This window comes from Varanus komodoensis, unplaced genomic scaffold (genome assembly GCF_004798865.1).
Source record: "Varanus komodoensis strain SLA01 unplaced genomic scaffold, ASM479886v1 scaffold247, whole genome shotgun sequence".
NCBI lineage: Eukaryota > Metazoa > Chordata > Lepidosauria > Squamata > Varanidae > Varanus > Varanus komodoensis.
The window spans coordinates 7,040-78,815 of NW_025335655.1; the positions used below are offsets into that span (position 1 = coordinate 7,040).

General features: G+C 45.5%; 1 protein-coding gene and 2 long non-coding RNA genes across 4 annotated transcripts; 2 read left to right on the top strand and 1 right to left on the bottom strand.

Annotated features, from left to right (window-relative positions):
* Nucleotides 1–19,517: 19,517 nt before the first annotated feature.
* On the top strand, nt 19,518–24,391 carry LOC123024660. 2 transcript variants are annotated; one of them, XR_006414964.1, is made up of 3 exons: nt 19,528–20,230; nt 20,282–21,370; nt 24,152–24,391. It is a non-coding gene; the product is annotated as an uncharacterized LOC123024660 (long non-coding RNA). The 2 variants fall into 2 exon arrangements; XR_006414963.1 differs by having other exon boundaries at nt 19,518–21,370.
* On the bottom strand, nt 24,317–31,950 carry LOC123024661. The gene is made up of 4 exons (XR_006414965.1): nt 31,841–31,950; nt 31,069–31,134; nt 26,276–27,691; nt 24,317–24,444 (listed from the first exon to the last, which is right to left on the bottom strand). It is a non-coding gene; the product is annotated as an uncharacterized LOC123024661 (long non-coding RNA).
* Nucleotides 31,951–32,484: 534 nt separating this feature from the next.
* Nucleotides 32,485–37,873, top strand: LOC123024659 (heart- and neural crest derivatives-expressed protein 2). Its single transcript, XM_044432654.1, has 2 exons — nt 32,485–33,436; nt 37,449–37,873. The coding sequence occupies exons 1-2, from the start codon at nt 32,837–32,839 to the stop codon at nt 37,545–37,547; spliced, it is 699 nt and encodes a 232-aa protein (XP_044288589.1). The 5' UTR covers nt 32,485–32,836; the 3' UTR covers nt 37,548–37,873.
* Nucleotides 37,874–71,776: the final 33,903 nt, after the last annotated feature.

The window sequence follows — 71,776 nt, forward strand, 5'->3', positions numbered from 1 at the left end:
ATAATAATAATAATAATACCCAACGAAAGTCCCCAAGGGCAAATCCACAAGCTTAAAAACAGTCAGCTAGCCTAGAAGCAAAGGAGATAAAAGGAGGAAATAGTTGTGGAGATAGGGAAAGAGATTTATGCACCATTCTTCATCCTTTTCTCCATGTAGTCTTGTTATAAAATGAGTTGTTTACCTGGAAACAAAATGCAGTATAAATTACTGTGGGTATTACAAAACCATTAAATTTACAATATTTTAGAGATGAATTTCAAGTTTGTGAAGATCAATGTCTTATTCGGCAGCTTGCCCATGTCTGGTAACTCAGAAAATATTGCACTGTAAATCACAAACTACACTTGGCATTCAAGTTCAGAGAAACTTTATTATTATGAGATTATTCTGAGATCTGATAAACTATTTAATCTTCTCTTATAAACACTTTATTAAACATCGCACTATCTCAAACCCAGGAATGTTGTATGACAAACACAGCCACATTTCATCATAAAATGAAGCATTCTTTAGGACTACGAAGGGCTACAACCATAATATAAACAAGATAATCATCAGATAAACACCACTGGGCGTAGCAAAGAAAAGCAAAGAGGGGATTGCTGACAATTTCCCTGCATTATTTGTCTTGGCTTGATGGCACTGTTTTTAACTGCAATGCTTTCTGAAAGAGCTTATTCACCTACTCTTTCTTTATTACTGTATTTCAGAATTATTCTTAATTGTGTGGTTTGCCCTTAAGTGCAAGGTTTCAGAGAAAAGCTCTTTCAGGAGCACCAATCCATTGCAGGATCCTATGCAGGCTTAGGAAAGTCTTTTGGATTGTAGAATATTTGTAGAATTAATTAAGATCTGAATTCAAGAACTTTTAGTCTTGTAACATGATAGGATAAATTGCCTTTAATGTCTTTTTCATTTTATATATTTTGTTGTATTTTAATACCTGCTTGTATTTTGATATTTGTATTGTACAAATATTTATATTGTATATCTGTTTTATGGACTGTTGTAAACCACCCAGAAAGTTTCTGCTGTGGGCTAGCATAGAAATTAATAATAATAGGAAAGCTCTGTCCCAGCTACAGTTCTGCATCACAACACCAATGTCTCAAATTCACATAAGGAAAATAAGATCCTATGTGCTTCAGTTTCCCTAGCCATGTAAATTGCAGTCACAGGGTGGGGAAGAAAGGGTTAAAGTCCCCCCCCCCTTGCTATCCACACTAGGGCTCCAGTCCAAAACTTGCCCCCTTAACGTTGGCTATGCCTGAAAGAAAAGCATGCACTCGAGGACAAAACACAAGATTAAAGTCATATATAGTTTGGTTCTTACTGGATAAATTAAGGTGAACTTGTGATCCTTCAGATTTAGTTGAACTACAGTTCCCAGTATCCTAGACCATAATAACTGGGGCTGATGAGACTTGGAGTCCAACACCAACTGGAAAACTAGAGGCTCCACGCATCTTCTTTTGGAAGAAGATGCTTTTTAACTATTGGGCAGCTATCAAAAAGACTTTTTATGTACCTTTGATGCCTGAGTGAGCAGACAAATGGCAGTTTTGATGCAGATTTGGCTGGGATGCAAGCCTGTAAGATGCATTTAAATCAAATTTTCCAACCATCCACATAGATCCAAGGCCATTATTTTGCTGTTAGCTCCTGCAAATTGGCATTAATTGAGGAAAAACACTCCAAATTGACCAGAGTCAGAGAAAGGCTCGGAAGGTTAAAACAGACATTAGAAAGAGCATCTACTTAGTCTACAGTAAGAAATAAAAATGACAGCCAATGCTGAGACAAGAAACTCTTGCTTGTTTTGACTTCCTTCAGACCATTGAATGAGAGATTGAACTAGCAAGTAACAAAAGAAGAAATCAGGGATTTATGAATAAATAAAAACAATTTATCAGCTTACAGAATGTGATTCTCAGATATGATGTAGCCACACCGAGCTTACCTTTTTTAAAAAGCAGAAAACAAGCTAAAAGAATTGTCAGCAAAGTTGTGGCTTTTTAAAATCAGACCTGTAGACAAAATGTAAAAGTGATGGGGATCCAGGAAGGATGGATTCTTTTTCATTCACAGGCATATGCCTCAGAAACCTTTTTCAAGTACCTCATAGTTTCACATTGGAAGAACAGATTTATCCTGGTAGTTAAACCATTGTCTGATACCTAATCTAACGCACTTGTTGGGATGTTTTCTCAGTGTGTTGTTTCAAAAGGATGTTCTGGTGACAGAACGTCACATGAGAAAGTGGCTGCGGTGACCTCAACAAGCTGGCCTTCTTTCCTGGGTCCAAAGCAGCAGCCAAGATTCAGACATGGTGGAGGAGAAAACACTGCAACCACCTCAGAAGACCAGCAGTGCAACCTGTGCAGGTAAAACCAGAGAAAGGCCAACACCAACACTGTCCCTCCTCCCCCAAAGGCCTCAAAAACAGACCCTTGGAGAAAGGGCCATCCCCCTTTACATCAGGGCATTATGCTCACCTGGGCATGTAGCACACCAGCCATAAGGTGACTGCAAAGTGACATGGTGCTGGACTTCAAGCCAGGGGACTATTTGTATCCACACTGCAGACTTCAGTGACACTGGCAACATACGTGCTCCTTCCTCCTTCATTCCCCCCACCCCGATAATGGCAGTCACCCTCTTCCCTTCCCTCCCTGTGCCACTACTCTGTCTTCACACCCCCTCCCAGCCATCCCAACAGGGGTAGTGCACACACATCCCTGCTCCTCCCTTTCACCTACACAACAACACTGCAGCAGATCCACATGTTCCTTTTTCCATTTTTCCCTCCTTCTCACATTGCTTTCTCTGCTCTATTTTCCTGCACCCACCCACTCCTTCCCCCCCCCACATCACTGCTATCTTTTCCTGCCCCTCCCCAGCAGCCACAGCCACACAGTGACAGTTTAGTGCAGCACTCTCACCATTCCTTATGGCATGAGATGCTCATCATCAACATCACCTTCCTCCTTCAATGCCATCCCAACCTTCAGAATCTGCCAACAGCAGCACAGGTTTCACCTTACCTTGTGGTTCTGGACCTTTTAAGGCTCTCCAATGGAGAAGGACAAAACCTGAGAGGTACAGTCTGGCCCAGCTGGGATTAAAGACTTCAGCTGGGCTTCAAAGATTGTTGGAGAAAGACATCTTCTTGGAGCTCTCCAAGGTCCTGCATCTCCATCCTGCTACTGGCTGAGGCCTATCGAAGCAACCTATGGGTATCTGTGGTGCCGCATGGGCCCCTGCTCATAAGTCAGAAAACCATATTTCAAAACCTGGCCAAAAAAGTGGCTAACAAGTAAAAGATTTCTGGAAAAGTCTGGAAACTTGAAAGGCAAAAAATGGATCACTTTATATTCTTTTCTGCCCTTCTTTATATCCAAGACTGGGAAATTGCCTAGAACAGGCAGTCTGTCCCAGTAAAATGATGCAGCCATAGCCAGCATCTGGAATAATTCTAGAAGCTATTAACATATTAGCACTTTTGGTCTGAATTATTAAACGTTTTCAGAATTAGCCACTTATTAAGTGTTGATTGTGTGTGTGCACACATATGTACACACTTGTGCATATGCTGGATTATATGAATAATCCAAACAATAATAGTAAGGAAGTGCCTCCATAAAATTGCTCAGTTCTATATTCAGTGAACAAAAATTATGTAACTAGAAACAGTTTGGTTTAGCAAAGTGGCTTTCACTCAAAATGGCCATTCCCATGATAGCCACAGCTATGCAAGAATCTTACATTTCTTCTATATTTTTATGACTTTCTTTATGGTTTAATCTCTTCCCTTGCATTTAAATCCTAACACCCACACTATAAAATGCAGAGAGTGGGTCTAATGTGTCCTCAGTATCTCTCAGACAGCTGGCACAGTCTTTGCTTTTCTCTTTCACTTTAGACAGAATGAATTACTGCTTGTTAGTACGAAAGGTGGGGAGGGCGAAGGGGCATGGAATTGATTGGTGCTAGTTTTGTTTTCAGTTGCTACTGGTACAAAGTTTGAATTGTTTCTTATCACATTCATCGGTGCTGCAATAATCTTAAATTTGTGCAATGTTTCTGTGCAGTTTGATCCTATTTTTAAAATGCATTTTGCTTAACTTTAGTCACTCCATCACATTTTCCCTCCTGCCTGCCCATTCCATATTTTCTTTTCCTGACTGAGAAGATGCAGACTTGGACAGGATATACTCATGACTCAAAGTTCAGGGCACCCCTCATGCTCTGTATACAAGTATATCCATCTTTGGTCCAGTATGTCTGTTCTCATGCATGTCTAATGGAAAGTCAAAAGTATTAAGGGCCTCAACATACATTACCAGGTTCTTCCAAAATTTAGTTTAAGGCACACAGCAATTATATTTGCAGAGGAATTCCACACAGAGACAGAAAAGGCACCCACATGAGTCTATATAAGAAGTTACGGTTCATGCTAACTGGAATGCTTCAAGATGCAAAGCTGTAGCCACACTAATACATAAGAATTTAGTAAAATGAGAATCAGATGATGTTATTAGAACAAAAGAAAAAATCAAAAATAGAAAAAATGCCAATAAAGAGCTATCCTATAAATGTGAATAAATGAATGTACTGGATAAAGGGATGTGTCCAGAATTAGGCATGCTAAAAATAGACTCACTGAAGTCAATGGGTCTTAAAGTATGACTAAATTTGTATCCAACCCATTGACATCCTGGAGTTTCTCCATGAAGTTTCTCATGCTGCAGTTGACATGGGGCCATTAACACAGGAAGTCCTATGACTTCCAAGAGACTTTAATGAGGTACTTAATCTGCTCATGGAAAGTAATCTGCTAAAAATAGAGGTAATACTAGTAAAAAGGGAAGACTTGATATATAAGGTATCTGGGTAATTTATACCTTGAAGAACTTTTATTTCTTCTCTTTATAGGAAGAGCTTTACATTAGATTTTATATTGTTTATCATCAGGCTATTTTTTGCAATCTGACAAGATCCCTACAATAGGTCTTATTATTTATACAGACCATGCACCTGTCTTTATAAAGATGTCTGCATCAGCTTTACATAAAATTGACCTTTGCACTCTAACAGATCACATGTTAAATTTGTGGCTACAGTGAAGACAGAAACTGGGAGCATATTTGTAAAGAGAATCGCATAATGAAGTTTCTCATTATGAGAGTATTGAAAATAGGAAATTAGTGCTAGAAGGCTGCTAAACACAATTTGTAACATTAATTTGGATAGACAAGTTGCCTAGAGAACTAAATAGTAGAACCCAAGCTTCCAGATCATTTAAAATATGTTAATACGGTGCACAGTTAGTGCATTTCCTATTTGAGAATGCAGGATTGTACAATTTTACACCATCTCAACTCCTAATCCCATACTGATAATATTTAAATAGCTCAGTAGTTAACACAAGTTACCATGGACTTGTATATCAGTACCATAATTGTTACAGATGACAACTCTGTCTACAAAAGGTTAAAGGAACAGTTAATACTCCCCCATGTGGTGCTTTAATCACATTCTCTTATCGAAGCAAGCCAATAAACACGGTGAGAAAATCCAAACATTCTTCCAGACCTACAACAGCAATACAATGCCAAAACAGTGCTATGGGATGCTATGGAGAAAGATATTCAGAAGCAATGCATTTGTGAGCGTAATGCTATCAAACCCAATGGAAAGTCACAGAAGACATACTTGTCTCTGGGAAAGTTCAGATTTGCAATGTTCTTAGGAGGAACCCTAGCTGTGACCAGTGATTTTCATACTTTACAAGCATGGATGATAAAACAGTGGATCCGTATGAAAACTGATTGAAAGATTTACCTTGGACGTTTGGCCAGGCTGTTTTTCTAGCCACTGCTGAAATTGCCCTCAACCGTCAACAATCCATTTTTAAAACAATTTTGCAAGTGCTGAGTGGGCTGGGCAAGAAGCTGGTGTCAAGAATTACTATAGTAGCAATCCTTACTACTTATACACACACATCTGAATCTGATGTGTATTCAGTCACTTTACATTCACGGTATACTCCCAATTAAAAGGAGCCCTTATCAAGTTCAATGGGATTTGCTCCCAGGTCACTGTGTATAGGACTGCAGCTCTGTAGTGCTCTATAGATGCTGAAACTCTATTCATAACTATCCATCCTTTCTTTCTTTCTTTTGTTCCACTAATGAAAGCAGTTTCCTTTTACAAGAGTCAGCACAAGATCCTTGCTCTGCAGGCCCCTTTGTGCCGCATGCATACCTTCTGCTTATGGGTTTCTAGCACAGTAGAGCTTCCATGTTATAATGCAGCATTCTGTGTTGCCACCATTTTAGACCATGTCCTCCATTAATATTCACATAATAAAAAGTGCCAAGAAACCATGTTTTATTCCCTGTCACAGCATCTCAGTTGCAACACAGCCACGTAAGGGCTCCAGCAGATAATGGGCTTTCTAAAAGGAGATCTGTTGTTGTCACAAGCATGGTTGTTAATATGTTTATTTGATTTATATTGCATCCCTCTTCTGAAAGAGCCCAGGGTGGATAACCTATGCAAAACAGATTACGCCCCATAAACAATATTCAGACAAACTCTCTGAAAGCATAACTATATCATAAAATAGCATAAAATCATCGACACAATATTGTCTGTTTTAGCAGAGCAGCTGCTTCCTGCTCAGGGCATACAGTCTGGTGTTCACAAAGCAGCACTCTTTAGGAATCCCATTACCTACAAAGGTATTAAGAAAGTGTTCCCAGCTGAAAGCATTTATCCAATTCCAATTGTTGTTTGGACAACTGAACTATTAGGGAAGGTTGCTACTGTTTCAAAGATTGCAATTGCTGCTTAGAGTCAAACCTTGCTTTGTGAAAAGCTGATCTTATTTGTGGGAATTATTGCCATGTTTATATTTAAAATTATACTTATTTGACTGAGGTCAGCTTAAAAGAAGGAATATCAAATAGAACAGTAACAGAATGTTCTGGGTTACTTAGGGATAACCGTTCGTGTCTGTGAGATGTTAAGAGGGAGTGTGTGTGTGTAAAGCCGTCAGACTCTGCTTACAGACAGAGGACAGCCATGTTAGTCTGTTGCAGTAAAAACAAGAAAGGCTTTTGTTGCAACTTGAGGCTAAACTAGAATCTTCTCTGCATCTTTATACAGTGAAATAGCAATCACCTGGGTAAGAAACAAAAATGTTTAACTGATGCTTTAACTTGAAGTCCTGAATGGAGCAGGGGGTTGGATTTAATGTCTTTATAGGCCCCTTTGAACTCTACTATTCTACAATCCTATGTTAATATTCCAGTAGTTCTCTTGATATTTTGCTAAGCCTGAAGCGAAACAATATCCATTTGCAAACAGGAAATTTTTCTTTCCCTTGTTCAATCAGTGATCAGAACCAACCTAGTATATGGGGAACAGGTTTATTCCAGTCTTCTCCAATGTGGTATCCTCCAGAGGTATTGGACTACAACTCCCAGCATGCTTCATTCCACATTACTGGCTAGCAGATACTAGGAGATATAGTCTGGAGAAGGATGGCTTATTCACATGTTCTCAGATAACAAAGCAAAACAGAGAATATTCTCAGTCATCTCCTCTCTATAGATAACAGTGCCATAAATGAATGTGGATATTTGTTCCAGCCATTTAAGACTGGCTAGTGCAAATAAGATACCAAACTTGATCATAAGATACCAAGGATCCATGTAGGCCAATAAAGACAAATAAAGTTATAGTTCTAATTTTAAAACTCCAGCTTTTCAGGTATTTTCTATCCATAAAAATATTGTGTATTGTTTATACTAAATTCTTAAAATGGGTCATTTGTTTAAAGGTGTGGCTCTGATTTTTCCCCTTTAAAGAGATGTTAATACTCAGATATATCCATTAATTCATTCTGAAAGCTTAAAAACACAAATTTCATTTCCAAAGGAAATATTCCTTTACCATGCCAGAGCTCTTAGCAGACACCTAACACATTTTAAAACCGCTTTTTTCACTCCATAAGGAATAAATCCAAATCAGATGAGCAGCCTATAGGACAGTGGTGGCGAACCTATGGCACACGTGCCACAGTGGGCACGCAGAGCCCTCTCTGTCAGCACGTGAGCCAAGACGCCCCAGCATCGCCCCAGCAGCCGAGCATCAGATAACAGCACACACAGGGGCAATGCACACGCTCAGAAAGGAGCAGCGGCACCAGGCAATGACATCACAAGCCACGACTCATTAGCTGTGACTCATCTGAGCTTTCGCATGGCCAGTAAGTGTGCTGCCAAGGATATATATATATTTACTTGGACTGACTGTGAGTTGTTTTTTCTAAATTAAAACCTCAGTTTTCAGGTTTTATTGCAGTGTTGGCACTTTGAGATAAATGAGTGGGTTTTGGGTTCCAGTTTGGGCACTCGGTCTCTAAAAGGTTCACCATCACTGGGTTAGGGTTAGAAAAACGAGGTGACCTGGTATGATTTTGATGGTTGGAATATGTTTAGAATGGGCAGAAATGATGAGCAGTGCAGAAAAAGCTACTCAAGGAAGGCTTTTTCGCAATCGCCCCCTTTTCTATGGAACTTTAGACCTCTATTAGGGTTAGGGGTGTGCACCAGGGTAGGGTTAAGGTTACAAAAACATCGTGTCCTGGCATGATTTTGATGCTTGGCATATGTTTAGAATGGGCAGAAATGATGAGCTGTGCAGAAAAACCTACTCAAGGAAGGCTTTTTCAAAATCGCCCTTTTTTCTATGGAACATCACAAGCTGCGAACTCATTAGCTGCGGCTCGTCCAAGTTTTTGCATGGCCAGTAAGTGTGCTGCCAAAGATATATATATATTTGCTTGGACTGGCTGTAAGTTGTTTTTTTCTAAACTAAAACCTTAGTATTCAAGTTTGATTGCAGGATTGCCACTGTGTGATAAATCAGTGGGTTTTGGGCTGCAGTTTGGGCACTTGGTCTCTAAAAGGTTCGCCATAACTGCTCTAGGATATGGAGGCATAATTTGCCATTTAATATAGTGAAAGGTGTTTATCCCACTGAATCTCCAAAACATCAGAACACCTAGAGATTATGATTCCACAGTTTAAACAATGCATACAGATAGACAGAACATATTTACATATATGCTATTTGAATATATGCATCTTGGTGGAAGAAAAATGTGAATTTATGTCAGCAATCATTTGGATCACCTAAGGGACTCAGATTATTGATTTTTGAAACATAATGGTAATGAAAGTCCCCTTTAAGTTTCCTTTATTATAATTATTTATGTTTTTGGCTGCCTTGGTTTCTTAGACAAGCACAAGGGATATATAAACAATGATTCATTGATAGTTTTAAACATGTGAAAGGACTTGCTTCTAATTTTCATGTCAGTATTCCTTACTGAGGTGGACTTATATCGCAGTTTATTAAGTCTCAGTAGAAATTTAGACTTCTATCTATTGAAAGTATCATCTTTTTTGTTGGGCTGGGGGTGAAATCATCTTCAAAAATAGTTTTCCACCACCCCCATTCTATTCTGGAATACTCATATAGGCCCTCAGTTTCACTGTCTACACCCATTCCTGGAGGAGACGTGTCCTAGAAATGCCAGGGCATTTTCTTTAGATTCTCCCAATGTTCTCCACATGTTTCCACTCATGTTATTTTTGTCCATCCTCTTACCACTGAGATGCTGACACAAGGTTCTGATTAAAAAGGCTCAGTGTGTCTCCCTGGCAGATGAAAGGTAGATCACAACCCTGGCCAGTGTGCTAGAGGCACAGTCAGAGATGGATGAGGGATTCTTGGGGTTTAGCTTTGGCTAAGTGGACTAAACAGGGCAGGCTAGAAGGTTGGAAGCCTTTAGTGATGACCAGGGTGGTCATCCCATGTAGTGTACATCCCATGGCAGTTATCTCTCTCTGGGCTCAACAATTTTCTCAAAAGCTCTTCTGGTGCTTAGGCAGCACTGCTCTGCATTAATTTGGATCTCTCAGCCCTTTCAGCCTTAAACAAGGGATGGGCAATTTTAAGTTGGTTAAAACAGCAACAGCTTTTAAAGTTTGATCTCTGCATTTTGCCTTTGTTCTGCTCTGATACACAATTTCACTGAGGCTTCTGAAACAATGTCATTCAGAATTCCAAGAGTGGAGTTTGGTAGATTAAGGCCAAAAAATGAACAACAAAAAGTCTCAGCTCAGCTTTTTACATGCTAAACTACTTTGCATTCTTCAGCATAATTCAACTTATTGAATAAGGCTACATTTAGAACTGAAATGCTAATTCCAGTGAACTCCATGTGATTACTTTCTAGTAGTCCAGTCCTATGTATATTTATTCACAAGTATTTCCTATAGACTTCAGTTGGATTTGCTCCTATGTAAATGTTTTTAAGACACACTTCCAAGCAGGTTCAAGAGCAGAGCTTAGTCAACTAACTAGCCTGCCAATGGACAAAAAGCTATGTTGATCTTTGCCTTGATGTAGAATATGCCGTTTTTGTACAGCTGTTATATATTGCAGGGTTTGGGAACCTGCTCCCCAGATACTGTTGGACTACAGATCTCATGTGCTTGGGTCATTTGGCTGGGAATTCAATACCATCCAGAAGGCCACTGGTCTTCACATTCCATATCTTGGAGCTGAAAATAGATTCTCAAAATAGAGAACTCAAAATAGATTCTGGGATGAGAGGGCTCCAACACAGCTCAGGATCAAAGTTTCCGCTTTTATGGTTGAATCCCCACTTTGATAAGCCACAGTGGGTTGTATCCGGGTTTCACTCTGAACTTTTAAGGAGTTGTCCGTGGTACTGAACCTATATTGGATTAGCACCATGGATAGCTCCTTAACGGTCCCAAAGTGAACACATTGACCTACTGACACTGAAGCTCCCAACCTCCATCCATATAAGAACTTCTCCATCCATATAAGCCTACCCAGACCCTAAGACTGTCATGGCAACCCAGAGTACGGCCTTCTGAGTTGTGGCGCCCCATCTATGGAATCAGCTTTGCAGAGATATTCACCAAGTTCCATCCTTATACACATTCTGGAGCCAGACCAAGACTTTTTTTTTATTCAAGGAGCATTTTAATTGTTATTTTAGTTGGAATTTGATTTTAATTGGTATTTAAAGTAAAGTTTAGTATTTGTGATTGTGATTTTTCCAATCTGTTGTTAAACTATTATGTGGTGTTCTTGCTATGAGGGTGATGTTCCTTTATTTTTACCATTTATTGATACTGTGGTTTAATTGTTTATGTATGAAGTTTAATGTTGTTGGTTTTTACTATGTAAACCATCTATAGAGCCATGTGGCTATGAGATGGTGTATAAAAGTGCTAAATAAATAAATAATAAAACCTCCACGGGTGATAAGTCTCTTTTGTCTCCAGTCTTCCAGTAACAAACTGAATGGACACTAAATTATAAGGAGTGGCCACAGTACTGCACATGGTAGGCATGTCATGAGTGGAGCCAGCTGGAGCTGGGGGTCAAACCAGATGGCCCAGCAGACCCCTTCTGACTCTCCCTGTTTCTATGTTTCCACTTAGTGCTGCTTTTTCTGCTTTCACGCAAGTATTCCTTCCCTGCATCGTTTTTTCCTCCCTCTTTGTAGGAAGGGGCATGTGCTGTAGCATCATCAGCCATGCCTTCCCCCTGAGGCTTTCATGGCGACACTTCCTAGAATGCTTAGAAGACTACAGGATGTCTCATGATCTCCAGAGCATTCAGGAACTGCTACTGGGCTGAAAGTCTCTATTCTAAAGCCTTGCCTTGCTGCAAGCGAGAACGGGCCTTCCAGAATCTCAGGGCACAATTCTATGCATGCACAGATAGGGAAAAAAATCTACAACTGCCAGAATACTAACTCGGCTAACCCATTTTGGACGTCTCAGCATGCATAGGATTGCACCCTAACAAAAGATCTTTTTTTTCCTTTAAAAAAAAAATTTTTAGGACCTTCTCTGTGGCAGTTCCCAGGCTGTGAAACTTCCTGCCCACAAGCAATTTGCCTTGTTTCTTCATGAATGGTTTTTCATTGCCAGTGTAAAAACCTTCTTTGGTATGAATTTGGCATGCCTTCTGCTTCATCAAAAGCCTCCATTTTCTTTCTTACATGTTTAAATTATATGTTATGGTATCTATGTATTTTATTCTGGTTATGTTTAATGATGGTACACTGCTGTTCAAGAGCAAATAAAGCCAGAACTTTTCCTGGAAGCAAAAATGACAAAACTGAAGCCGTTGTATTTAAGGCATATCATAAGAAGACAGCACTTACTGAAGAAGACAATAATGATAGGGAAAGTTGAAGGCAGAAGAAGGGGAAAACCAACTAGGAGATGGATCGAAGCTACAGCCTGGAGCTTGTAAGAGCTGAACAGGGCTGTGAATGCATGCATTTTGGAGTGCATGCATTCATGGGGTCACCATAAGTAGATGACTTGACAGCACACAGTAGCACCATACTGGTGGTGCTGCCATTAGGACAAGATTTGCAGGGGCAGAAGTCAGAACATCACTCAGTATAATGAGCAGGAGGGGCCCCAGCAGAGGAGTCACATGCTGAAGTAACTGGTTTTGAGGGGCTATCCAAGGCCAGGTTAACTGGGGCCTGTAAGCTGGCGCAAATTCACTCAGTACCTCTTTCTGATGAGTAGACATACAGGACTGCAATACATTGAGAGTTAGTGCAGTGTGGTGGTTAAGAATGCAGAACTGGGACTCAGGCAATCTGGGTTCTAGTTCCTGCTCAGCCATGGAGCCAAGTGGCTGACTTTGGGCTAGTCATACACTCAGTACAACCTATTCATAGGATTGTTGTTGTGGGGATAAGACTGGAAACAGCAGCAAGAGACCGATGCAAGTCACTATTATTCCCAAAAGCAGGGAGGCCTATTAAGGCTTAATAAGGATATTAAGTCTCTGAGCCAAACTTGCCTAACCATGATATTGCTTAATGAACTGCAAACAAACTACCAAACAGGAGAATGCCCTTGGGAAAATGCAAGGTGCATTGCCTTAAATTACTTTGGATGCAATTCTAGTGATGGTTAGACAGTAAAAAGTCCTACAGGCTCAGCATTCCTGAGCCCTGGCTAGGAGTTGTAGAACATTTTTCTGTCTAAACATGCATGAGGCTGCACCCGAAGGAATAGCCATCCATAGACATTTGAGAAAGGGAGCAAATGATTTCAAGATACACAAGCTTAAGCCTTAAGATTTATGTTACACCTAGGTCCTGTAATAAGAGTTGGCAACCTAGCACCTGAATTTTTACACTGCAGCTCTCACAGTCCCTGAGAAAGAGCCATGCTTGTCAGGGTTTATGGGAGAGGTAGTCCAAAGCTACTAGCTGCCTACCTCTGCTCTCTAAGACCCCTGGAAAGCTGATTGTAGGCACATTTCCTCGGAAGGAGCCCCACTCTTTCCAGCTCAGAGCTTCCTAAGGAGCTAGCACTGAATGGCTTTCAGCAGTGCAGTCCTATGCCCGTGTACTGAGAAGTAAGTCCAGCGGGCCTTACTCCCAGGAAACTCTGCGGGCGATTGCATCTTCGGCAGTACAACCAGGCCCGCCCACGAGGTAGGCCGCTTGGCCGGCTGCAGCGAACACGGGTCGCTGGGTGAAGGGCGGGGTAGGCGCAACTGCCGAGCAAAGGGCAAAGGAGCCAGCAGCCAGGCAGTAATTACAAAGCAAACAAGAAGCGAAACCTCGGCTGGGTCTTGCCAGTGACAAAATTCTTGCGTTGCCTTCGCTGCCCATTTGTTTGTGTAGCTATATTTAACAGCACTTGATTGAGGAAATGTTGAAAATAGCCGCTCGGGCTTCCCTAATGAGACCTCTAGAGGAAAGCAGCGGCATGCAGGGGCTCGGAAAGAAGGGGAGGAGGTGTCCAAGCGCGGGGGGGGGGGGGGGGAGGGAGCCTTAACCCCTTCCAGGGAGAAAGCTTTTCCCCGCACGGCCTGAGAAGGGCTCTTCTTCCGCTGGGGTATATTGGCGAAGCGAGGCCAAAACCCCTATGGCTGCCGTTTATTCCGCCTTATCACTCCTGCCAATTCTACTCGCTTACATTTCTCTCGCTCGCTCTTCCTCCCAATCCCTTCTAGCCTCGGCCAACCAAGCCGCTTCTTGGAAAGGTTTTTGCGGAATGTGGGCCTATGCAAAGCGCTCCATCAGCTCCTTATTGGTAAATACAGCACAGCTGAGACAATGCGCAGCTTGCGTGTGTGCAGTGGAAGGCAGACAGACAGACATAGCTGAGATCGTTGCATTACAGCCAGCCCTTGCTCTTTTTTTCCTCCTGCGTCACAAATGTGACTGTGCTGGGAGGCTTAGAAAAACTGCAGCCCTGTGATGCTTTTGCACGGATTGCCTAATGCGGTTTGGAATCCACTGCCTACTCATCAGAAGTACCTGCTGTTTTACTTCCCTTTAACCCAGCCTGATCGTGAGTATAACACGAGACCTCCACCTTCTCGTCTCGAGTATAACATCTCGTCTCCACTCCACGAGGGTTCACCAAAAACAGCACTCCACCTTCTTGCCAAGTCCCGCTTGCCCGCCAAACACGCTTCATCCCTCTTGCCCTCCACCTTTATTTTCCCCGGTACCCATTCTCTTGATCTACCTAGCTCCGAAGAAAGTCTGACGTATCTGCAGGGCACAGTCGTTTTTGTTCTACTTTATTGCAAAGATCCCACTACCCTTGCTATCATCTTGTTTTCTGCATTATTTTATTTATTTACTGCTCTATACCTGATGTGTTGAATAAAAGTATAAAAACAATGTATTCAGAAGGCAATGCATTTTTTCTTCCTCTTCCTCCTTTATAATAATAAACAGTTACCTTTATGTTTCTCATTATTCCATTTCCCTATCCTTTCTGCTATACTGATGCTTTGTCAAAGATCCCTTTGTCTTGGGCACTGTATTTCAAAGTTAGAACAACTTAATAATGTTGCTTAGTTTTATAACAAGCATAAAATTAGAAGATAGGCTGGGCAAGTATCACCAAGAGTTATATAAACTATATTTGCAGTCCTAACCAATTTTATATGGAAGTAATGCTGCTGAAACCAGACAAGATTCAAATAGAGTTCTAGGGACTGATATTTTCATATAAGAATTGCTCTATCAGATGTGCAACGAAAAAACATTCAATAAAAATAGTAGAATGCAGCAAAGTTTAAAATAACAAATCATCACCATTGCAATCAATCTTCTATATTAAAAGAGAAAAAATCTTTTTTCACTGTAGATGAACCACTGTAGCTGAAATCTAAATGCCTAGTTTCAATAGCTCAATTCCATGACTACTCAGACAAAAATATCATCAAGTTCAATGAGACTGACTCCAGAACCATTGTATCCTGGACTTACTTCCACCTTTGTATCCAAGGATGGCCTATCTCCTTGTAAGTCCTTATAGCGCTGCAGTGTTTTGGCATAACTGAAGCTGGCAAGAACCTGCTTAGTCCTACACACTTACAAGAGAGTAAGTGTTTTTGCATTCCGTGCAACTTTTTGCATTCCGTGCAATAAATGTGTATTGGATTAAACGGTTCATAAATTGGGCTTTTTTGGAGGGGAGGGGGTATATTTCCTCATTTCTATAATTCAGATACAAAACCTAAGCCGGATTGCGCAAGGGATACTTAAAATAGGGGAGTCCCCTACACATATACATGCACACCATTTCCTGTATCATTAATGAAAATACAAGATCTACAATAGGTCAGAGATATATTCATTTTAAGGGAGTTTTCATACAGTAGGCTTAATAAGATTATTTCTACAGTGGATTTGTATTGCAAAAACAAAGCATGCTGGGTTACAGTTTGACTGCAAATACCTCTCTCCCTCATTACTGCCCAAATGTTGGTTCACTCAGGATGCCATCTGAGTGACTATGCCTCGGCATGTGCTAACACAGGCACATTGGCCACTACGTGCAGTGCACACATTCAGATCGTGTCGGGAAGAATGTTTGACTGGCTGCAGGGACACATTCCTGGCTGAAAGGGCTTCTCCGCTTGTTTGTGCAGAATACTAACCAATACCGGGCACCTCTCAGATCCTGCTCCGCACAGACCCAGCTAAGCCGCCCAGTTGGATCAGCTGCCTGAGAATGTTTCTGACTGTGTGGAGACTGCAGGAGGGATTAACAGGCCCTCAGCAACAGGAGCCTGGTGCTCATTCCTTGCGCGCCTAGATAACGTGAGGGTGTGGAAGAGCGCGGGGCCTGGCTGAGAAGCAGAGCAGGCATTCCTTCAAGCGTGTGTCTCTCATGTGGTAGGCAGCTTGGTGCCATACAGATGTTTTAGACTGCAGCTTTCATCAGCCCTCGCCAGCCAGAAGGGATTATGAGAGGTGCAGTCCAAAATATAGACAGGATACCTGGCTCCATATTCTTGGTTTAGCATCTATGCCTAGTCTAGATTGAGACCCTATCAGGGCGGGAGGGTCATGTAAAGGGTTTTTAAAATCTGGATTGGACTTCAACGCCTTCCCTCTGCTTTGGAATACACAAGACCCGTCAGAGGGGAGCTGTGGAGTTAACTGCAGCGGAATCAACTGGGTGTTTTGCGCCCACTTAAAGCAGCCCTACCCGATACCTTCCCTTCCTGACGTGCCTAGCTGGGGGTGCTGGGGGATGTAGTCCAACACCTCTGGAGGGTCCCATGTTGGAGAAGACTGCCTTAAACACATTTCTGGGGCAATCCTATATTCAGAAATAAGTATTATTGTGTTCAATGGGACATACTCCCAGGAAAGGGGTTAAAGATATGTTAACATATACAGAGAGTTTGAAGTATAATTCTTCATCATTCATTTGAGAGTAAGATTGCACTCTTACTGTGGCATAAACTTTCTTCTAGCACAGTCCCATCTATTTCCGCTCAAAAGTAAGTGAATGTGCATTTTAGTGAGGTAAATGTGTATAGGATTTCAGTCTTAGTTTTTAGGCTGCCGTCAGACGCATTGCTGTTTCTTAGACATATAGAGAAGGCCAGAGTTTCTTGTAGAACATACAATCTGCAAAAGCTCCAGTATAGCTCTTCTCCATCCAGAATCTGCAAGACCTTCTCAAGTCAGGAGGTAATGAGCCAACGGTCTGACTTAGGAGGCAGCTCCCTGTGCCCCAGTAGGATGAAAGAAGTACACACCTAGAATTCCCCACACCAATGAGTAGCCATACCTCACCTGTCTCCATACATCTAGTACTAGAGGGGTAATACTTCCAGATTTGTTTAAGCATCCTTGGGTGTCTCTGAAGAACTTAAACACAAAACTCATCCCTCCTCACCTCTTCACCTAAAAGTATAGTGTTTGATCTTGCATTCAGGTTCCCTTACTCTGTTTCTATTGTGAAGGGATGGATTTACTGGTAGATGGTTGGCATTCTTTCAAGGAGTGGGTATTGGAGGGCCAAGCAGGGTTTATAACAGCAATGCTAAAGTTGAAATGACACTACAGTCTTTCTTCCAACTGGACAGTCATGGACTCTTAGCCCAACCTGCCTCACAGGGTTGTTGTGAGGATAAGCTTGAGAAGAGGAGGAGATCTATGCAAGCCACCTTGGCTATATAAATATAATAAAACAAATAAACACAGAAATCATTAAGAAGTTTGGGTGATGCTTGTTTTTATCAGAGTGCTTAGGGCGGGTGCAGCTGAACGCTGAGAAAGGGTTGGAACAATTAATCGAGGTCACTTTATTTAGAACATGCCTCCTGCGTTTTTACTGTATGTTGCTGATTTACTTCCACTCAGGGCAGCAGCCAGTTCCGTGGTGAGCATTTCGAAGTAACTCTTCAAAATAAGGAGTTCTGATCTTGTGAAGATGCTCGCGCCACCTCGGCAAGGAAACACGGTTTGAAGGAGGTTATTTCCCAAGAAGCCACTCCGTCCTATACCAATGCGTGCTGGGAGCTTTTTCCCGTCGGAGGTCATTCACTCCCTGACTTATTTTCCAACAATTTCAGGAATGTCCGAACGCTAATAGCATGCTCTGTCTATCCATCTACTCAGAAGCAAGCCCTATGGGGTTCAGTGGGGTTTAGCCCCGGGTAAATGGGTATAAGGTTGCACCGGAAGTCCCTTTCCTGTCTCCTAGTGTATTTTGAATCCATCAAGGGGAACGGCGGGCTTTGTTCGCTTATCGCTCTGATAAGAAGGATGATCAAACGGAACGTGTCGTTTTACGACGATTAACCTGACTATCGATTCCCATTTAGGATTCTTCTAGCGGCAAGCAAGCGCTTGGCCCGCTGCAGAGACGGTGCAGCTCAGCGCACCAGTCCCGACACCTCGTCATCTCTCAGTGCATTTCTACTGGAAAGTAAGCCCATTGACATGCAACAGGATGATCTCTCCGGTGAGGTTGCAGCATTGCCACCTAAAGGTAGTTCGGTGCCCAGCTTCTTCAGACTACTTGCTCTTGAATGGCTTCCGTGCAACCAGCTAATCCACAATCCTTTATTTCGCGAATTGACCTCTAGCTGTCTTTAGGATCGCAGTCTTTAATCGAGTAACTTTCCCCTTCCTCCTCCTCCTCGCGGTTGGCCTTTAGAGTCTTTTAAACCTTCCTGTCAGTGTAAATGTACATTAAACCTTGGGCTGTACCCATGTGCTTGGAAGGAACCCCACTGAACTCGATAGGAATTCCTTCTGAATTAGCAGATAAGGGATTGCGCCACCGACTGCTCTAATCCGATGAGAGAGACTCTGCGCACAGCGTCATAAATCCAAAATACACCAGGACACAGGAAAGTGCCGGGTAGTCAACCCCATTGAGTTCGATGGGACCTGTTCCTGATGCGTACACAGGGGGCTGCTGTTAGGGTTTCGACGTTGCTCGAATGGTTGAAACGGGGGAAGCGCTATCAGAATCTCTGACTAGGCATGCGTCTCTCTGCGGAAAAAACCTGCCGCTCCTTGGCTCTGACAAGACACAGTAGTTCAATTTACAGGAAGTGTAGTCTGAGGCTGCGCTGTTCGCGCAGATATGATATGAAGCGGTAATATTTCGGATGGAGTTTTGTAAGCCAGGGTGTGGGAAGTACCACAGTCATTCTGCCTTTGCATTGAATGCACTGCCATTCAAAAGAGATTTCCCCTGGCCTTTGCTACATATTTCTTTATCTCAAGCATGTCTGTACCACCCGATGGGCACAGCTCTCTGGGCCCACCACAGCAATCCGAATTCTACTTCTTTCTTTACTTGTCAGCGTTGGCAGAAGCAGTTCACCGGTAGGAGCAAAATAGGTTCTCTTTCAGGGGTAACCAAACATAAGCAGGCAGAACAGCCTACTAAGTTTATAATCCTCTAATACCTACCCAGGCGTGAGTCCCACTGAATCAGATGGGGCTGGCTTCTGAGCAGGCAGACATAGGCGTGCCCTGGCATTGTCTATCGGAGCAAACCTGGTCTATTTCAATCAAGAACATGTTGATCCTGCTCTCCCTCAGGTGGGGATGCTATTCTCTGGAACTTAGCAGCCTGAACAGTGTATGTCATCCGAATCTCTCTTTTGTATTATTTGTGGCTGTGGGCTCATGACATTGTAAGGATTGTTTCGTTTCAGCTTTTTCCTCTAGTAGTGGAAGACTTATGAACCTTAGGATTCATTTCTATAATTTGCTTTTCCATAGCAAAGTATATGTCTGCACCCTAAATCTGTGATTGTAAGTCATGAGACTTCTTTCCATGCTGTATCCTCAGAATTGTGATGTCATGTGTTACAAAGTGAGTTAAGACCCAATCCTGTGCAAGTGTAGACAGAAAAAAAAAATCAACAGGTCCCAGCATTGGGAATTGTGAGGCATTTTTTCCTGTTTAATCATGCAAAGGATTACACCCTTAATGCCTATTTTGTTTAAACCCCTTCCATCTGGTTTGGACCATGTGGAGATGCTGTAATGAGCAAAAAGGGAGAGTTATCAGAATAGTAAAATTACATGAGCTCAGACGTTGTCAGCAATGAGAACATCTATCGATTTATTAAATTAAATTAAGGCACAATCCAAAAAGCATGTTTCGTTTTAAGTTTTCATTCCCCTAGAATTTTAATTCACAACCATTTGAAAAGAGTCTCTACACAAAATGAAGAGGCAACATGAGAAATCATGTTGTAAGGACACTTATATCTAATATTTTGAATATAAATATATGTAATCTCAGTCTTGATTACTGATGCGTTGTCAGTCTTCCTGGAGGTAGTGTTCTCCAGATGTGTAGGACTTCAAGTCCCATTGACACATCTGGAGGACACCACCTTGAGAAAGGCGGTGCTATGCCATTCCGAATTTCAGTTTGGGACCATTCGTTTCTCACCTTGTCGCACCCTGTGTGGTGTATGATCACCTGACAAAGTGAGTTATTTCCCGGGTTAACTCATGCTAGGATGCAGCAGTATCAGTCCATTCCTTTAGATGCTTATTCAGATGTGACACGTACTGCATATACTGGCGCTTACTTCCAGGCAAATGTGACTGCGTCTGCTCAGAAAGAAGCCCCACTGAATGAGTGCCTGGACAACTGTGCGCTGATCGCAGCCTTGGTTAGTTCTGAACAGATGCATTTAGGATCGCCACAGTGCTATTGTTCAATTTATATCACACCTTTTTCCCTTTCGCAAGGAACCCAGGGCAACTTACACGATCGTCTTCTGCTCATTTTATTTCAGAACAACCCTTTGAGGTAGCTTAGGCTGAAAGGCAGTGACTAACCCAAGTCATCCCGCGAGCTTCGAGGCCAGGACGGGACTTGAACCCAGATCTCTCCCCTTCCAGACCAACACTCTAAGCACTGTGCCATGCTGGCTTTCAGTCCTGCAATATAGGGTATAATCGTATGCAATGTAACATGGAGTCTAGTCTTATACGTATCTGCTCCGAAGTAAGTCCCATTCTTTTCAGTGAGGCTTCCTTAGAGGTGGGGGGTACAGAATCTCACCCACAGCCATAAAGGACCACAAAGGCCGTTTTCCCAGTGTGCTGTTTGTAGCCATGATTGTGCCGATCTCCCACGCACTTCCTTTCTTATTCTTATTCCCCGCACACATGAAGCCTGGGCTTCTACACGCTACGTGTGTTTGGGCCAGGGCCAGGGCCAGGGCCAGGTCGGAGGAGGAGGAGGAGGAGGGGCAAAGGGGCAGTCGCTCCCCCAGCAGGCAGTTTCCACACGCACCAGCTGCGAATACATAAAATAAATGCGGGTTTCGTCTCCAGCAGCATCTGCCCGGCTGCGCTCGGCGGGCTCAGCCGTTCGCTCCCAGCGGCCGGAAAGGAGGACGCGCAGGCGAGCGCGGAGAAGGGAAGGTCTCCCAACACGTCTGCTGCCTGCCCGCTTTTCCAGTAAGCCCCCTGTGTTTATGTTATGACATTTTCTGTTTGTAATTATTTTTATTTTAATTTATGTCATTTTTAACATGAGCCAGAACATTTTTCCCCTTCGCCTTTTGTACACAATGACTCTCTTCATGATAAGATGTTCTTTCCTAAACCCGGTATATTCCCCCACCCCCAACCCATCAGAGAGCATGTTTACTATGCTCTATTAGCAGAGTTTCCTAATATTTCTTCCTCTCCCCCACCCCAATACCCTCTATGCCCGGGCGTGTGTGTGCTCTAAGAATTTGCTCCTGTCTTGCTTTATTTGTTTGTGTGAAATTTAGTTTGAAAGCAGATCAGAGAGCGCAGGAGGGGTTTGTCATGAGAGAATGACCAAGTGACCTGAAGTCTGATTATATGTCATTATCTGGAGACTTGGTATATCCAAATTACCAAAACGGCCTCACTCAGCCAGATCAATTACGTTTAGATACAGAGGGAGGGAAAGGGGAGGGAAAGGGGGGGGAGGAGGGGAGGTTGAATATACAAATACATGCACACCGACACCTTTCTGGCACGGTGTGAGTGTTGCGCATTATACACAACTTTTGCAAAAGTCGTTCACTTTAGCTTAAAATCCAACTTTTTTTCCCCCTTACTTTACTTGGTAAAAATCCTATGTTGTGGCAGGCAGACCAGTCCTGAAACTGCAATCCCCGATCGGCTTCCTGGGAATAAGCCCCATTGAACTCAATGGGACTTGGTTCTGAGTAAACGTGCATAGGACTACGCTCAGCAAGCGACCAGATGAATTCAACACGCGTTGAGATTTGACTATCTTAGGATTTGGTTCCCCACGTTCCAGAAGCCCGGCTTGGATCCAGAAGAGACTGACCTCATCTGACGTCACAAGACAAATGCACTTAAAAATGAGCTAGCTAATCACCCGGGGCAACTCCGGTAGAAATTTAGGCAGGTGCTTAGCAATTCTGTAAAAAAATAACACGGAAAAAATGCTCGTTTCTGACTCAATCGCGCCCCATATTTGGTAGTCTGACTCCTAAACTCGACCGGTCTTTAAAGGCAACTAATAAAACGTGAAACCACCTGGGCAAGTTTTCCAAATCGAGGAAATGATTCCCTCGACAACATGTCATGCATGTTAAAGCGCCTTCCCCAACAGCTTAACAGCCACCGACCTCCCGTAATCCCCAGCCAACAATAGCTTCGCCGTATTTCCACACAGAACACCGTCTCCAACTCTGGCGATTCCCCACGTTTTGCACTGGATCCCACCACCCGGGCCTTGTTCGATCCACGGGGCAATTCGATAGCTCCAGCTAGGATTGCCCTCTCTTCCTTTTCTGGTCGCGGCCCTATCGCCTTCTGCAGTTCCGGGGTCGTGAGGACCTGAGCGCCAAGGAGATGCCACGAGCGGGGTGCGGGTGGGGGGGGGGCTGGGGGGGGCAGCATTTCTGCTGCCGTGCAGCTCTTACAGCCGCAGTGACGCTGGCAGAGGAAGGTGGAGGCAATCTTCCATTTGCACTGCAACCACAAGGGGGTATTGCTTTCATAAAAGCTGGCCGTGCGCAACTGTCTCCAGGACTGCAAAGGAGCCGGTGCCGCGCACCTCCGCAGAGGCTGCCTCACCTGCCTGTGTTCCTGCCAGCACTGAATAAAAATCAGCCCTTATAAGCCTAGAGCCGGGTGCTAGAATGGGGCCGATACTCCATGTTTACGCTATCCTATGGCAGACCTTGAAACAGACGAAGCGATGCCCTCTTTACCCGGGGATCGTTTCATTGCTTAGCCCGCGGTTCCCTGCTATGCTCAAGGTAGCGTACAGGATCCCCCACACCCGTTTTATCCTGGACGCACGAAAGCCAAGGACAAGGGCGGCTCCCTTGGTTCGCAGAGGGCACTCGAGGCTGCAGGCTGCATTTCCTCCGCTTTACAGTTTATCCTCCTTGGGAGGCAGGTTAGGCTAAGAAAGGCAGACTGGCCTGAGGTCACCAGGCGAGCCCCGTGCCATTGACTCTTGACCCAAAGGGCTGGGTAGCGCCTCGCAAGGAGATCACCCCTGAGAAAGGGGCCCTCCTTTGGTCCGCAGGGCAGGCAGCGGGTTGTTTTACATGTTTCAGAAAGCCCGCGTCCGAGAACTCTGACGGAGCCGTAACTTGTGGCGTCCTTTAACCCCAGACTCTAAGCAAGCAGTCCACGTCCCCCTGACTGCGTTTGAAACCACTGCCTTACGGGCCGATTCTAAGCAGGCTCACTCCGCTGTATTGTCCATCGAGATTACAAAGTGCCTTCTCCAACCTGGTGCTCTCCGGATGTTTGGGACCTCACCTCCCGTCTTCTGCAGTCAGCAAAGGTAAAGGTCAGGAATGTTTGGAGTTGTCCTCCAAAAGGTCTGAAGGGCACCAGGCTGCGCTAGAGTCTGATTATCTCCTTCGCGGAGATCGGCTGATGACTGTAAGCAGGCCGGACGCTCTGGGGTTTCTTTCTACATGGGCTTTAGTTCCCCCACTACCTCTGCGGCAGCTCCCAAACAGAAGGATGCAGCATTCTGCTCGGCGGCGGCGGCGGCGACTGCCAAGGCAAAAGCCAGCCAAGCCAAGGAACTCGCCTCGGAGATGTTCCAGTCCATTGGCCGAACTGGGACTGCGCAGTCCATCCTGAAACAGCACCCAGGGAAGTACATTCTACTGGAAAGCAATGTGTTTACTTTGGGACAATACATAGGCTGATGCTTCCTCTTGGTCAGACGAAGTGCTGGTAAATTGAAAATATGTTTTCTTCCAGGGCTGTCGATGGCCAGCACAACCACAATCATCATGGCTGTTTACGCAGAAGTAAGTCCTATTTGTGTTAACTTCCCGACCAGTGCGCACTTGGACAGCAGCCAGCCGAAGTCTCCCATGCTGCATTTCTTTACTTGGATGCAATTCTCAGAATGTAAAGCTGTAATCTCAAAACACCTGTACTAGTGAATGTGAAACCAGAAGTTATATCTGAATAAATATTCTTAGGATTGAGATTCGATGCAAGCTTCACTGATTTCTGTTGATTTTAGCATTCATACCCAGAATAGTTCCCTGAAAGAAACCGATGAAATATACACTTTAAATGCCACGTTTGTTTTTGGGTGTTGACAGGGTTCCTCTATTCAACCTTTTGTTAAATTCTGAATATTAGGCATGGAGATGGGAAGGAATCAAATACCAATAAAAGCACAGAATTGTTCATTTTTCAAGGTGTGGCTTTAAAAAACTAAAGGCAAACTTAGAAATGTTGTTCTAAAAAATATATCATACATTATGACAACAAAACAGTAAGGGAAAGAAACAAACCATATAAATAACATCTGTTTTGAAAATGGCATTGCAGTCAGAGCTGCATATATCTGAAAGAAAAATCCCAAAAACAATAATAGCCTGTCCTCTTTTAGGCTGCAGTCTATATTCACTTACCAAGGAGGTAGTCCCATTGACCTCTATGGGAGAAGACATGTACAGTATTACATTGTTAGGATTCTTCAAAAAGACAAAACTTACTTCCACCAGAGCAGCCTTCCCTAATCTGGTACCCTTGAGATAACCGTTCCCAGCATCCCTGATTATCAACCATGCTGGCTGGGGCTGATGGGATTTGCAGTCCAAAATATCAGGAGGGCAGCAGGTAGGAAAAGGCAAAATTCCATGACATGTAGAAACTGTGTGTGTTCACTGTGCGGACTGATTTCAAGGTGATGGAGTCTGATCTCACCCATCTTGAGTCTGTGCATCAAATAGGCCTGCTTTTTAGTGAATGGCAAAGCTGGGAAATGCAAGGCTATAAAAGTAAAGAGCTTCAGTTCCTTGACGGTGTATTGCAAAGGCCTGCCCTGTTGTTTCTACCACCCACCCACAAACAGGCCTTTCTATTCTTGGTCAATTTCTGTAACTGGAACTGCTGAGGTGGGGGTGGGGAGGATGCAGCCAGCCAGATGTCAGCTCGCTTTCAAGACTCCCTGATTTCTGCATAAATTAATAATTCAAATTGAGAGTGAGGGGGAAGCTTGGCAGAAAGACGATACCAGCCCTCAAAGAATAAACCTGTCAGTCTCTAGGCCTACCCTAAGCATAAGTTGACTTGGGGGTAATTCCCAACTATTTCAGTGGAACTTATTTCTGGGAGGCTTAGGCCAACCATTTTCGCTGGATTGCTCCTAATCGGTTTAATATAGCAAATGTAAGGATGCAAACCACAAGCCTGCAAGCATCTTAAATCCAACACTCTGGATAAGCTGGGAATTAAGGGGAAGAAGCTGTTCCACTTCCGGATTCCTCCCCCACTCTCCAAATAATCAGAAGTAAATCCGGAGTCATCTGAAAGAACTCCCGAAGAAGCCACGTTTGGAATGAATGAAAGAAACCTGGGAGAAGAGCAAGCTGCACATCAATAAATATGGCTACTAGGAACCACCAGGCAGCAGTTTAGGAGAACCTGCTCTAAGGAACTTTATCCACAAACATTCCAAACCCTGAGACAAAGTCAAGCCAAATTCCACTGAAAGCCTTGGGATACTTTTCCAGCTTTAGGACTGGGGGGTGCACTGAGGTACTTTAGGACTAGGGGAGTACTGGAATTACAATAGAGAGGCGGAGTAAAAAATATCTTGGTAAATCAATAAATAACCACAGTGCTGTCAACTGGGGTGAGCGGGTGAAAGTGGGAGGACACGCACCCCTTGGCCGCAGCTTGCAAATCCTCACAGGTCACGCAGCCTTCTGAGCCTTCTAGCAGAATTCACAGGCTCATTAAGGCGACCACGCAGTTGACTTTCAAGCCAATGAATACCTGAATGACTGATCTTATTTCTCAAGTGCTGTCAATTCAGCCTCTTCTGGATGAGGGGTCGACCAGCATACTGCACTTGAGGCTCACCTCCATATACTCTCGGATTCCGGTCCCAGTGGCTATAATGGGCTTGCTCAGAACTGCCATCTTAGGTGCCAGGGAGATTCGGTTTATAAACTGGAGTGCTCTTTCACCGGCTCATTGGCCAAACGATTCTCTAAGGACAAACCAGGTGCAAAAACATGAGGGACAACTCCATTTGAGTGTGAGAGGGGAAAACAGCCACCAGCCAGTGGCTGCATTAGGAGACCGGGTGCCTGAACCTCTTTTCTGTTTGACCAGTTATACCTCCAAACACAAACTTTTATTCTCACTGCGAACCAGAACTATCAGATGGATATTATGCTGCAGTGGCTGCATAAATCCTATTGCACATGTCACTCTCATTTTATTATATCTGTGAGCTGCTTGGAAGTGGGAGGGGTGAGGAGGCATGTGTGGGAGAAAGGGGGCGCAGAAATTGTCGCCTTGGGTCTATTTTCCTGGTGGAAGGGCAGAGTATGAAGGAATGAAGGAATGAAGGAATGAATTTGTTTCTGAATAGGCATGGATAAGACCGCTTTGCACAAGGTTTTTTGGGTGCAAATGGGACTTGGTTTGCATCTTGGAGAGCTAAAGCTGCACTGAACAATATTGTTATGGTACAATATATTTCTGCTTTCCTGTACATCCCCCCCACACACACATTTTTTGTTTGTTTGCTGTAAGACTTTGAAATAATTGTATCAAAACACATTTGTCAATCCCTACCTTAAAAATCAGAGGTGACTGAAGCAAGCTGATGAGAGTTGATTTGTCAGAAAATACAAAAAAGTGGCATGCTTCTTTGACCTGTGTCATTTTATTAGTCTTTAAGTTTCCATTCTTTGGAATTGTAAAAGAAACCAAAAAATAAAAAGCTACAAAACACTGCATTTCCCCTACAACCCAATGTCCCTTTCATATACATTGTGTGTGTTTCTGTGCATGTTATTTGTAATATAATATAATCTTGCAATGTTAAAGGGAAACTAAAGTATCTCCCCCAACTTCAATTCCTTTCTTAAAAGACTAAAACAAAATAAAAATGGATTAAGGGAAGTTAGAAAGTAAAACATATAAGCCTAACCCTATATTTGCAGGTAGCAGGGACTGCCAAGGCAGAAGGATTTCACTTTCAAATGCACAGCACCTTGCACACAGAAGTCTCTGATAGGGAGCAGCACTCCGACATCCAGGACGCAGAGAAGCAGGGTCACCTTGATGCGCTTTGACTTCCAGCTCGGAGAAGGGCAGCCCGCCCAAATAATCAGCTGGGCTCTCTCCAAGGCTCCCTCTCTCCAGGCCCACAGGAAAGATCCAGCCAGCAATGTCTGGGGCTTCTTTCAGGTGACTTTTGCACTCAGTTTGTAAGCACCCCAAGCTTCAGGCAAGGCTTGGCTAGCCATTGGATCAAAAAGGGTTCTGAAAGACAAGAAATAAAGACTCATAAACAGGTATATTGATTTGGTGTGCAGACATCAGATTTGCTCAAAGAAAGACACCTAGTTTCGCTCTTCCTCTCTTTTGCCTTCCTCTGCTTTATCTTCACCATCATTAATTTTGAATTCATCTGCTGTTCTTCGGTTGCTTTTATAATGTTCTCTTTTTTCACCAGCCCTCCTTCTTTCCCCCATCTTGTCTCATAATCTGTAACTGTGTACGTTTTAGTGTATACATCATAACTGACCTTCCTTCATTCCAACAAGCTGACCAGCTGGAATTGAAAGTAGTTGGCAACACAGTCCTGAGCACAACTATCCGCAGCAGAGGACTCAGAATTCATTTAGTTCCCCCAGACTCTGACCCCACAGGTGGGTAAACTGCTTAAGAATGCCACCCTGTGCCCACTGACTTGGCAGGATGCCCGGTTGAACTCAATGAGACTTACTTCTGAGCTGACATGCAGAAGATTGCTCTGTAACTTTGCCATTTGCTTCAGTGAAATTTAAGCACTCTAAATGCGTGCAGGAAATTTTATTTCATCTTAACAGGCTTTTTATTATACAGTGAGCTGCTACCATGAATGCACTAGAGACTCCGTTCATGGTTTGTAAGAAGCAATAGTTTATGGAACTAAGAAATCCCACACGCAGGCACACACAGCAAACACTCCAAATGCGAATCCTTTAAAACTCGGAATACCGTTGTTATTTTGTTCAGACCCACAAAGTCTGCCTCAGTGGGAAGTCAGCGTTACTGGTTTCTGAGGCTTCCAGTTCGGGCTTTTAGGATTTGAACAGAATGGAAAGCACATACGAAATTCGGGGGCGGGTGGGACTGGTTAGTTGGAGTAAATTGAAGGAAAGTTTTCCAAAGGAGAGGATCAAAAGCGGGAGGTAGCTTTGGGGGCGGGGAGACCGATCCTGCTCGGACGAGTCTGCCTGGAGGTTTCAGGATAACTAAAGCAACACATTCTGAAAGCAAATCAAGAAGCCCACGGACAGTGGTGCGTGAAGGGCCCCTGACTGCGAATACCGAGAAGGGAATGGCCTTCTCCTCTTCCTCTACTGAATAAGCCGTTTGCAGTTTGCCCCTCTGATGCACGAGTTCCGCTCGCCTTTCCTCAGCCCTTTGCTTGCCAGGGCTTTTCTCCCCGAAGAGATGAGGGAACCAGCTGCAGCGGTTTGGCGCTGAGAAGTTTTTCCGCCCTGCGCTTGGGCATGTCCTAAGGCTGCGCGAGGGAGCCCAGTTTTAATTGCGAGCGAAAAATACTTGCGAAAGAAATCGCTTCCTCCAGTCCTCTGAGAAGTCCTAATTTCTTTCCGGACAGATAGACGAACGCGGGATGTATCATCCGACTGCAAGCGAGGGCATTATTAAGCAGACGGCTGGGTTGTTCTCGCCCCTCCGCCAGCCACCCCGCGCTCTCCGGCAAGCAGCTCCGCTCAGCCTCGGACAGCCGGATTCCCAGAGTCCGACTGAGCTCCTAATGCAAGCAATCCCAGTCCTAAAACAAAGGGCATTTCCTCGCGAGGAAGGGAGTCCCCCGAGCTTCGTTCAAGGGGACTTGCTCTCCAGGAAGGTTGCATTCAGGATTGCAAAGTAGTATTTGGGAGCCAATATTAAGCTGGATTGAGCACGTTTATTGCAAGACCACCGAAAACAGTGCAGGTTTTACTTCCAAGTAAACGCCTTTAGGATCGGGGTGCCAATTAGCTTAATCGGGAAATCGGAATTAAAGCGAATGCTTGGCTTTAGCCGGACTGCCGAGGGAGGCTCTGATTTCCCCATCCGGACTCCTTTCCTGACAGTCATCCTTCACATTAATTGAATACAATCCAAGCTCCATTGAAAACCATGGCACAATTCTCATGTGGCTGTAAATAATTAGAATTCCACTCACTATATTTAATCGTTGTATGAGAAGAATATCTAACCAGGAGAGAATTTGGGATTTGTATGCACCAAGATCTTGAAAGAGATCTGCACATTTCTTTACCATATTCAGATGCATTCTATTTGTATATCCATTATACTTCCGCTATGTGGATCTTTATTTAAATTGCTGCTGCTTGACTGAGCTATGCATCCATTCATGAATGTGCCAGCACAAGCTCAAGTCTAACTCTGATATGAAGAGTTCTGTTTGACTGGCTGAAGAAAATTCTAATAGTAAGATAAATGGGGTTTGCCCTGATCTCAGGATCATCGGTCAGGGCACACAATTCCTGACACTCTGATCTTAAGGCTGCAACTGTAGTCACAGCCCCACTGAACTTACTGAGATAGTCCCAGGCTGTACTTTGATTGCAACTGAACTAAGTCAATTTATATGACATTAATATCTCTACAAGATGAAGCTGCAAGCAGTTATTTTTATTCCTAGCCTATTTAAGCAAAGAGCATCCTCTAGCGTGACACATTATAGGATGCGGTTTGGATCCAAACAGTGCCACAGTTGGAGCCCATCCACTGAAATTTATGAGATTTAAATTAAGGCTTTAAATCCCATAGATTTCAAGGGGTCTGCTCAAAATATGGCAAAGACTGGATTTAGCCTCAAATTAGGAACAAGATTCCTGAGACAAATATGGCAGGCACCAATCTGAAAGATTTCTCACCAAGAGATGTTTACTTGAGTTTAAGGGGCAACCTGTTTGATGGAACATGCTCCCAGTCCAAGTGCAACATATTTTGAATGCTCCAAAGACACCCTTAACTTTGTCCCTACATTTCTTCTCCAAGCATCAGGTACCCATGAAAAGTTTACCTGGATTCCTCAGAAGGGCTTGTGCCTGAGATCTGCAAACTGTGAGTGTTCAGGTTTAAGCCAAAGAAGCAGCAAGAAGTAAAGTCCCATTTCACTCATGGATTCATGGTCTGGGGGGTTTGTTAACGTGATTTCCCCACAATTTTTGGAACTGCATGTTAATCTACTCCAAATCCAGCAGTCCTCTTGCCAAGGCTGGAAAAAAAATGCCCAGCTATTGAGTCTTCTTTGGGGAAGGCAACAGGAAACTCTTTGCTCCGTTTCTTACCTCCAGTTACCAATTTCTCAATGAAAAGCAGGTTGGAATCCCTTTTCCTGTTAGAATGTGTTCAACATCTCACAGGCACAAAAGTTTTTATATCTCTTGGCTTTCAGCGGGCAGCCTTTAAACCTTTCTTTAATTACTCCCCCTCCCTAAGTGAAACCTGTTTTCTTCATGATGCCTTGGCATTTTGATCAGTTATTACTATTATTATAGGCAGCAGTGATTTTATAGCAAAATAAGAAAAATGCAAAGAGATATTTATATCTTTGTTAACCTAAACGGGAAAATAACATAACATGCTGTTAATAAGATCTGGTTACTTACTCTGTTGAGCTGCTTAAGTCGAAGGGAAACTTATTTCAGGCAGGGAGCGTGTGAATACCCACAGAACTGAAAGAAAAGGATTCAGATGTCATCATTTTGCTTTGGAAAAGAAAAACATAATTATTCTTGAAAGATTACTTTCTCATCCATTTGAGCAATGGATTTGTTTGTGTCTGTAAGAAGCAAAGGTTTGCAAGCAACACCATCCAATTCCTAGTTTGGAGCATTAATTTTGCCATATATACCACATGTAACAAGCTTTTTAGACCAGATTAATCATAAACAAGCCAATAGATCTTGGCTGTAAGTCTTCCTGAATGGACCAAAGTGGATGAAAGGAGCAAATGCATTACTATAGTCTACTGTAAGAATATTTTGTTAGATAATTTCTGATAATTTCTAAGTGGCACTCAGATTCTGAATTCATTTTCCTTGGAAGTGCATCTCATTCATTTCAAAGGAGTTTACTTCCAAGCTGTAATAAATGCTAATCTCAGTTCGAAGAATCTTTCTGATATTGTCCCACTTCAATATTTTTCTTTAAGAATTATGCATGTAAACATATGTAATGTAACTAAATTGATCGTCCACATTATCTATTGTTACCACTTTCGGCAGTCAATATGGTCTTATAGTACAGCATACACTATAGAAATACATGCAGGTTATTGCAATCTAGAGTACAGCCGAATTTATAAGCAATTTTAGATTATCTATCTGTCGATCTGTCTATTTCAGCAACCAAAATATCGGCATGCATAGACATACTTACAGCAAAGCATTGTTAAATACTTGCATTAACCTCTGTCGGTGCTGGAAGGGGGGGACCCTTTCCCTCGTTTGTTTTAATTATATTATGGATAGGAACGGCAGCCAATCCTAAAAGAGAAGCCGAACAATTAGCAGCGCGAAGATCAAAAAAAAGTTTTATGGCCCAGAGCGCTGAGCCCCGCCCCCGACGTCGCCGATTGGCCGAGAGAACCTCTGACGACATATATTAACCCGAGCTGCCCTAAAGATGTAGCTGTACATGGAGATCAGGCTGGGAAATTCGACCAGCGCTCTACGCACCTCCGAATCTGGAAAGCAATCCTGAACGCGACTGGTTTTTTTCCTCCATTCCTCTCTTTTTGCCCCTTTTCGTCACCACCATCTTCTTCACAGTCGTCATCATCCTTCTCAGCAGCTCCTCCATAGGAATAGAAAGTTTCGGATTTCCCCGAGGGGTGGACTCTGTGGGTTCTAGTCCCCCACGCTAAGCCAGGGGAAAATGCTGGGATCTTTCATGATATAACGAGCGAGCGAGTCGCTTCCCGTGCAGGGAGCAGAAGCAAGTGGACAGACCTTGGGGAAACGGTTCGGCCGAGTGGGGGCTTGCGGAGAAAATGCAGGTGTAAGTAAACATCCCTCCCTCCGCGCCCACTTATTTCGCCCTCCCCCCATCAAAGCCGAGAAGAAGCAAAGCAAGGACAGCCAGTGAAGCTCGAACCTATCCGTGGGGGGAGGGCTCCTCTTTTGAGGGAGGGGGGCTGCGCCCCCTGCCCTGGCTGGATTGGGTGGTTACTTCCAGCTTCAGCCCGCTCCTGCTGCTCCGCATGAGTGCCGAGGGAGGCCCTGATCCTGCCCTCGGAGGGCTCCGGGGACTCTGCAGCGCCCACCCCATGGCGACCGCCCTGTGCTAAGGCCAGCCGAAGGCGGGGGCCCGTCTTCTCGGGAGCTGAGATCCAGGGGACAGGATCGGGGGTGGTGGGCGGCCGGGGGCCCGGCGATGAGCCTGGTGGGGGGCTTCCCCCACCATCCGGTGGTCCACCATGAGGGCTACCCGTTCGCCGCCGCCGCCGCCGCCGCTGCCGCCGCCGCCGCCGCCAGTCGCTGCAGCCACGAGGAGAACCCCTACTTCCACGGCTGGCTGATCAGCAGCCACCCCTCGGAGATGTCTCCGCCCGACTACAGCATGGCGCTCTCCTACAGCCCCGAGTACGCCAACGGCGCGGCGGGCCTGGAGCACCCGCACCACTACGTGGGCGGCGTGCCGCCCCCGGGCAGCGGCGGCGGGCCGCCGGGCTTGGGGGGCGGCGGCGGCGGCGGCGGCGGCCCCCGGCCGGTCAAGCGCCGCGGCACGGCCAACCGCAAGGAGCGGCGCAGGACTCAGAGCATCAACAGCGCCTTCGCCGAGCTGCGCGAGTGCATCCCCAACGTGCCGGCGGACACGAAGCTCTCCAAGATCAAGACGCTGCGCCTGGCCACCAGCTACATCGCCTACCTCATGGACCTGCTGGCCAAGGACGACGCCAACGGCGAGGCCGAGGCCTTCAAGGCCGAGATCAAGAAGACCGACGTCAAGGAGGACAAGAGGAAGAAGGAGCTGGTCAGTAGTGCTCGCCGCCGCCGCCCGCCGCCGCCGCCGCCGCCGCCGGTCCGGGGAGGGTGGCGCGAGGAGGAGCGGGGAGGGCGCGCGGCGCGCAGCCCCCGACGCCGGGGACGGGTAGGCCGGCCTCCTCCAGGGCGCGCCGCAGGGACTCGGGCCGCCGTCCTCCGAGCCTGGGAGACCGAGCGCAGCCCTGGAGGTGCGCCCCGGGACCGCAGGGGACGGGCTGTTCCTCCCCGCGGCTGGGCCCGCCTCCGTCCGGTGGGGAACGCGCGGCGGAGCTGCCAGGGCAGGTCCCGGGCGCGCGGGACAGGGCCCCACGCGGGAAAGGAGCCGCGGGTGGGGGAGGCGAAGCGACGGGGATGGCTTATCCCATTTCGCGGCCGGTGAAGGAAGGCCCTGGAGCATCCACGGCGGCCGGGATCTTCCACTGCCGAGCTAGAACTCGCGTTTGGCGCTCGGGCTTGTTGCACGGAAAAGCAGCGTCTAAGCGCTCCTCGCTGGAACCGAGTTCCGCGGACCGGAGCCGTGTGAACTGAACGAGTGCCAAGCCCTCGAGGAGCGTGCAGCTTCGCTCACGGGGGGACGTTTAATGTGAGAGGGGCTGTGTTGGGACACTGATTTCAGCCGGCCTTATTTCCAGGGAAGTATTCTAAAGGCAGTGGAGTCCCCGGCCTCCCACACTCCCGTTTAAACACGACCTCTTGTCCCAGAAATCCCATTACTTTCCCCAGAACCGAGCTGGGGTTCTGTCCAGTAGTGCTCTGTCCGACGCGTAATTTGCTTTCGCAGCGACCTTTCGGTCCGCATGTTTCTAGATGGAAGGACAATAGGTTTGGGAACTAGTCGATTCTAGATACATAGTCACGCCCCTCTATTTGAAAGGAAGGTCTACTATACCGCTCATTATTAATATTATCATTGTTATTAATAATCATTAATCAGAAAGTATAGGGAAGGCCTCAGGGGGCGGTATCAAAGGAAGAAGTTTATATCCGTCCCCTGCGCCTTCACCATTTGCTGTATAAACTGCAGGGGCCCTTCGAAAAATACTGAATTGGTGAATTTCCCCACTGAGTTTAGTGCAGTTTGTTTTCGTTTGAGGCTTTCTTGGGGTACGCATGATCTTGGAAATTAAACCTCGTTCATTGACGGTGAACGCGCTCCTATTTCGAAGGAAGAGCTTTTAGGATCGCTGCAGCCATGAAGGCATTATAGGCAGGGATCCACGCAACAAACATTAGGTCAAGTAAGACCGAAGCAGTCCCGGAGCGTCCTTGCCCATCTCGATCCTAAACGCGCTTCCAGGGAATCTCAAGGAAATGCAAAGAGGCCTGCTTAAAGAGGAATCTCCTGGCGGTGGGGATGGGGGCGGAGAGAGAAACTCTTTGTGATCCGAGTGGCTGCGGTCTTGGGAGTGGGAAGACAACCGGCCGTTCTCGCTCTTGTTTCGGCCCGTGGATGTCAACGACAAACATTCATGCCCGATTAAATTCATGGATTTCGCTCTTACCCAGTCTCGGGTCGGACCGGAAATGTCCTCGCTCCAGTCCGTGGATGAAGCTGTCAGTTTTACAGTCCACAACTCACAAATTTCGCAGCGCTGCCTTTAAAATCAAAAGGAAAGGAACGCCTTGTAATGAGGGAGTCGTGGATTGATCCCCCAGTCGGCAAAGCCCCGCAGAGATCCTGAGTTCCGTCCAAAAACTTGCGGGGGGGGGCTATGAATCGTCTCAAAAGGCATTTTCTGGGATAGGGGAGGGGTAAGCAGTCCCACAACATCAGTGGCATTTCAGTGACGCAATCCCAGACTGCAGACCCAGTTGCAAGATTTCGGATTTATGACACCGGCCGGTGTGTTCGGGTTTCTTCTTCCTCGCCGCTGAAATCTGCAAATCATGTGTTGCAGTACTGAGGGCTTTGCTAAACCCTAGTTACACATTCGCGCAGAAGCATTCAGATCCAATAGATCTGATCTCAACTCAATTCCAACGATCACCCCTTTTCGGAGATAATCCAGGGACCTCGATTCTCTCCGTGTGCGCACCAGTTCGCTTAATGCAGGATACAGTCTACCGTTCAAATGCCTGTTAAGGGGCGGCCCCTTCCTCTACCAATAATTCAAAATATCCGACCTTTTATCTTCTTGGAAGCCAAGAATTAACCTACAGAGTAAAACCTAATTAATCACATGGGGAAACCAGGTTATAATAACCTCAAATTTTCTGCTGATGTTCTTCCTTAAATATGTTTGAGAAGGATGACTGGGAAGACAATATTCTCTGCAGGACTTTGAATCTCAATTCGCATTAGAATGGTTAATCATGCGAACAATCCTGAACTCAAACACTCGGAATACATTTTCTTTTCCCAACTAAACCTCCACACATTTTTTCAGGCAGTGAGATTAAGCCTTAGGAAGTATCTTCCATTGAAAACAATGGGCTATTTGGAAATGCAATAGTGCAATGTGTGACCGTAGGAAAGGTGGAGCACTGTAGACTGGGGTCAAAAAGAATCTGAGTATATACTATACACAAAAAGAAAAAGATCCCACCGAACTAAGGAAAGGAACTAAGATTATTTTGGGGCTCAAATCCCACTCATATGCAATATTATTCAATGGATATTGTAAGGCTGCAGTCCTCTGCATGTTGAAACAGAAAAAAGGCCCTACATTTCCCGGCATAGCTTGCACCCTATACCTGTTTGGGCTCAGTCCGTGAAGTTTGGGCCCTAAACCTGTTAAGCTAGGTCCAAAACCCATGGAATGTGGTTTCCGAGGCAGAAGTGTTTATGATCGGGGCGCCGCAATTTTTTCAGGGATCTGCCTTGGAGTAAGCCTTTTATACCCTGCTCAACCATCCATTCTTTAATTTGTGGCGTTGAGGGTGGTGGTACAGACTTGGAACAGACTTTCTTGGACAAGCAGGAAGGCTGCAGGAGGGGCTTCCTGTGCTCTTAGAGGGGAATCCCCCGCCCATTAAGCCCCCGCCATCCCAAGCTTCCAAAGATTTATTCTTAGTCATGATCTAGCCATTTACAATCAGCTTGGCTAAGCATATGGAGCTCGTGTATCCACAAAGTTATAGAAATCAGTTTTCTATGCAGTGTTTGTGTGAATAATATACAGATGTGCTGCGAGGAGGGCGGGAATGACTGCATGGATGCGAAGTAAAATGGGAAGGGAAATTGCATGTTGACTCAGGCGTGTGTTCCACAATACATGCATTTCATAGCAAGAGTCACAGGGAATTTGTCTGAACCTGCCATTCGGAGAAATTATACAGTCCCTCTACAATATGTTTCCGTAGATGCTTTTGTTTTTAAGGGGAGGTGTTGGTGAGTCATCGTGCGTGTGTTTGTGTGTGTACACGCATGAGTGCGCGCACACACACAATATGAGCGGGCGGCTCGGTTGATGCTCTGTTTGGCTCAGACCTGCGGCTCTATCATGCCGGTTCTGAAATCGCTTAACCCGGAGCCGTGGGCATACCCCTCATAACGAGAGGGAGGGAGAACCCAGAGCTTCGCTTTCCAAGGCACTTCGCTCTTCGTGATCCGCTTCAGAGAGCCATCCCGCTTGCCATCTACCTCCACGTTGACGCGGAAGTTCCCCTGGGTTCAGTGCTCTGTACTCCGGGGTATGTGGTCCTACCGCAGCGCCAAGCGCTTTGCGAATCAGCCCAGGCTCGTTCAGAAGGTGCAAGACTGCGTAAGACTGAAAAGCTTTTGTGTAAGACTGAAAAGCCCCCTCCCCACAGGGCGCACACGCCGCTTTGCGGGCGCCTGCAGCCGGAGAGAGTTAGGCAAAGCCTGCGGTTCGATCTACGGTCGGGAGGCCTCAGCGAGAGCTGGGCAGTCCTGAACTACGCGCGAAGCGGCTCCAGAAGTGAGCGAGGCATGTTTCCCTGCCTTGTGCCCCGAAGGTGAGGCTGGCGGGAGGAGGTGACCCAGAAACCGCAGGGCGATAATCTCTTTGTTTCTCCTCTTCGCCTCCTTTCCCAAACAGAACGAAATTCTGAAAAGCACAGTTAGCAGCAGTGACAAGAAAACCAAAGGGAGAACTGGCTGGCCGCAGCACGTGTGGGCTTTGGAGCTCAAGCAGTGAGAGCGCGGCGAGGACTGGAGGAAATAATGTCTTGGAGGACGCTGGAACTTCAGGAGAGGTTGCTGAGCTGGGGACATCTTTTATTTCTTGTTTGGAATCGTCTGGTTTATTTATGTGCAATTTCCCTCCCCTAGTCTCCCCTTTCAAAATGTGGATCTTTGGAAGAAAAGCATTCCATATTTGAATATATGAAGAGGAAAACTCCGGCGTGGTAAGGGATCGTGTGGTCTCGCTAGTTATTTTCCCCCTCCCATGAATGTTATTTTGCTTTGTTTGTATAGAACACACGGGACGAAATAATAATAATAATAATAATCTTGAAGGCATTAGTGTGTTATGTGAAGTGTATATGTTTAATACTTGCCCTGTTGGATGAACATGTGGATGGGAAGCTCAGATCAAAACAGTCCCGTCCCGCCCCCGCCCCCGCCCCCCCCCCGCCTATCCCTCCCCGAGATTGCTGTGTCTTGCGCTGAGATGGGACTTCATTGTTCTGCCTTTTCCTTGTGGTCGCTCAATGGTCGGAAGAGATTGTTCGAACAGCTCTTTGTTAATGTGCACTTCGGTCCTCCCTAAGGAAGCAAAACCTAAAATTAAAATAATAATTATAATAATCCGTGGAGTTGAATTAATATTGAAAGGTGTAAATGCTGTAAGTATTCAATAAACCACTGTGTGTTTGGGTTTTTTTTTTTTTACTAAATGCAAATCTGACGCTTTATGTCTCAAAAAAATTTTTTAAACACAATCTCTCCGAGAGACAGAGACAGAGAGGTTGTGGTATGCATAATATTTGGAGGGGAATGATCAAGGTGACATCTAAAAGGTGATCCTTTGGAGGGCTACCTGGGAAAGGACCCTGAACTCTGTAGCGCTTTCGTTGCTCATCTATTCTGAGTGCAGGTTCTCCCCGGGGAAGCAAAAGAGAACTTTCTTTACCGTTTCGAAGCGGAAGGAGCGATAAAGAAGTGGGGTGTCATTTCTGAGATTTTTGGCTTTCCTCTTAACCAGGGATTCTTCATAGAAATCCCACTGAAATCAAGGGGTCCGGAGCGTTCGCATTCGGCTGAACGCTGCTTCTTCGTGTCTAAATGCAGCAGTAGTTTGCGCTGGAGCGAGTCAGAGACGAGCTTTGCATTGTTTTCTCTGTCGGGGAATGAGGAGGGAAAGAGAGAAGGAGCCAGAGAGACGGTCTCTTTTTCCAGAAGCCCTAGCCATTTACAGTGAGCTTCTCAAGGTGTTTGGCTGTGAAAGAGGGAGGGAACTGTGGACGGAAGCTAACGTGACACGTACTTCATACTTACTGGATCCACTGTTTTCGCTGCGTCTTATACTCGGGATATTGCAGAAAGCCGTAAGAAGCGGACTCCAACCTGGACCCGCCCTAGCGCTTTGGCTGGGGCAGGCCAAAGACACTCGCAAGCCTTGGTAGAAGTGATTATGTAACAAGTAATTTTGCCTCCTCGAGTACGAAGCAGAGAACAAGGCGAGGGATTTAGGGAAGGGATGGGGGATGGGTTGGGGAGAGATGCAAGATTTACAGTGAGGTATAGTGACCTCACCGAGTTCGCCCAAACTCGCTCGGGTTGCAGTCTTCCAACTCGCAGGAAGAAGTATTCAATCAATAAATACATGGCTTTAAAGGAGAAACTACTCTGGCAAAGGAATGCGAGTTAGACTGGTGGAAACTCCGAACCTAACCCTGATGGGTGGAGTAGACACCCCTCCAGGTCTATCGGTCTCCCCGCCTCCCTTGAATCTGACTAAGGCTTCGATCGCGTTTGTTTCTTAAGCGAAGCCGCTTCGGAAAGGACGTGGACTGCGTTTGGACTGAAGGGTTAGGACGGACCCGTTCTAGGATCGCTTAGTTTGAATTATCTCCCCTGGGTGGGGGTGTGCGCGCGCGCAACAGATCTTTCTTAAGCCAATTTCTTTATATTTCCTAAGCCTAGGGATTCAGCATGTAATGTATCGATTGATAAGGCGGATACTGATCGATGCTTATCTTTTTATCGCTCGATTGAGCACTAACGGCATCTTGGGGCTGCCGGAGTGAGGTCGAAGCCACCCCTGGTTTGCAAGGAGTCCAGCTGGCCCCGAGGAAGCTCGGTGGGGTCTCAGTCGGGTTAAGAGAGAAGATTTTTCATCTGTCCTTTCTCTCAAACTCGCTTTCATGTAGCGAGCACGCCGGACTCGCTGCCTAAATGGGACGGCATCCAGGTTGGGCGCCCGCCCCCTTTTGAGTGGCTTGCTCCAGCCGGGCCAGAGGGCTCTGACCACGAGAGAAGGTAGATCTCCAGCTGCCCATAAAAAGATAAGCACGCTCTTGTACAGCGCTGCCCAGGCCTCCCTGACAACAGGGAGGTTGCGAGGTTAGAACAACCAGGCCAACATGATGTGCCCTCTTCCCGTCTCGGGGTCAGGCGGCTTGGGCCGGGCTGGCCCGGGTCGCTGTGTTTACAGGCACGCCTGCCTTCGAAAGGACACCCCCTTTTCCAAAGTTTTCCTTCTAGTTCCCGCTGCTGAGGAGGTGGATACAATCCCTCCACCGCACACACCAGTAGCTTTCTGTGAATGATTATCATGTTATCAGATTTCTAAGTTCTTCTCTGGCTAGAGAAAGAAATGACTCCAGATCGCACAACTACTGAGGGGTTGTATCCAATGCTAGTCCTGCTTAGAGGAGACCCATTCATTGTGTAAGCCTGGCAGTAAGGCCTAGGGGAAGGTTGCTACCTTGTGCCTGAGGAGACTTGCACAGGATCGCCCTTTGGATTAGATTAACATTGGATGCAAGGCTAACCCCTCCTCCATTGTGGCTTGTTTGTGTCTGTTCCTAGTTTCCTGGCACAGACCCCAACTGCACAAGTTTTTCTTGTGCAATCAGTGTACTGTATTTTTATTCTTCGAAAAATGCAACTCTTTTATACAGTGCTGTAGAAGAGCCAAGTTTATGTCCAAGATTTGTAGTGTTTAGAGGAGATTTGATTTTTGTTTTGGTGGTTTTTATGTCTTTTTCTTTTTTGGAAGGAAGAAATATTTCCCAATTTAGCAAAGAAAAGAGATCTCTCCCACACTTATTTCCTACTCAAACTCTCCTTCTTAAGCAGCAGATACAACTGAAACCTGCACAAAGTTAATTTACACTCCCTCGACCCAGGTTTTCCCTCACTCCGTGGTTCACAGGCACCCTCCACCATGCCGCCATTCCAAACTTAATTTGGTGGGATTAAGGCTCAGGGCCATCCTGGGGAAAGACTTCCAAGAATTGGCAGAGGGGCCAATAATTCAATAGTGTGGGTAAGGCAGCTGAGACATCAGTGTGAGAACAGGTTCTGTCCTTGATTCAGGTTTGCATACAGGAAAAACTGAAATATACTATAGAATCCAAAAGGGACCAAAATGGGGGATTGGTAATTTGGGGGCTGCAGTCCTGGGATCACTTAAATGCGGAACAGCAACTTGGGTAATAATGATGAAATTGATGGACTGACTTCTTAGTAAGCGCTGATACTGGTTGAGTTACTGCACCATGCAGCAAATAAAGCTGCCAATGCTAAGAAAATTGTTCTGCTAATGTGTTTTAAAGCATTTTAGGGCACAAGCCTGTGCCTGTTTAGGCAGAAAAATAGTCCTACATCTCTTGCAGGGGAATGCTAGAAGTTGTAGGACTTTTTCTGCCTAAGCAGAGGTAGCATTACACCCTAAAGGACACAATCCTGTGCAAGTTTATATAGAAAAAAGGCCTACAACTCCCGGTGCAAGTGACTTGGTTGTGCTGGGAGTTCCAGGCCTTTTTCTGTCTAAACTCTCAAGATTGTGCCCTAAAGTCTTTGATGGGACCAGACCCTTAGATTTGTTCCTCAGATGTTGAGATACCATTCCCTTGTCCCCCACAAACCCTAACAACCATTGGGTGAAAGAAGAGCTGGCTGATTTCCAAGTAAGCATAACTTAGGATCTCAGCCTCAATAAGCAGACATTGGGTGGTGAATGGCTGGCTGGCGTTGCCCCATTCCCACACACAAGATGATCAATAGGGCTTTTGGCTTTTAAATATTCCCCCACCCCCCCCGCACCCGACCCACTGAAAGGTGATGGCGGGCAGGCTAAGAGAGCTAGGAGAGAGCATGAACGGGGGAGAGGGGGAGGGGAGGGGGAAAGATCCTTTTTAATTGCTCGGTAATGGGGCTGTTGCTATTTTCTCAGGAGCAATCATTCCTGGAGCTAAATCGCAAGAGCCCTAGACAGGCCGGAGCCGACAAAAATGTAGCTTTTGACGTTAAAAGCTAAATGGGGAAGCGGGGCGGTGGAAGGTAAATTGATGGCCGATTGGGATGTCAGCAGCCCTGGCCCCAGATCGCCGGGCTGGAGCGGAGAGCCTGATAAGGCCTCTCCGCTCTCGGGAGCGCGGCCCTCTCGGCCGGCGACTCGCTGGGAACCGGGCTGGCCTGGCAGAGAGAGACGCGGCTCTTCTCCGCTCCCCCCGCCGCCCTCCCAGCGCTCTATCTGCAGAGTTCCTGCTGAGGTCAGGCCTGAACTTCTCAGTCGCCTTATCCGCAACCCCTCCCCGTGTTCCCCTTCCCCCCCCGATAACCGCTCCGCAGCGAGCAAGAGAGGGGCCAAGAGCAGGATCTCGCTCTCTTCTCGCCTCCTGGCTGGTGCTAATGGCTAAAAGGCTGCAGCAGCTATTTGGTTAGGTAATCCGAGAGGGAAATTAATGAATGAGAGAGGAGAATTTCCTACAGCTGCCTTGGAGGAAAAATGGCCTCGAGGAAAGCACGAAGAGCTTGCACTAAAGCAACTTCTGCAAACCTAAAGAGTCTGTCCTATCGGTGTGATAGGCCGGCTTGAATCGTTTTTGTAGTGAGCATACAAAATATTGGGCTCGATCCCCAGCGAGGACGATTCTATAGTGGGGGGGGGGGGGGGTGTCTGGCTTAATCAGTGCTTTGTTTTCCAGTAAATCCTTTGTTTTGGGGATCAGTACCCCTACCAGACTGTGACCCTGATATCATGGGTTGGATCCTGGGTTTTACTCATGCTTAAGAATAAGTTCCCTTGAGTTCAGTGGGTACGTTCTGAATCTGGATCCAAACCTGGATTCCTAGCTTCACTTTTAGAGTAGCGAGTTACATCAAAATGTATGTGGTTTTCTTTCTCACTGGAGACTGTACTTGTACACATAATTCCCTGGGAGTGAATCCCATTGAACGTAACAGGTGTAACTTCTGAGTAGACATTCATAGGATTGTGTTGTAAATATGATTTGGAAGAGATACCTAACCACAATCTTACTGGAAGTCTTAGCTGATATTATCTACTGTCAGTTGTCATTTAAGGAGTGTATATAGGCCAGTGTGATTATGTTGCTGTTATTGCTAACTGGCTTGGCATCAGAAGTCCTTCTTGGTTTTACTGCAAATTACTCAGAGACCTCCTAGTACAGCCAGATCCATCTATCTCCTGCCCACGCTTGCTATAGGTCTACACTCATACATTTGAGAGCAAGCTTTCTAGTGAACATGCATTATGTTCAGGTTGTGCACCAGTTATTTGAAAGCAACAAAATTGTCCAAGTGGGAATTCCAAGCAATGCATTTTGCTCATGACCAAAGATTTGCAAGAACTTAGCACATTCCCCTCTATTAAATAATATGCAGATATTCATAAGTGTTCTATAATTTGGGAAGGTATTAGGGAGCTATATCTTTGTTTTCCAAATGGGATCCTGCTTTGTCTTCTTTGAGTGAGCAAGAGTCATGGGGGGGGGGGGGGGTTGTATAATTTTCTCAGGAATAAGGAACAGGGCCTTATTTTTTACTATTCTTGGAACTGTACAGACCTAGCAAACAATATTATTTTCTTTACTTGCAGCATTGCACTCTTTGCTTAAAGGGAAACGTTTTTAAATGATTTTAAGGCTGTTATGCTATCTACACTTCCGTGGGAATAAGACCCATTGGTTTCTGAGAGGTTCCAAGCTGTACACAAGACAGTTCCATCACTGGACATACTGACCCTAAAAGGTAGTACTTGAAAGAATTAGGTTTTGGGGTTGATTTCAGTAGGTCTCCTTCTCCCTTAGCTGAAGGTGGAGTGGCTTGTCATATTTGGAGCAGTTCCTTACAGTATCTTATTTTAAATGGACAATCTGAACTGTCTGAGACTAACTGGTTTGTGGATTGCCGTTAGGCACTCCAATCCTATGCACTTTTGTTTGGAAATTAACTTCTTTTGATTTCTGGTCTTCACTTACTCATATTTTCAGTATGGGGTGTTACTCTTTTATAGCTTCAGTGGTGCTGCTGTGAATTTTAGGAGGTGACAGTGAAATTCATGAATTCGTGTAGCATAGACATTCGGTTGGGATCTGAAATTCTACTTTGCCGGAAGTAGATTCCACTGGAATATCTCAAAAATATAATGTGGGATAACAGGCTTGCTGGGTGGGGAGAAAGACATTTTGCCTTTCTGCTTTTAGCTCAAGGCGCAGAGATCTACATCAATTTCTTGACAGATTAACTAGAAAGTAAGAATCTTCAAAATGCAAATTGTTTGTCTGTTTAGAAAGGTCAGGTGATTTTTAATAACCAGTTTTAACTTCATACATATGATGCAGTTGAAATTGGAAGACTTGATTTACCATAAAGTTGTGTATGTGTGTGGTAGGCATATTAGCCACAATCTAGCAAAATTCAGTAGGAGAGTTAAGAATACACATGACACTGAATTTCTATACATATTTGCTAGAGAATAAGTCCAATTGAACAAAGTGGGATTTTCTTCCAAATGTGTATTTGGATCCCTCCCATGGTAATAACAGTGCTGAAAAGTACGTAATTTGGGTTACATTGAGCCCATTTGATTTTTCAAACGCAGGACTTAGATAAATATACAGATAGAGAAATGTCCACAGATTTCTATTTCAATCTTACCATTTATCCTCCCTCAGGGATCCTACCTTTTCACAGCTTGGATCAGAATACTGAGAAGCCAAAATACCAGGGCTTAATTGAATTTATGTTGGTCTTAAGACTTTCATGAGTAACTTAAAAGCAAGCATGTTTAAGATGAAAATGCCAACATATAATTCCACGTATCTTAAACTTCTGCCAAATGCATCTGTTTGGAAAAAGTGTCTTTTTGCTTCTAAAAAGACTTCCTGGCAAAAAGACACTTCAAGTGTATATAAGTACACAATTATGTTGATCCACTTGCCTGTTTGCATCCAGGTACTTCAGCACAGGTATTAGTAGTAGTCATTCCACTGCTGATACTTATCAATCCTTCCCTTTCTCAATATATAGAATAACATTTTTACTGGTCTCAACAAGGCTTACTTTCAAGTAAGCAGACACATGTACTGAGCCTATCGGGTACACGTGATCGTTTATACAGGTAAATAAATAATCATGCAACAGATTCTCTGATACAAATAATCTCCTGTACTAAAATCCCTTAAAATTGTTTACGTCAGTATTGAAACCAATGGCGAGGGCGTGCGCGTGTGCACTTATAGCTTCCCACCGGCTATATGTATCGAAAGCTTATTTTGCCATCAGTTTAATCCACGCAAGCCTCTAGATCCTAAAGGAATTTCCCCCATGCAGATTCCAAAATCTGTTTCCCTGTTAGATGGCCAGAGAAACAGAAAAGGAAGTATTTCAATGCCTCTCCCCTCCCCCACCGCGCGAATGCACTCAAACAGCAGATGGCGTTAGAAAGAAGTTAGAAATCACTCGCTAGGAATCAGTGTGCGTCTTTCTAGCACCCGGGTTGGCCTTGTCGCCGTTGCCAGTGGCTGTGTGAGCTTTCTGCGTTGCGCCGTTCCCAGCCTAACTCTGCCGCGGCTCCTGAGCGTCGCAAACGCCGGAGAAGGGAAAGAGGGGTGATCGCGCCTGTTCGCCAGTGATGACGCCAGCGCGACATCCGGTTCTGTGGGTCCCCTTTTGGGAGCCGCCCTCCAACAGCTTCAGGGTCCTCCATCCACTTGCCAGCGATTGAGATTCTCGGAGCAAGCCCTCAGGAGGCGTGCGGAGGATTGCGCTGGAAGGGTGCGTGCCGAAGGTTGCGTTTCCTCTTAGGCTCCCGTCTTCGACGCCTGGGAATTGTGCGATCTTGTGCGTGTCTACTCAGAAGTAGGTTACAGGGAGCCTGCTGCTGACTGCAGAAGGATGGGGGCTGACTTCCAAACAAGCTTGCTGTCCTGACCTGTAAGGCAAGGTGGACTTCACCCATCTGTGCTCAGACCTGAGGACAGAGACATGTTAACAATATTCACTGTGAATGAAGGCTTTTCTGAAAAGGAAGAAATAAACGAATTCTTTCACCCGCTGTTATAATATCTTCTACGATAGTAATTTAGGTTTTTTTTTTTTTTTTGTTCTCTCTCTGTCTTCTTTCCAGCCTATGAAATATGTTCCTTTTTTCCAAAGCAGCTTCAGTCTTTTCCATTTCTAATTGGCCAATTACGACCCGGCTGTTCCAGCCTGCCCCTCTAAAAGGAGATTAAAGCACAGTTGTTCTCCGAATTCTGTATTCACATAAATTCTGAAAAGCATCGAAAATGAAATGGGCAGTATGCTGGGACCTCCAGCCTTCAGACGACCCTTGGGTCTGCGCTCCCACCCCCTCCAAAGGCCGGCAGGCGGGCTCCCCCCTCCCCCCGGCAATATTCCCCAAGCAGTATTGATGCTTTGATGATGGGCTCGTAGAAAACTGATTACAAATTTATTCTTAGGCACCATATAAGTCTTGATATTTGCTATTAAGGACATCTGGCAGTGATTAGAACCATTCGCTGCCCGCGCCTCCGCTCCCGGCACGCGCACGCGCACGGGTGCTCCGTCTTGCAACGCCAGTCTTTGTGGACACCCTGACGTCAGATCAGACCGCGAGGAGCCATCCTGTGCAAGAGTTGGGTGTAATCACCGCGCCGGTTTCCAAACACCAGCTCGGTCCAGGCCACGAGCTGGAAGGCGGATGCAAGAGAAAACCTCCCTCCCTCCCTCCCCCCTTCTCCTTCTCGTCCATTTTAATTCAGCATTTTCTTCCTCCCCCCGCAAAATGTTTGTTTGCTGAGGTCTTGCAGGCTGTTAACTGGCTTATTTTTATTTTATGTCACTGTAAATCTTGTTCAAAACAGAAGTGGAGCAGGGGGAGAAAAATCAGACTTATGTGAAGGCACAGTAACGCATCTTCAAGATTTGAGTGCTTTTTAATTCCAGTTTGTCTGCTTTCAGTAATGGTGGTGAAGCACTCTTCAAAAACTGAACAAATTTTTGCTCCAGAATCTATATTCATGCCAGCATTCTGTCCTGCACTAAGCTAAATCAAAGCATAGGCTAACTGGCTGTAGCACTGGGAACTTGCCAGCATTCAGTGCTTACCTCCAAAACTGTTCTATTTAAGTTTTTACCTTATTCTGAATCAAAAATGGCATCCAGAGCAGGTTACATGTCACTTTTAAAAATTTAGGCCCTGTCCTCGGATTTATAATCTCAAAGACATGGCACAAAAGGAAAAGAGTTGTGGAAGGAAGAGGGGGAGAAAACTTGAGCACCACTTTCCAGTGTTACAAAGAAAGACTGGCTGGGTGTTCCAAAGAGAAGGAGCGGAAAGTGGCTAGTCTTGCAGCAGAACTGATGGTGGCCCTGTATCCTTGTGTGTCCTTCCTCACTACAGTTTGCTTACATGGCTGCTGCCACTTGGCACTTGATGGAGGAAGGCTATTGCATGTGTGCATGCTTAGAACTGTATTTGCTTTCTCCCATACATTATCATCTGCTTTCCCTTCTCTGCATTTTCTGCTCATGCATTCAAAGGAGAGAGAGAGAAGGCTGGTCCACACTTGCTACTCAGCTCCCATTGCCCAAAGATGGGAGAGGGGACCTTCAAGAACTTCTAGATCCGGTACATAAAAGCTCTTGAACTCAGTCCATGGGACAAATCCTGCCTGCCTGGTGATCCCAGTCATGCTTGCCTCACCGAAGGCTTAGTTTCTGGCAGTTAAGAGCACGCGGCTACAGTATTTTATTTATTTTTATTTATTTATTTAGAAAATTTCTAGGCCGCCCCATTTGCCGAAGCCTGGGGCGGTTTACAAATAAATAAATGAAAATACATAAATAACAATATAAAATACATGTAACCATATAAAATAAGTCACCCTGGCCAAAAAACTTAAAATAAAAATAACATAAACAATTAAAATGATGCTTGAATAAAAAGGTCTTCGCCTGGCACCGAAAAACAAATAACGACGCCCGCCAGGCGGACCTCTGTGGGGAGCGCATTCCATAGATTGGGCGCCACCGCAGAGAAAGCCCTCCTCTGAGTACCTATCCTCCTAATTTCCTTCATGGAAGGTTCCGAAGAAGGGCCTCTCTCGCTTGCTGATCTCAGGGGGCGGTAGCAATATGCTGACATTTGGAATATTTTCCTCTTCTGCCTTGTTGTAGGTAACCTAGTTTTTGGAGTGATGGTGGTGTATCTGTCATGTATATGAGTTCAGCATTTTGAAGACAGAGTAGCTTTCCACTACAGCCTGCTAACAAAGCCCATAGTGATATCGATCCAGTCCTGGCCCTAGCACCTGTGAAAATTAAAGGGAACCTCTGGGCATGTACCAAGTTCATTTCCTCCTCATAGACTTAAAAGTAGCCCAAGGAGATGTCCTCCCTCTCCCAATCTGAGATTAAGGCACAAACCATTTTAGGCAAGGATTCTGCCCCTGAAACTCACTGTTTGTTCATTTTTTAAAAAATGTTAAATCCTAGGGCTGTGTGAGTGAAAATTATGTCTTTTTACTATCTTCTCTTCCAAATACCTGATGTACAAGAGCAAGATGGAAAAGTCCCACAGATTTACAAATAAGCACAAAACAGATCTGTGGGAACTGTGATCTAGAAATAGAGAGCTTCTTTTCTGCCCACACAAGAACACCATCCTTCTCCGGGCCCTTTTCCCTTTGTTAGCTACATGCGCACACTCAGTTCAGCTGAAGTAGCTGCTGCTGCTTAACGGTTTCAACAATCCAGTGATAGGCTCTGGGTCTTCCGCCTTCAGTTCTCCACAAGCAAGACTTCTGCTCCAAACGATACTCCAGACTTAATAGGAATCCATCAAAAAATCTTGATGGTCATACGCAAACATTGAATAGCCATCCAGCTACTACGAAGGAGGAAAGAAGATGGTGTCTCCTTTCATATTCCTCTTAAGCTGTATAAAGAATGGATACTTTCCTTTCCAAGTAGAACTTTATTAGACTATTCTGTTTTCCATGACTGGGAGAATATTCCAGAGAAACCTATTCATGGAGATGGATGAATAAGGGACATTTCTGGACATTGTTCTGTGAATTTAAAAATACCTAAAATATAGATAACAAAAATACATACATACACCCCATTTCTTTTTATCATCCTGAGAATGGTCCTTAGGCTGCAGTCCTTGAACCACATTCAGTTATATTTAACCAAACAAATCCAGTTTTTGCAGATGTTTTTTAAAACTCTTCACCACCAATTTGAGATTTCTGAGTTATGCCAAGCCAGATCCTATGGAAAAAGCAGGAGGACTTGCTTAAATGTCAGAGAAGGTAGAGGTATTTGCTTGCACCTGTTCCTGAAGCTGAACAGATTGTGTTTGACACAGAACTACTTTCTGCTTTGTGGAATGCTACCAGTATTACATTGCTTTTCAGGTACATGTTTTGCTCCCACAGCATTCTTGTCAGGAAACTACCCCATGAAACATGGTTTTATCACTTTTCTCCTTGCTGAGGCACTATGCTTCCAATATTTTACAGATGAACCAGGAAAACAGATGCAGCTTCTCTAATCATGCTATCTTTAAAGTGTGGGAAATAGTATATTTTGATTTTCCACCTGTGTGGGATTCTCTTTTTTTCTGGAAAGGCCACTTTGATTTGAAGAAGAGACAATGGCCAGCTATTGAAATTAGTATTCATACAACATAATTTCCAGAAAGACTTCGGTTGTCTTTACCTTCCTTTCTGTTGCTAGGCCTATCTGTAGAATGCAAATATCAAAGTCTCTTCCACAGGGCCCTGCTATGAGCGTGAGTGAGCTATCCACATCAGCGGTAGGCAACCTCATGCCAGTCAGCTGTTTGGGCTAAACATCCAATCAGCCCCAGTCAAAACAGCCAATCATCGGGGATGATGGCAGTTTGAGTCAAAATATCTGAGTTACTGACTCCTTGTATCTGTAGTATAGTGTGACATGATTGTACCTAGATGAATTATACATTATAAATCACTTTTCCAATCTATAGCTCTTCATCTCTGCACCAGTTATATCTAAAATGAGAGGTGCCTACAAGCCATACTATTCTTTGGAAACAGGCTTAACCCTTCTCACACTAAATCCAGATGTGTAAAAGTGGGCTGCAATTACTCAAGGCAAGGAGCAAACTCATTTGGTACATGCTGGGCTTGTGAGCTTTCTTCCAAGACCAGACCTCAGCTGTACTACTAAAAAAGACTTCTGGGCTGAGCTGTCACTAAAATCTCTTGTAGCCATGATTCTCCTCCATTCTGGGGCATATTAAGACTCATTATGAAATAGAAACCCAGTACTAAGACTTGGGGTTTGGAACCATTTATTTGACTTGGACTCTGCTTTCCACCAAGAAAATTGTTTTCAAGGTGGCTAACAATCATAGGAACAGTGAAAGAGAAAGATAACTTGGTTAAAGCAATAATAAAAGAAGGCATTAAAAGCACACTTTGAACAGTGCAACAACCGAGGAACTGTTCACCTGTTAAGAGAAAAAAAAGTTATTTTGTAAGACTGTGTAACAAGCAGCCTGTTATCCTAAACGTTGGGAAAGGAAAAAGAGGGAAAGATTTTATAATACTGGAGGAAGATGGAGGAGCCAGGACAGGGTTATGATTGGCCCTAATTAGGAATGGCTTTCTTTGTCCTTGCCAATCATACAACCACATTTCCTTGTAACCAGAGGAAACTCCAGTTTCTCACTAAGCAGGAATTAGATTCTGGTATAACTATTATCTTCAAGGGAAACAAGAAGTGTTCTGGCTTGACATAAAAGTATACATTAGTATTGAATCCAGGGAGAAAATATGTGCCAGTACAGCCTTCCCAACATGCCCCAGATGTGTTGTACTACAACTTCCAGCATCCCCGCCCAGATGCTGGAAGGCAACAGGTTGAAAGGCTATGCTCCTACTATAGTTGCAGAAAGGGGAAGAGAACTCTAACACTAAAAATACTTATGCAGACATAAATCCCGATTGATGACAATGAAGTGATGAACTTCTAAATAAACCTGATTAAAATGGCAATTGTTTATATGAAACTCAGATATAGGATATGGAACTTGTCAGTGTGTTACAACATCCTAAACATGTGTGCATAAAAGTAAAGCCACACTGGAAACAAAGGGGTTTAGGACTGAGTATAAGCCTTGTTTTAAGCAGCTGGGCAAATAATACAGTGATCATAATGAAGAGCTGTCTACCAAGGTGATACTTTGAGGATGTGCGATGGAAAGGGTTATTTTCCTCAAGTTAACCAGACAGTTTGTTCTTGGAGGAATCCAGCATCTGACTCAAGAACTGCAGAAAGACTACTGGAGAACTGCTGGCAGTCATAAATGCCCTTCCTTCTCTGCCTACAATCCGAACGGAAGGCTCTTCTGGCCTGACCCTATGCACATTTAGTGACATTGTGCTCAAGTAAGCATGAAAAGGATTGCATGGCTTGTGCAACAGAGTGCTAAGCATTTTTCTCAAAAGTTTGGCTCAAAGGATGAAAAATCCATAGGTGAACAATCCATAATTAATGCAACAACAAACTATGGGTTCTCTTCAGTTGCTTCATTCATTTGACACAATAACCTATTTGAATGACAACCCATACTCAATCTATATTCAGCCTCCAAGCATGGATCATCAGAAATGGAACTTACTCCTCCCTAACTGAGATAGGGGTAAAAGTTGTCTTAATAGACCACTTATGGAGGGAGAGAGATAGCAAGGAAGCAAGCAAGAAAGAAACCAAAACACCTAGAAGGTCCATAGCCCTGTCCAGTCAGATGGACAAGGTGTCTTCCAGATATGTTGAACTGGAACTCCTATTATTCTCAGTTATTATATGGAGGAAGTTACAGCTGGACACTTATGGAGGGCACTAGCTTGAGAGAAATGCAGATTTGTGGAGCAAAAGCATTGGAAACACATCATCTTACAGTATTTCATCCTCTTCTGCCTAGGAAACTGATTCTACAGCAGTTATTTTCTCCCTACAGAATTGGATCTTCCTGTACAGTTATGCTGCAACCAAAGCCCACATCTTGCAAATGGAGCCAAAAAAGTTCCTCATGTCCTCCATCTATTAAAGAAACAAATGGCTGTCGGAAAAAGAGCATGGTGCTCTAAGACCTCTTCTATCTACCTTAAACCAGCTGGAGCCCAGTCTAGTTTAACAGAGGAACTGCATGGAAAATTGAAACAACCTTTTCCCTTTTCTCCATCATGAAATGAAGTTTTGCATGACACAGATCCAAAGGATAGGACACTCTGCATTAAACAAAAGACAGACAGTAGAATGAAAACTTTGATTTCTAGAGGCAAGCCCCACCTAAGATCAGTGATCTGCATTAGGTAAAATCCAACATAAGTCTTACATAGAGCAGGCTTACTGGAATGAATAGAAATTAAGTAGGATTTTACCACTGATCTTTAAAAAAGCCATGGATGAGTGAACCCATCTCCCTTTCCTAACTAGTCTTATTTCTATGCCAAATCCAAGGGAATGAATTGAATCTGAGCCAGGGAGGTCTTGATGATATGCTTTACCTTAGAGGTTAGATGGTTGTCACCTGGGATGAGAAGTAGGACTAGTTCACAAATGTCATCAGATGAGGTATAGAGGAATGGACAGCTGATGAAATACCACAGAGAAGAATTTCTTATACCTTCACACACACATGTGGGAGTTAACAAGTAAAGAGAAAAGATGCATCTACTTTTCAACAAAATATGTTCCAAAGGTCTCGATTTTAAAATCTCAGAGCGTCAGCTGTAGGTTCAGTTTAGTTAGTTTGCTGGACATAAAGCTTATATCTGCCTCCCTCCTAATTATTCTAATTTTGAGTGCAACTACATGATCAGATAGTGCATGTGTAGGGATAGAGGAGATTAAACTATTTCTGACCTTAAGTGGGTCTCTAACACTTGTAGCTGGAACAACATTTATACTTGAAAGTAAAAGGAGGTGATAGATTTGGCAATAAGATGTGCCTTTATTTAAAAAAAATACTTTTGCAAATTAAAAAAAATTCTAGAGCACCAGATAGAATGGATTTAGGCCACTTGCACTCTGAAATGCTGCTGTTCTCTCTGCCTGCTCAGGCTTTTATCATACCTTTCTACTGCATGAGAAAAGCTACACTAAGACCCCCAGCTTTTGAAGGCATTGGGGCAGGCTTAAGCTGCAGTGAGCGGCTGGTGGAGACTTTTTCCATGCATCCTGATCAGTTTTAAAAGACTAGCACAGCAGGTGAGACGCTCTATCCCAGTTCACTTCCTGCTGTGTTAAGTTTTCAGAAGGCATCGCCCAGGTGGTGGTTGACTACAAATGTATAGTCGTTTGTTTAAACATGGGAGAATTCCCATATTTTATTCCCCACCCCACCCTTTTGCAACAAGAAAGGCCTTTCTGCCTCATTTTGCTTCTACCCATCTCAGCTGCCGGTATACTTTACTTCTTGCTGAGAAATAGAAGTCTGGGTCCCCTTTATGGGAGAACAATGGCTGGGATACCACACCCTGCCCCCTACCCCCAAAAAAGACAAAGGGATGTGCCAAGTCTAGGATGACATGGAGCTGGAAACGCCCCTCCTAATTTTAGGCAGGATGGCGTTGGCACTCGTGGGAGCAGCTGTAACGCGATTGTGGGAGACATTCCCTGGGCGCCCAGCACCTTTAATGATGCCCCAGCTGAGATATATAACATGGAATCTTATCCCAGAAAGGAGTAAAGGGCTTGAGGAATGCAGGACAGCATCCTGGAATTTAGTTTGCGCATGTGGCAGCCCAATCCTATGTGGCTGTAAGCCCCAGTCAGCCCTAGGATACAACCCTAAACTCACTAGTTAATGGGACCTGATTCTAAGATTTCTGCAAGTAATTGTGGCATAGTAATTAGAGTGCTGGACTGAAATTTGGAAATCCAGGTTCAAATTCCTACTCGACTATGAAGCTCAGAGTGACTGGGCCAGTCACTGGTTCTCAGCCCAGGCTGCCTCACAGGGTTGTTATGAGAACGCAATGGAGAGGGGAATAAGCCAACTTGGGTTCCTTGAAAAATTAAACTAGGATGTAAATGCAGTTACAATGATATATGCCTATGATGGTGCTCTCTATAAGGTTTTGGAGGGAATAAGCACATTGAACTCAATGTGAATTCCTAGTAGGCATGCAGAGGGTTAACTGTTGGAACTGAGGACTTCAGGACTGTGTTACTCTAACTTAATTCCATTCTGTTCAATGGGCTTACTCAGAGTAGGACTAACATAGGGTACAATCCTTAGACAGTCAGACAGAGAGGAGCACGTCTCCACACCGCACAGAGCCGAGCTATGGGCTCCGCGGCCACCCCTTTGGACGTCTGCGGATTGGCCAAACTCCCGCAGGAGAAAGCTATCCATGGCTGCTAGATCTGAAGGCTCTGTGCTGCCTCTGGTTTCAGAGACCGACGCCTGCACAGACCAGCATAGTCCTGCCAGTGGTTTCCTGTGAGCAGCTGCTTGGCCACCCTGTGAACAGAACACTGGACTGAGAAGGGCTCTTTCTCTGCCCAAGTTGGGTCGTCTTGTGTGTGTATGCGCAGAACGCCCCCCCGCCCCGCATCAGAAGAGCGCCCCCTACAGGAGCATGTGTCCAGGACAGTCAGTTTGGGCATTTCTTTTTCTACAACCTAACCAGTGTTTCAGAGGACAGGCATGCAGAGTGCGGGCCGGTGGGGGGGGGGGGGGCGCTGCCTCCCTCACGCACCCCAAACCTGGTTTTTATGGAGCCAAGCGCAGCAATTGCTTTCAGCTGTAACGGTCTCTCAAATTATCCATCAGAGCCTTTCCGAGGATGCCGGCCCGAAGCTGATGGCCTTTTGTGGTCCTGAGAGATGCCTGCCGGCGGCGACACCTCGCACGGAGGGGCTCCCGTCTTCATTCCGCCCCCGAAGTCAGCAAATCGAGCCCCGGAATCCTTGCGCAGCCTCCTCCCCTCCCGGGGAGGGGGCGGCTGGTCTGAAGACGGACCGATCTGGCTGCGTGTGCGCGCAAGCGAGTCCCGTGGAGGCGGCTGTCAGCGGTGACAGATCCCAGACCCGGGCGCTACCGTAGGGCAGATTGAGTTTCCCATGCGAAACCTCGCGTCCTTCCGCCCTCCTTTCTCCAGCGTCGTCTCTCCCGCCCCCCAAAAAAGAAGCCTTCCCCAGATCCTGCGACCCCCACTTCGCCAGCTCCAGCGGGAAAATTGAGGGCTGCTTGCGCTCGGGTGAGAAGAGTCGCCCTCGCCCCCGTCTCTCTGCGCTTTCTTTCGTGCCCAGCTTTTTTCCGCTCGGAGATCGCCGCCGGAAAAACGCACCAGGAGAACTCAGGTAACCGACCCCCGGGCGGGCGCCGGGCGCTTTAGCCGAGCGGGTGGCGCCTCTTGGGGCTCGTTTGCGCAAGGCCGTCCAGCTTCGAAGAGGCCTGTCCCACCGTCCTGGAGTCCCACGGAAGGTCTCCCCGCTCCGCTGCTGGAAAGACTCGGCTGCCTTCCTTGGCGGAGAGCAACGCGGGTCCCTGCGGCAGAGACTCCTCCGTAGTCTCTTGCAGTGCTGCGGGCGCGTTTCCCGTGTTTGGTCGGTGGGTGGAAGGGAAGGAGGCGCTGATCCGAAACTCTTTCGGTCGTCCCACGGAAGGCAGAAGACCGAACTCAGGTTAGCTCAACCCTCCTCCCAACCTGGAACTTGGGCATCCACATTTAAGGGGGGGGGGGATCCAAATCATTGGGAGTTTTCTGTGCTTCTGCAAGGAGTCCAGAAGCCAAGTGTTTCTATTTCACCCTAGAAAGCATTGTACAGGAGGATCCCCCAACCAAAGAAAAAGAACCCGTTGATTCAAATCATGATGTTGTTCACTCCTCCGTTTACTAACTCTCAGTGACTTCAGCGAGCCTTACTCCGAAGTAAGTGCACCGAAGAAAGAACGCAACCTTAGTCAGCCCACTATAGTCCCTCCTCCGCCACAATTAACAACGCCCCGCAGCTTCAGTTCGAACTAGCCAGCGCTCATCGAGTCTACGTTTTCTGGATCGGTTTATAAATTTATATCCATTCATTCGTAACTAGGGTTGCTAAACTCACATGACTCAAAGACTGAATGAAATGCAGATAGTGAGGAAAACCAAGCTTCTGTGGTGGGAGAGTCCAGGGTGTGGCTTCTTACTCGGAAGTAAAACAGTTTTAAATCAGTCAGTCTTTCAAGCCAGTTTCGTATTGGAGGCTTCTCCAATACTCAAGTTCCCTGGTTCAGGATCAGAGTTAGGGAGTATGTGCCTTTGTGAATACTGCGACTGACATATACAGATCATAAGGAGATGTTTCCAAGAAAGAGCGCTAGATGATCCCACCTTTGCCGGCCGCTTCCTCAAACTCACCTTGGGAAAATAACTGGCTGCGTATCAGTCCCTCTGCGGGGCAAATGTGTAATTTTGCCGGACGAGTCAGATGGCTCAGAGCAAGGGGCCTTGTACTGTGGACTTCGCCGCAGCCTGAGTGCCTCAACTAACAGGATTCTGACCTACTGGCTTGCACCCAGTGTTATTCTAGCACCCCGAGCCTAGCTCAAGCCCGAGTCATTGCAAGAGGTCTACTCTAAGTAGGCGTAACAACAGATGCAACCCTCTGCCCTGGAGAAATGTTATCTTAGGCTCCCCACTGGATGCTCGACCCTCAGCACATTTGCAGATCAAATTTAGACAACTGGCACTCTGATCCTAAGAACAATATAAAAATAAGTAGATAAAGCACCTCCGACCAGGATGAAAAAGGCCTTTGGGGTGCTGTCCAGCCCCTCCACGAACATCAGTGGAGGTTTTGCCACTGAGTTCAAGTAAGTGGAAGTTCTTTGCTGCTGTTTATTTCTTTTTAACTTTTACGCCCCTGTAATCAAAACAATTTATCCCTGAGAAGATCTCGTGGGCCTTCGTTGGGACTTACTCGTTGTCCGTCTACCTTAGGATTGCAGACTTACCGCAAACTCATAAGCACCGTGTCCAGCGCGTGTGCTTCGGTTCCCAGCATTATTTGTGGATTTATTGGTTTTGTTTTTCCCGACGTCTTCGGCAGACGTTAGACGACAACCGGACCCCGTTCCTTAGGGAGTTCCAGGGACACATCCATGCACAGCACAGAGCGGCAGCTATCCTCCCGCAAGCAAAGGGTGCCCACTTTTCTCCCACTGCTGCAGCTTCACGTGCATCCTAGTCTCGTTTTCTCCCCTGCTCCCCTGCTGGCTTCTCTCGCTCTTGCTCTTGCTCTCGCCTGCCGCTTCTCTCCTTGCCGCCGGGAAAACTCCCGCGCGGCACACGGAGGACACCGGCTCCTAGCCACGCCGGGCAGCTCGGCTGAGCGCGCCCCGCTCTCTCCCGCCGCCACCGGGCGCGTCTGCCCGGCCCCCGCCTTCGAGGCGCCGGGGCGCCGGCCGCGGCCGAGGGACAAGGCGCGGCAGGATGCGCGCCTGCCGCAGGACACGTGCGAGCTTGGCGAGATCTCACGGGGCGCACGGGCGCCTGGGTCTCCCCTGCGGAGGCGAGAGGCCCCCGAAGGCGAGCGGGCCGCCCGCGGCTTGCTGCGAACAAAGGGAGGCCCGCGGCGCTCCCGCTCGTGGCTGCAGCGCCTTGCCAAAATCTGGACGGGGCTCGACTCCAGCTTTAGTCGTCATCAGAGCAGCCGTACGGAAATCGGCGGAATGTTAAATGCGCCCCTGCTAAGCGCACGACGAAATTCGGCATGAGCCCAGTGGATTGTACCCGATGTTAGGCTAACTTAAGTCCTATTCGTTTCAATGGCTCTGCTCTAAGGAGGGCTAACACTGGATGCAACTTCTGGACTTCAGAGGTGATCCCTTGGCGCTGTTTACTTGTTTGATGTACTGCGTATTTACTGCCGAAACCGCAAACCGGTTCAGGGGAGCTGCCGCATGGAGGGGACTCGTGTCTTTAGTGGAACTTCAGTCGGCTCAGATCCAAGTCCTTCTGCTTAATGAGGTTGCGGTCGGAGATCTATAGGATGGAATCAATAGGAAAGCGGCTGCGGACGAGCCCAGACCGTGCGGTGGCGCAGCGATCCGCAACTCGAAAAAAACCGACAGCCCGTGTGCTTGCAGGCCCGGAGACTTCAGCCCCATCCACGCTGACCTAGAAGTGCACACCAGACTTGACAGCGGGGCTTGCTTATTCTGAGTAAGCCTGGGTAGCGTTAGACTGGGTTGCTGCCGGATGCAAAGCACTGCGTGTTTACTTGGAAGCGAGTCCCATTGTGATGAATGGTGCTTGTTACTCAAGACATTTCCGACCTATTTATGAATTCCCTCCAAAACATCCTTGCAAACTCAAGGCTGTGGCTCCCATTATGGAATCTTGTATTTGGTGATGAGGACCGTCAAATTTCTTTTTTCCCCTTTTGCCAGGCTTCTTTTGCCTTTCCCTTTCCCTAGCATTGTCTTCTTCAATGAGAATGGAGCTTACTCCTGAACAAGACTGTGTAGGTTTTCAGCTTTTCCTGGTGCCCTGGAATGGGGCTCAAGGTACAAGCCACTTACTGCAATAAAGCTAAATGAAGCATCGCACCTTTTCAGCATATTCCGAGTCACAAGTCTGGCTGCAATCCTATACCTGCTTAGGTAGGAATAAACCCTTCGTCGTAACGGGACTTTTAAACGGACACGCATAGGAGAGCCCTGGGTGAAAAGCAGTTTCAGTTTCAAACAGGGACACTCGGCATAAGACGGTGAGGAGGGGGCTGCTCGAGAGCAAGTGCTGCTGGCTGGCCAGTGGATCAGCCTGGCATGGATGAACACACACTTCTGCATATTCAGAAGCAATAAAGGACTTGCATGCAGACAATGCTGGATGCAACACACAATTCAACAATCCACAGTTCTCTCCCGCCCCCTCCCACCAGTGGTGGGACCCTGGGCTGGGAGCTCTGTAAGGCTTCTCTCTTCCTGCTGAGAATTTGTTGTGACAGTCCTCCCCTAACTCCCGAATCCTGGAAAGTTTTTTCCCAGGCAAGCCCGAGCCACACCTTCCGGCTCGATCCTCCGCTCGCTGCTTCCTCGGGATCAAGGGCTGCATCTATCTAGGGGGATTTGCATCCGAGCGAGTGTGCTGTCGCCCCCTCGTTCTCGCCCGAGGCCAGATCCCGGCAGCTTGTAAAGAGAAGGCAGGGAAACAAGCCCTTAAGAGCCTAATAGGCAGGAGCACGAACACACACCGAGAGAGAAGGCTGCCAGGGCATCGGCATGGAGGGGGCGGGGGTCGGCTTCGCCCTGCCGATGAATGGAGGGGCTTTCCTTTGACCACCGCCTTTGACTTGCTTCCTCCTCTTCTTCGTTAAGCGCTGCTTTTAATGGTGACCCTGGGCTGGTCCACAAAGTCTCCTGTTGGGAGTAGTTAGCGGTGGCTGCATTAGCCGGGGAGGACCTCCCAAGTGGCCACGGCCGGCGTGTCAGCGAGAAAGGCGACTCTGCTCATCGTCCAGTCTCGCTCTCATCAAAGTCCCGGGAACTCGGGAGTCTCCTGGGCTTCTTGGCGGCGGCGGGAAGAACAGTAAACAATTTCGACCCCCACCCCATTACATTTCGCCCCCCCCTTCTCTCTGTCCTACACGCGCGCGAACATCGCCGTGACTCGGTTGTGCACCTTCCAAAAAGATCCAAAGTCACTGTATTATGGCGGAGACAGGAGTGGGTGACATTTCCGGCTGTCTTAATAGGGTGACAGTCATTTGCTGCGTGATTCCTTGATTTCTTTCTTTCACTTTGTGTCCACTTTGATGAGAACAGAACATTTTCAAACAAGGCCTGTCTTCTTTCTTTTCTTTGCCTTTACATTTTTTGAAAGCACGTGTGCGGGCCTCGAGAGTTAATCTCATTTCGGCTTCCCTTCCCGTGCAGGAAAAGGTTTTTAATGCATTTTTACGGGCTTGCAAAGCGAACAAATCAATACATTTCCCAGGTAAGCGTTGCAGCTTTACCGCTGAACGGGACTTGCTCCTAAGTAAATGTACCGCAAGGTTGCAGGCCAAGACACCTCTGAGTAAATGAACACAGATAACACCAGTGGCTGGGGAGGAAACCCTGAAAGCAGCTGGACTTACTTCTGAGTAAACATGGCTAGCACGGCACCGTCTGCGCCCCCCCACCCCCGAACCGCAAGCCAGGACGGCTTGCGTTAAAGCTGAAGGATATTTAGCCTAGGCTGGCTTATTGGTGTGGTTGTGCAGACTGAATCTGCAGCCAGTTGAACTGACGTCAGTGCAGAGAGTAGCCAGGAGTGCTGCTACCGCAGGCTGAGATCCAAAAACTCACTTACTTGGAAGTAAGCCCTGATTTGCAGCTCCAATCGGAATCCACGGTTTTTCGTGGGAGAGCCGGTGCTTGCGATAAAGGTGCGATTTAAAGAGATTTTCAGTGGAAGTCGATCCCCCCCCCCTCACTTTATTTTTACATAAAAGCGTCTGCTTGGAAGGAAAACCTCCTGCTTCCGCACGCTTCACTGGCAAGTAAGGCTGTGTCCCCGGGAGTGAACGGCTCGGTTTCCCGGCCCTCGGCTCGGAGCCTGTTCGCCCGGGAACTACCCGCATGCATTTGCTGCTTGCTTTGCTCCATTCACATCGCCTCCTCCTCCTCCGAGGAACCCAGGGCGGCGTGCAGGATCCCCGCGAAGGTACGAACGGTGTTGCATAACCCGGGTCTTGGCCTCAGGCGGGCCGCTCAGTCGCTCCCGAGACCGAGAAGCGGCAGGACCAGGGCGGTGGGAGAGGGTCAGACGAGCAAAATGTCGCGGCGGAAGGTCTGAGCATCCCGTTGTTAACCTTGCACGCATTTGGGGCTTGCACGGAGATGTCACCGAAGTCCTGTTCCCCCTGAAGTGCAGTTTGCTCCCGCGTCTACTCCAGGCCCGCCTCGTACACGTGTGTGAGTGCACGGGACCACGTCATGTATGAAACGGAGCGCCGTACTGCCTGCTAATAAATCTGTTCAGGTTCAAGAGGCTCCGAGACGCGAGGCTGGCCGCGCTCCCACCATCGCGTGACGGATGTCTCTCCGACAGACGGACGGGTTTTTAGTGAAGCCCCGATCCGCAAGCCCTCCCGAGCTGAGCGGACTTCGCTCTAAATAAGTCTGGAAGCCCAATCGCAATTTAAATCAGTGAACTTGGTTGAAAATCGTTGAGCTGCTTGGAGCCAAGACTGTCCGTGTGCCACTTTTAAAAAACTTGCGAGCCCTGTGGATTTCAACGCGATTAGCCTCCGAGCAAGCGCGTCCAGGTTTGCGATGCCATGATTTTGGTTGCTATCGGCCGCAGGTCGCGTTATTGGCTCGATGGAACCCTTGTTTTATTACGTGAATTGGTCAGTTTATCAGTTAAAAGCTTGCTAGTTGGTGGATCAAGCCTCCAGAAAAGGTCAACTGACACAAAGATGGCTCCAGCTAAGACATTTATTTGATTCACTAGGTAAAGTTCAGTGATTTATTGTCTGTAAAGAAATGGCCTTCAAAAAATCCTTTTGTGCTGAAATCGTCCAACATTAGTATTAAAAGAGTACACACTTAACTGCTTAAAATAAGAAAGCAAATTATGAAAACGACTTCAGTGATTATAATATGTTATAATTTAACTACAGACAAATTAATTTTAGTGGGGCCCCATGTCTCTCTGTGAGTTAAAATGCAATTCCCCCTTGAAACACATGCATTTTTAAGCAATCAAGTTGGAAACTTGGAAGTAGTTCCCAGGAACTGTCAATATACTGAAGGAAAACTGAACTGCTTGAGCTATTATCTTCCATTTGAAATACTATGAGTACAAATGCTTTGTAGGAGTGGGAAGCAAAACCTGCAAGTATATCATCTCTACATTACTTTGCCCTTCACTTACAACAGACTCACAGTCTGGATAAGGGCCTCCAAAGAAGGAATAACACTATTTTACTTCCTGTGAGATCAACTGGACTGGTATTGCATGTGAACCAAATTAATTTGGAAGCAAAGTCATATAAATTAGGTTAGATTTAGAAGTGGGTCCTAAGAAAACCGTCTTGGGAGGTCATTCCTAATGCCACACCTCAAAATACAACTGAATTCACTTGCATTTACTTCCAGATCAAGATTTTTAAAAAATTTGGATTGTAATGTTGTTTTCAAGCAATGTGGACGGACTTCAGCTGTCACTTGGAAACGTGTTAAAGAGCAGGTTCTTCATTTTATATCTGTCTTATGGTTATGCCTTGTATTCAGCAACATCAGAAATTATATGCTATAATCAGGACCGAGAAAAATAATAATTTTTCTTCCAAACCTAAACATTCAGCTTTGATCTACTGATTGTTTAAGATGAAATTCAAAGAGTTTGGAACCTGATGTTTAGACCAGTGAAGTCCCTTTCAGTCATTCTGTTTTGGTGGCAATACTTTGTGTTTGTATGTGTGTGTGTGTGTGTGTGTGTGTGTGTGTGTGTGTGTGTGCTGCTGCTGCTGCTGCTGCTGCTGCTGCTGCTGCTGCTGCTGCTGCTGTTTTTTTCACTTTTCCTCCTCTTATCCTGATCAGGGAATTACTGGCTCAGCCTGGATGTCGGAATCAAAGCTACACCACTCCTGGCTCTAGTGGAGTTTGTAAATCATAATTATGTGAACAAAGAATAACCGGACAAAGAGGGTGGAGTTAGGGGGGATTAAATCTCATGTAGCAGTTATGATTCTTAAGACATGGTGTAATCGTTTACACCTGAAAAATGTTTTACTCTGATGGTGATTTGAAACATAAAACGTGTCATTATTTCTATAACATGACCATATACAGACAAATAGGGTAGCCTAATGGGCAATTTCAATGGTTTTGAATGCCCATAAAATACTGTAGTTCAAGGAGCTGTAGATTTACAGACCTTTCTCTCTCACACAAACACACGCCCTCCTCGAAGATCTCTTAAAAACATTCTCACTTGTGAAATATGAAGAACTTACGGAACCACTTGAAGCTCATAGGCACCATTTAAAGACATGTCTGGCAGGGAAAGAGAAAGAAGTGGGACAGCTGCAGTAATTCTCCTTCAGGATCTCTTGTAAATGGAAGACTTTTGGTCGAGTTTATGCCTGCGATCCAGAGCCATGGGAACCACAGGCAGAAGTTTCGGGCTGCAGTGACTTCAGTGGAATGCGCGTCTAGTGGCAGCTCTTCCCCGTTTACTGTGATGAGGCCAGGAGCAGGTGATACAAGGGAGGGGGGGCAGGACCTTAGGATCACTTAAACCCCCCCAATTTAGTGTCTTCCTTTGTTATCCTCCACCCTGCAGTCAGCTTTCTCTGGGTTTGTGTGGGCACACTTCATTGTTTTCTATGCACTGTATTTCCTATACTTTTATTTTTTGTTTAGGGCAGATGACTGAATTTTGAAACTTTCCGACAAGGGAATAACATCATCAAGATGCTAATTTAACGCTCTTTTCCCACACCGGAATCGGGGGATGGGGGTGGGCAAGAGGCCAGGTACAGACAAGAGTATTAATCTCATATTCCAGAGATCTGTTTCTAGCCAGCTTTCTTAGAAATAATTCCTGCTTTGTTCAGAGCTTTGCTGGGCGTTTAGAGCTTGGTAGCTTAGTGTTTGGGGGAGTTCAGGAAATGGTAGACAACACTGTAGGGATAGAATGCAACTTTACTGGATGGTGTGGGGGAAAAACGTTAAAAGAAAACAAAACAGAGTGCCACCATTTCAGTAATCGATTGATCAAGTAACCAGTTGATGAAGCTACCCTGACACTAAGAATATAAAAATGAATACTATAATGGTTTGATTTGCTGCTCTTTAGTATCTGTTGCCTCATTCTGGCTCATGCTAGGGCAAGGGAATTTTGTAAATGACTCTGTTCACCTCTCCTAACAGGAGAAACAAATCAGATCCATGACACCTTAAACACTATCACAAATTAAAGGCTGATCTTCTGTGGACTACAGCCCGTTTGGCCAGATCTACCAAAACGAATTCACCTTCTCAGCCTCTGTTCTGATGTTTTATTCTCAGGGGATCCCAGGCAGCTGCTTCTGGGAATAAACTTCAAAGACTCCGCATTTCAGCTCCCCTTCCCTGTCTTCCCATTTCTCCACCCACCACGGCCACACAACAGTGGCTGAGATGGAGATTCTCAGTGAACACTTCATAAGTGGCTGCTAGTAACTAACACAGAATCTAATACTTGCATTCCTTATCTTCACATTCAGCAATAAACAGCTGTGCACGTGTGACAAAAAATTACATTGCAATCCTATATCTAATCACTCAAAATGAAGTCCCAGTCCTTAATGCATTCAGTGAGAATTACTTTCACGTAAGCAGAAGGGACTGCAGGTGGCGCAGTGGCTTACACAGCTGTGCTGCTGGGCTGCTTGATCGAAAGGTCGCCGGTTCGAATCTGCACATGCCAATTTGCAGTTCGAAAGCATGCAAACGCAAGTAGATGAAAAGGTACCACTTCGGTGGGCAGGTAACAGCGTTCCGTGCACCTCGGTGTTTAGTCATGCCGGCCACATGACCACGGAGACTGTCTGCGGACAAACGCGGCTCCCTCGGCCAGGAAACGGAGATGAGCACCGCCCCCTAGAGGCAGGTATGACTGGACTTCACGTCAAGGGGAAACCTTTACCTTAAGCAGGTTGATACGGGATGGCAGATTTAGCACAGGACTTCCAGAATGGCAGTAAATTTTGTTGACTTTAGTGGACTTGACTTCTGGACTTGAAAACAGAAAAGAGTCCTCCTAAGATGGTACTGTCAGGATGGAATCAAATTATGCCTACAGCATGGAAATATTGTTGCCCTAATCCCAGATATGGAGGCTGAATGTCATAAATGGCAAAGGGAATTCTACACATGCCCCAGAACCCTATTTTGCTGATGTTTCCCATGTGGCAAACTTTTGATTTGGCCATCACAACCCTTGATTTGGGTTGACAGCTGGAGCTCAAGAGCAAAGGAATCCAAGTGAAGAGGTCTGAGTAAATGATATTCCGACAACACAGCTGGGAATCTAACTCAGAGGGAACGCTCTTCATCATGTCTTGGAAGGATTTTCTTGCTCAGTGTGGTGGGTAAGAGGGTTAAAACTTTGTGGAGAACAGTGGTGCAGACAGCCCAAATTGCCTGTGGAAGCTTTCTTCTGGGAAGAAGGGAATGAGGAAGAGAGGCAAGTCGATGGGAGTCCACATTCATCCGTCAATGCCCAGCAGCCACAGTTGTTCCTACAGGAGCAAAGGCAATTTCAGTTCAGTGTCCAGCTGTTTGGAGATTGTTAGTGAATTTGCAGGGCAAATGGTTCAGTTTCATAACAGTGCAATCAGAAGTAAGTGCCAATGAGTTCAATAGTGCTTTCTACCAGAAAAGTACATATGAGGTCGCTTCCTGCTAAAGGAAACCTTCAAGTCTGCAGCAGGAAAATGAGACCGCCTCTGAAAACAAATGTGGGAGGAAGAGAGAATGTCCTTAATGCCTATATTATTTCAGATTGCTCTGCCACGTTGCTTGTACTGGTGACAAGAGAGGGTTCTGATCTCCATTTTCTCGCTGATTTCTGTGTTTTATGCATGCTGCCCTGTCTTCCTTATCATCAAGTGGAGTTCTTTTAAAGAACCAATGTAAAATCCAGTACTCCAGGTTATGAGGGTATATTTTAAACTTGTCCATTCACAATTGATGGTCTGAGCCCCTGCTGCTTCAGTACTGATTTAAGGAATCCTTGAATCGTGATCCTCAGACTGGAAATCTTACACCACTGTAAACATATTTACTGCAATTTAAAATTCAGTTTATATGAACCCGAAGTCCTAGCGAGATAATTGTGCTACATGTAACGACCTATTATGTGGAATGCAATAGTATAAGAGCTACAGGGGTGGGGGTTATAGAATCCTAAAGGATGTACTTCCCAGTAAACTTGCTTAGGATTGCAGCGCGCAAACAATTTATGAGCTAAGATTTTGAACTCTGATGCTCTTATTGTCCTACATATCCCCAGTCGCCTGGGAAAAATCTCCCTTTCCTTTATTTATGAATAAAGATGCCTAGCCAGTTCTACCCCTCACTTTCCCTATTCATTGCAGTACGAAGAGAACAAGTTAAACCAGACAAACACATCCTAAGCTGGAAGAAAAGTTAAGTACGTGAAAGCCCCGTGGCTTTCAGTGGGAAAGATGTGCCAAAAGGAGTTCTTTCGGTCTAACAAAGTGCCTGCTGAGTCCCCTTAGAAGTGATCTGGCAAGATTGAAATGCGGACTGCCGCGCTCACTGGTCCACACACACACACACACACACACACACTCGAGCATGCTTTTCTCAGTCACAAATACGTGATCTAAGTCCCTTGTATCTCGTCATGTCACTTTCGCTATGGTATGTTTCATAAAGGCATATGTAATGACACATTTTTTCCAAATCTTGAGTGAAAGGTTTTTCGACAAGGGTCTAAACTTGTTGCCCTTTGATCTTTTCAAAAACCTTCTTTGTGGGGTGAAGCCAATGTAAGTCTAAATTAAATCCCATTCATTCCAATGTGTCTGCCCTAAGTAGAACTAATGTTGGCTGTAACCCTGTATTTGTCATTCTCGCTAGGAGTTGTTTGCTTGTCTCCGGTTAAGATTTTTATTACACAACACCGTTGTTGGTAGCAATTTTTGGACTCCTTAGCATGCTGATTTCGTGGGGGAGAAATCCCCCAGGTATGTTGGAAACCAGGAAGAAGGGACTGAGTAGCAAACCCAGGGGCAATTCAGGGGCTTTCAAGGGCACGCACTGTCTACCCCTTGTTTTACTTTCAACATGAATTATGATATAATGAATGTCTTTACAGCAGAAAACCTGAACTTCAGATGTGTGAACTTAAAATTTTAAATGCAAAAATCACATGTGTTAAGAGACGTTCATGCATTTTCACTGACACATTGTTGCTCTTTGTGCATTTGAAATAAGTACACAAGAACATTGTAAAAAGCATCCCAAGATGGAGTGAACTCTGGTTATCATTAACCAATCATCATTATCTGAAATAATATAGACTTGGCTTTTTCTATATCTCAGATAAGTAGATCAATAAAATTATAATGTTTGGAACGAACGGAACAAATCATGTAGAATTGCTCTACCCTCCAAAATATAAAATAAAGTAACAGCTCAATAAAATCTTGGTGTGGGAACCTGATAAGAGCCTTTTGCTCAGAGCAAAATGTTATGAGTTATAAAGTCTTTAAAGGGAACATTTTATCATGGAACTATGGGCAATTTCAAACATGTGTCCCCCCCCACTGTAACAGTCCATGGCTTTCAATATATTGCCAACCCAGTACAACCAGCACACAGGGATTCAACGAAGATAAATGATCAACAGCCCAGTTAAGCGAGAGCACCAAATCCAGGAAGTCCTAAAGACAGTGTTACTGAAATCTTAAAGTACTTGCTCTTGAAATAATTGAGATTTCTTCAGAAGTTTAAGGATTCCAGCCAAGGCGTGGAGTAGTTTCCTTGTTTTCAATGTTTATACGTAAGCAGACTCTGTGGGGTTGTAGACATCTCATTCCTAAAGACTCTTTCTCAGCGGAAACCACCACTGAGTTCAATGGGACATGTTTCCAGCATGAATCTTTAGGATGTCGGCCTCATTTAATAGCAAAATCTTGTCCATGTCTTTACAGGAGTAAATCCACTGAGACCCAGGCAAGTGTGGATACAATTGCTAAACATAAGGCTGTGGCCCCATACCCACCTACCTCATTGCCTTACTTCTGTCTTGACATTCATAGAGTTGGGCTGCCATTTTACACCCATTGACTTGACTAGACATAGATAGGGCTGCAGTGTTAAATGGCATCAGTTCGCCTCTTTCCCTTCTCACGCAAGCATGTTTAACTGAATTAAAATATGCATCAACACAGTTAAGTATACTGCAGCAACACAGGATCCGGACCAAATCTGGAGCACAATTCCAGCATGATTTGAACATCTTTACTTGAGAGCCATCAGTTTCCTTGATTCCAAATGAAGAGACTGCCATGGAAGGTGCCATTGGCTGAGGGAAGGTGCCATATGGTCTTTCATCAAATGAATAAATACCAACCAATGCAAGACTGAAGCAGATCAGCAGCAAGGAGGGACTCCTCTTTCTCCAAACAAGTTTTCAGACACTGAAAGCAAAAATAGGCTAAAGGACAGAAATGCAGGGATGTTGGTTGGTGTATTCAGGTGACTGAAAGCATGGGCAAGGATCCAAACAGGAGAAATAAGAGAATGCATTATTAGGACCACCTTGCCACACAGAACAGTGTGCCAGCTTCCAAGTTTTGTAGGACTCATGAAGTGCAGTGAGATCCCTTGTTGGTTCTGCTGCCACAGACCCTTCTGAAAGTTCTTACTCCCTGTGTTAAAAAGTGGAGGGTGGAGCATGTCACTCTATTCTTGGTGGTGGTCCCACAATAAAGAACCTCTCTGCAATGCTTGAAAATGTGAGGAGATTCAAGGCATTCTTCGCAGACCGGTTAGTTGGTTTTGTTTCCAGGGCACATCACTGGCTGCACCAAAGACCCTCTTTTCATGGGAGTGACCTAGGTAGATCTTGTGTGTCTGTGGGGAAAGAACCTGCCCTCCAGCAAAAAGGTAGCAGCACCCAGTTCAGCTTTTGTGGGTCTGGTGTTTTACCTAAAATTAATCTCTGGCTCTGCTAATGTAAGGCCTAACCACTTTTTGCTATGTTTGTTCTCTCTTCCCTACAAAAGATCCTTGATTTCTGATGACTGCCTGATATTGATTCCATGAATGGCTGGATATTCATATTACCAAAGGGAGAGTGACCTTTATTTCTTTGTCCCAGGATGCTTTCGGGCAATCAGTAATGGGGGGGGGGGGGAAGAAGCAACATCTTGGGACTGTCACCTGCAGCAGGCAGCAGCAGCTTCTGTGCTTTCTGTCAGCAGTCGGTGTTACTCCTTCCCCTCCAGTTTGTTTAGCATCTGCTGGAGGAAGGTTTCTGTGGAACTGGAAAGCTAGCTTTGCCGTGTTGCGATTTTTAATTGGTCTCCGTGACCAAGGTGATACGTAAAGTATCCTGTTTGAAATCAAAAGGCAGCTTTCCTTGTTCTTTAGGCTTTAATTCAGGAATGGACAATTTGTAGGCTACAACATCTGGAGAGCTGCCCTTGCACTGGAGTAAGTGATTGTACTCAGTGGATTCCCTGAACAAATGTGTCTTCCTTTTGTTCCCTTCAGCCCATCCCTTACAAAGAATTTGGTAATACGAGGTAGAATAGGAAGTGTGCTCTATTGGGATCCAGTCCTTTCTTGTGGCAATTTCTTTTATTATTTGCGAAGTTCACCTGTCCTCCAGGAGATGTGTGCCCCTGTTTTCTTGGGGGAAGTTTGATGAGCTATTCCGTGGATGAAAGGGTTGCATGATACAGTGGACCCGGTGGATCAGGTGAAAGTGAATGGTGACTTACAAAGAGCAAATGGCGGCTGTTAGTGGTACTCTCCAGAAATGCTTCTGATATCGAGGGACATCTGGAGTGCAGGTCTCCAGGGTCTCTGCCACATGTTTCCTTGGCTCAAATCCTATCCTCAGATTGTTTTCTTGTTGCATCAACTCTTGCTAAACATGCCACTGCATCATCCTAAGGCCAAACAGCCAGAGAAAGGCTGTGGCACTTTCCCCTGTTAACTGTTAAAGAAGGGGGAGATGTTAGCTTAGTGGAAAAATCCAATGTGTGTCATCCTTGCTCGAGCAGACCAGCTGAAATGAATGGGACTTCTTAGTCATGGGTAACTTATGGTCTAAGCATTCTAATGGATCTACTCTAAGAAGGACTTACATTGCATTTTACCTCGTGGTGAGAGCACATGCTTTGTAGGTTCTGTTCTTGGCATCTTCAGGTGTGCTTGGGCATTTGTAAGGGGGGCGGTGGCTGCATTCCTATCAGTCAGAGAAGGAGACAATGCTGAGCTAGAGGAGGTCGTATCACCTGGTGCAAGACAGACTCACTATGTAAAAGCCTGTGTGTGCACGCGTGTGCAAGTGTGCATGATGACAGTGCAAGGGCAAAGTCACAGAGGGATTTTTTAGATTGGCACTCTGATCCTAAACAGATTTTCTCAAAATTCATGGAAATAAAGTCCCAAATCAATCTGGGTGGCACAAGAGGGTTCAGCTTATTTAGAGGCAGCAACAATCTGATGGTAGTGCCAGCAATGTATTGTTGCGTCTGGTGAGGCAGTGTGATTCTAGTCCACATTTAAATGCTAAACTAGCTGGCAAATAAACTCAAATCTGAAGTCTTCTGATAGAAATGCAGCTACTGAACACCATTCTCAACTCACAAGTGAAACTTAACCCGAATTTCAATTGCATTACCAGGACGAAACGTCCAGAGTATTATACTTATTTCGGACAAAATCCAAACAAATTAAAAGCACACTTGAAACCAGAACCAGTTCATGAATTCTTGAAACTAAGCATAATTTGTTCAGGGAGACCTGTTTCCATATATAAGTTTGAGTCATAGCTGTCCCAATTCACTGATCTGGTAAATGGATCCAGGGGGTGTCTATCATTCACCTGAGAACCTGTTTGCATGACAATGATAATATAGAAAAGGACACCAGTGCAGTAGTGGATTTTGGTCTGTCTTGAGGTGCAACCATCAGGGCCAGAACTCTTGGACAGACAACACCAGTCCCACTAAGGAGAATAACCAGGAGGGCTCCCAGCACCGCAGGGCTGACTTGACACAGTGAACTAAGGATTGTAATACCTGTTACTTTACATGCTACTTTAAACAGTTGTCCTGTAAAAGAGGACAAAATTATCTGACTGTACTACAGAAACTATCTAGCCAAACCTGAAAGTTTAACTGAACTTTTTATCTTTAGCTAAAAATACAAAGATCAGCTTTGTATTCTATTAGAATTTTCAAATTTAAAAAATCAGATGCCATAAGAACCCACAAGAACATGAAAAGGGCCATCCTGGATTAGACCAGTGGTCCATCCAGCCCAGAATTCTGTTCACACAGTGGTCAATCAGCTGCACAGAGAAAACCACAAGGAGGATGGCATCTTCTCACCCATATTCCCCCACAGCAGGTATACAGAGGCAGAATACCTCTGATCCTGGAGGCAGCATACAGCCATCAGGACTAGCTGCCACTGATAGGCTTTTCCTCGATAGGTTTGTTCAGATCCTGTTTAAAGCCTGGTGGCCATCACTACATCTTGTGGAAGAGATTCCAGAGTTCGGCTAACTGCTGCATAAAGAAGTATTTCTGATCCTGAATCTCCCTCCAATCAGTTTCATGTGATGACTCCAGGTTCTAGTATCATGGATGAGGGAGAAAAATCTCTCCTTACCCATGTTGTCCACACCACATAATCTTGTACACCTATATTGTGCCTTTCCTTATTCACCTCCTTTCTAAACCAAACAATCCCAGTTATTGTACGGTTCTTCACAGGAGAGTTGCTCCAGCCCCTTGAACATTTTAGTTGCTCTTTTCTGCACTCTTTCCAGATTTACAATATCCTTGTCTATGTGTAGTGACCAGAACTGTATGCATCATTCTAATGAGGTTGCACCACTGATTTGTATAAGGGGAATATTGTCTTGAACCCTTTTGTGTCTTCTAATTTTGCATTTAGTGACCCTGGTTGCAAGCAAAGGAGTACTTAGGAAAACCTAGCCAGGAGCACAAGGAAAAAATTCAAGCCTTGCCCTTCCTTTGCACCAAATGCCACTAAGGCTAGGATCCTATGCACATTTTCCTGGAAGTAAGCCCCAACAGGACTTACTTCTGAGCCCTTCCCTTCAAAACCTGTGAAAGAGCTCTTGCATTTTCTTTGGACACTCCTGAGTCATGGTTTCGTACAAGCTTGAAAAGCGC

Coding starts and splice junctions, on each gene's coding strand:
- LOC123024659 (XM_044432654.1), top strand. CDS start 32,837: ATGAGCCTGGTGGGGGGCTTCCCCCACCATCCGGTGGTCCACCATGAG. Junction 33,437..37,448: donor ACAAGAGGAAGAAGGAGCTG/GTCAGTAGTGCT, acceptor TTTCCCAAACAG/AACGAAATTCTGAAAAGCAC.